This window comes from Arachis ipaensis, chromosome B6, assembly GCF_059453495.1.
Source record: "Arachis ipaensis isolate K30076 ecotype BB chromosome B6, ASM5945349v1, whole genome shotgun sequence".
Taxonomy (NCBI): Eukaryota; Viridiplantae; Streptophyta; class Magnoliopsida; order Fabales; family Fabaceae; genus Arachis; species Arachis ipaensis.
In genome coordinates this window covers 15,474,010-15,542,592 of record NC_142441.1, presented here as the reverse complement: position 1 = coordinate 15,542,592, position 68,583 = coordinate 15,474,010, and the positions used below count along the sequence as shown (strand labels likewise).

The 68,583-nt window shown below is 34.2% G+C and overlaps 5 protein-coding genes and 1 non-coding gene across 8 annotated transcripts; 4 read left to right on the top strand and 2 right to left on the bottom strand.

Annotated features, from left to right (window-relative positions):
- The first annotated feature begins 15,416 nt into the window (after positions 1-15,416).
- On the top strand, positions 15,417-24,729 carry LOC107646479 (uncharacterized). Of its 2 annotated transcripts, XM_088489883.1 has the most exons (19): positions 15,417-15,608; positions 16,458-16,564; positions 17,177-17,335; positions 18,386-18,451; positions 18,536-18,625; positions 18,798-19,103; positions 19,286-19,383; positions 19,675-19,710; positions 19,802-19,922; positions 20,043-20,279; positions 20,556-20,651; positions 20,775-20,840; positions 20,971-21,009; positions 21,130-21,264; positions 21,973-22,334; positions 22,677-22,770; positions 22,915-23,106; positions 23,977-24,098; positions 24,246-24,729. In XM_088489883.1, the coding sequence occupies exons 2-18, from the start codon at positions 16,466-16,468 to the stop codon at positions 24,073-24,075; spliced, it is 2,295 nt and encodes a 764-aa protein (XP_088346009.1). In that variant the 5' UTR covers positions 15,417-15,608; positions 16,458-16,465; the 3' UTR covers positions 24,076-24,098; positions 24,246-24,729. The 2 variants fall into 2 exon arrangements, with proteins under 2 accessions (XP_088346009.1, XP_088346010.1); XM_088489884.1 differs by lacking the exon at positions 19,675-19,710 and having other exon boundaries at positions 19,286-19,392; positions 19,778-19,922.
- Positions 24,730-32,584: 7,855 nt separating this feature from the next.
- LOC148554704 (U5 spliceosomal RNA) lies at positions 32,585-32,703 on the top strand. The gene has a single exon (XR_015886308.1). It is a non-coding gene; the product is annotated as a U5 spliceosomal RNA (small nuclear RNA).
- Positions 32,704-36,139: 3,436 nt separating this feature from the next.
- Positions 36,140-36,718, bottom strand: LOC148554703 (secreted RxLR effector protein 78-like). Its single transcript, XM_088490446.1, has 2 exons — positions 36,647-36,718; positions 36,140-36,547 (listed from the first exon to the last, which is right to left on the bottom strand). The coding sequence occupies exons 1-2, from the start codon at positions 36,716-36,718 to the stop codon at positions 36,140-36,142; spliced, it is 480 nt and encodes a 159-aa protein (XP_088346572.1).
- Positions 36,719-36,795: 77 nt separating this feature from the next.
- On the bottom strand, positions 36,796-37,524 carry LOC148554702 (uncharacterized). The gene has a single exon (XM_088490445.1). It carries the CDS (start codon positions 37,522-37,524, stop codon positions 36,796-36,798), a length of 729 nt encoding a protein of 242 aa, XP_088346571.1.
- A 12,816-nt stretch (positions 37,525-50,340) lies between these two features.
- Positions 50,341-55,821, top strand: PES1 (Esterase/lipase/thioesterase family protein). Its single transcript, XM_016349977.3, has 13 exons — positions 50,341-51,189; positions 51,511-51,562; positions 51,745-51,800; positions 51,998-52,156; positions 52,234-52,338; positions 52,487-52,593; positions 52,876-52,997; positions 53,260-53,368; positions 53,870-54,000; positions 54,178-54,547; positions 54,696-54,809; positions 55,154-55,239; positions 55,371-55,821. The coding sequence occupies exons 1-13, from the start codon at positions 50,733-50,735 to the stop codon at positions 55,675-55,677; spliced, it is 2,175 nt and encodes a 724-aa protein (XP_016205463.1). The 5' UTR covers positions 50,341-50,732; the 3' UTR covers positions 55,678-55,821.
- Positions 55,822-57,542: 1,721 nt separating this feature from the next.
- Positions 57,543-60,955, top strand: LOC107646480 (uncharacterized). 2 transcript variants are annotated; one of them, XM_088491997.1, is made up of 4 exons: positions 57,543-57,854; positions 58,447-58,694; positions 59,304-59,523; positions 59,673-60,955. In XM_088491997.1, the coding sequence occupies exons 2-4, from the start codon at positions 58,449-58,451 to the stop codon at positions 60,785-60,787; spliced, it is 1,581 nt and encodes a 526-aa protein (XP_088348123.1). In that variant the 5' UTR covers positions 57,543-57,854; positions 58,447-58,448; the 3' UTR covers positions 60,788-60,955. The 2 variants fall into 2 exon arrangements, with proteins under 2 accessions (XP_088348123.1, XP_088348124.1); XM_088491998.1 differs by having other exon boundaries at positions 57,677-58,155; positions 58,193-58,694.
- The last annotated feature ends 7,628 nt before the right edge of the window (positions 60,956-68,583 follow it).

Here is a 68,583-nt window from a genome sequence, read left to right as displayed (position 1 = left end):
AAACATAATAGTTAGAATCTCGATTTAATTTTTAAAATCTTCCGATATTACGATTTTAAATAAGTTAATTAATTTCATAAAATTTGTACTAAATCTAACGATTTTAGAATTTAAATCTTGTTAAAATTTTATATTTTACGTATTTAATTTATTTTTTTAATTTCACATAAAATCTCGATTTTTTCTACTTTACTTCTAAAGACTCTTACCATATTCATTTTTATACACATAAATCTCACCACCATGAAAATTAGCAATAATTTCAAAGAATTTTTGTAACACCCTAACTTTTAGCACCTCATGATCGTACCAAAAGCTCAGACATTACTTACCTCTAATCTTTTTTATTACATACTATCGTTATTTAATATTGAGCCTATCGCGAATACAAACCGATACTTTAATCAAGAAATTGAAAGGAGACTTTATTTTAAATCACTTAACCATAAAAGTATATATATTCACATAACTTTATACACATAGACATATGTTAAAGAACCTCAATTACAAATCCGATCCCTCTAAATACTAAAACAACAAACGACGAGGGGAAAATAAAATCTAACAACTTAACTCATAATCATAATCTTCTATTCTTATGTAACTCCGCACTAAACCTTCGCACCTGTAGCTGAAAGGGGTGGAAATAGGGGGTAAGAACTGGGGAGTTCTTAGTAGGGTCGAGATATAGAATTATATTCATTTTATATATATTTGGTCAGCAATAACAGTCAACAAAGTACTATCCAATTCAATAATTATAGAACACAGAATTCAATCACAGGCACACACAATCATAGAAAACACACTCACAAACAAATATGCGCAAACAAGTATGATGCATATCTAGTCCTATACAGGCCATGAGCTCATGTGTCGGTTTGTTGTCCGATTTCCGACACTGGTCCTGAGATAAGCGTTTCGTACCGCCGTCCTTATCTCAGCCAACGTCCCCTTCATGAGCGTTAAGCATCGCCGTCCTCATGGGAGAACCTTCCTTCCGATCTTCAGTGAGCGTTACGCATCGCCGTCCTCACTGAGCCGTCCCTATAGCATCAAATGAGCGTTACGTATCGCCGTCCTCACTAGACACTTGGCACTAAGGTCCACAGCACTCAATTTCTTTTTAATCTTTACTCTCTAATCAACTCTGGTAGAGATACCTTTAATTAATACCTTCTTTTCTATCTGTCCTATTGAGGCAGACGTTCATTAGATTCTTTTATTCTTTTAATTCTTTTATTCTCTATCATTTATTGAATTATATTTCCACTTAACTCAACAACCTTTGTCTGAGTTTGGCTTCCAATGTCATAACCTCTGTAATCAACCTCTGTCTTACAGGTGCGATTCTCTTGAGCCAATGTATGCAAACATAACCTCTGTAAGCAATTTCTATCTTACAGGTGAGGCTTTCTCTAGCCAATGTATGTATTGATAACCTCTGTAAGCAACCTCTGTCTTACAGGTGCGACCATCCCCTGAAATGGCCGATGTATCTTTGGAAGGCGAATTTAAGTAGACTCACCGCCATATCTTTACTTATCTCATTTTCTTTTCGTTCTTTCTTTTTATTTTTTCTTTTCTTTCTTATCATTTTACAGTATAATTTATCTTCGCATTATTCCTTCGTCTTTCTCTGTGTCTTATGGAAAAGAAGTATAAAGTACTTTAACAAAGTCTGCGTTCTCTAAAACTTTTAAGATCACTCTATTTACCATTCTCTGACTTATAATAATATTAATAATATATTTACTAAATAATATTCTTAATAAAATAATAATAACAATAATATAAATAAGATATTTTAAATAGTAAATAAATAATATATATCTTTTCTTAAAACTTAGTTTACAAAACTTTATTTTTAAACTTTTATTAATTAATTTCTAAATCATTAATTTTTTAATATTCTATTTTTAACCTTAATATTTTATAAAACTATATTTAAACCCTCACTTATTTTCATATTTATAAAAATAACTCTAAACTTTTATAGAATACCTATTTTTACTCTCGTGCTTTATTTATTACCCAGAATCTTATATAATTACAAACTGTACCTTAATTTTTATATACAAACACAATATTACCCTTCAAGAATAAAATGTAATTACTAATCTTTCTTTTATACTAAAACCGAAACCCTTAACCCTTTCCTTTCAAAATATTACTTGTATTTTAATCTGTTTTCGAATCTTTCAATTACCAATTTTTCTCAACTTTTAATTTAATCTTTCAACCACTAAATCTCGTCATTTTTCTCAAATTTCCACATCACAACAATCCCAAAACCATTAAAATATTCACAGATGAGCTGTTCCTCATAGTCAAACCAACAAATCACAAGTAACAACAATAATTCAACATAAACTCATTCAAACTCAAACAATAAGCAATCAAATCAACATTCACTTATCAAATTCATATCTAATTATTATAAGAGATAAGTATTATTTTGATCCCTAACGTTAAGGGTCAGAATCGAAACCGTTTCTGATATAATTCTTGATTTAGAATCGTCCTTAATGTTATATTTCATTTTAAAATCGTCATTTCTAATAATTTTTTTTTAATTGACAAATTTACCATTTTTTTCACCATTTCATTCTTCTTGTTCTTCTTCTTCTTCCATTAACAAAATTCAAAATTTTAAATTTTTAAATACAGTTAACAAAATTTAATTACAAAAATTAAAAATATCCAAATTTATCTTCAATTACAAAAATAAAAAATCTATAAATTTAGAAAAATAAGAAACAAAAACAAAAAATAAGAAGGATTTTGCACCATATCCAAAAGGGTGAGTAAATGTCAAAAAAGACAAGCTTAGAACCCTTGAGTGTGGCTTCAAGTGAGTGAACTTTAGAGCTAGGCTTGGTGTTGTAGGCTTCATATTAAGAACAAGAACAGAAATCCAGAAATCCAAAAACAGAGACACCGGACTATGTATTGTGTATGCTTCACCGTGTTGGCACTTAATCTTGTTTTTCTTCCCCAAGAAAACAAATTGCCCAATCGGAGTAAAATCTGGTTCATGGCTGAGAATCTACTATATTCCATTTAATTACTCAAATGAATTAGTTTATTCATACATGATATGATTGATATATACAAAAGGCTGAGAGCAAAAATAATAATCAATGTGCTACTTCACCTTGCAGCCCCCTGCAATAAATCCAACAATAAGAACAAGAACAGAAATTCAGAAATTTAAAAATCTAAAAAAAAACAACAGCAATCCAAAAATTCAGAAATAAAAACAAAAATAAAATCAACAAAAAAAATTAGGGAATTAGAAATTATGATAATCAGATTCAACAATTAATAATCAGATTCAACAACATCAACAACTAAAACGTTATTTAAATCCAGAAATAACAACATTAAATTAAACAACCAAATTAACACACAACCAGGAACGGACCCAAGTATACAAATGAGGGGTACTTGCTCCCATGATTTTTTAATTTTTGTTTTAAAAGATATAGTTATATATAATATACTCCCACTTTAAATTTTAAATGACCCCATTACAAATAAAATAAATTCAATTAGCTAAAGTTTTAAATTTATTTTTTTATTTTTTTATCATTTTGATTATTATTTAACCTAATCAAATTTAATTATTGTATCGTCAATTCTTTATTCTCTTAAACCCTCTTTTTATTTTTATATTTTCAACCTTCTTTTTCTATTCCTTATCTAATGGTCATCTTCTCTTCATCAAAAAGTAAATTTTAAATTCTCCAATTTTTTTATATAGCTCTCCATGACTCTATGTATCTTTCAATTTCATTATTTTTCTTTTTGATATTTTCAATTGCAATTTTTAATTCAAAACAATTATAGTTTAGGTATCAATCTAATATTTTATTTTTTTCGTGACTTTATATATTTTATTTTATTCTCGATTTATTCATCCTTATTACTTATTTTTTATCTTTTGTTCTATTATATGTACCTATGTTGCATATAAAATTTTAAAATGAACTGGTTAATTTACTAATTTAGAATATATTTTTTATTTTTAAAAATAATAATAAAAAATATTTTAATTATAATATATAATTAAACAGATACATAAAATATTTTATCTAATATTATATCAAAATTAAATTAAAAAATATATAACAAATTTAATTATTTAAAAAAATAAAAAAATTATAAAAATTATGTTTTTATTATTTTATATAAACATACTTTTCACATAAAGATTTAATTTTTTTAGTATTTATATATAATTCTAATTTCAAATTATAAATACTAATGTATTATTATGCGCTAATATGCCAGTTAATTCAGTCTTTTATTATTAAATGTGTATAAAAAGATTAGTTAGGATAATAAGTTATCTATAATTTAATTAAAATATTTTAATTTTAAATTTTAGAAATAAAAAAATATTTTTTATAAATTATATATAATAAATAGTATTTTAAAAATAAAAGTATTCGCTAACTCTTTTTAATTTTTATATCTCCATATAATTAATAATATTTAACAAAATTTATTTAATATATATATATATATATATATATATATATATATATATATATTTTTTTTTGCCCCCACTCCTAAAATTTTCTGGGTCCGTCACTGCACACAACAACGATGAAATCAGAAAAGAACAAATCAAAATCGGATTAAAAGTAGAAGTAGAAGCAGATCTAGAAAAAGCAGAAAGCAGAAGACGAAGAAGCAGAAGCAGAAAGCAGAGACAGAATCAAGAAGCAGAAGACGAAGCAGAAACAGAGACCGAAGCAAGAAGCAGAAGCGGTGATGTGCAGCGACGAGGAGCAGCGGCGAGGCGGCGAGGAGCAGCGGCGAGGCGGCGAAGAACAGTGGCGAGAACGCGGCGGTGAGGAGCAGCGGTGCAGAAACAGAAGCTCTCTCCTTGGCTCGCGACGGCAACGGCAGCTCCAAGCTTCGCCGGCACCGTCCCCCTTCCCCCCACCCCCGCGTCCTTTCCCTTTCTCCCCTCCCCCTCGTGTTTTTCCTTTTTTTATTTTTATAATTTTTTTATAAAAAAAAGGCTGATTTATAAAAAAGGGTATTTTTGTCATTTATACAAAAAATTAATTAAAAAGGACGATTTTAAAATAAAATGCAACATTAAGGACGATTTTAAATAAAAAATTATATCAGGAACGGTTTCGATTCTAACCCTCAACATTAGGGACCAAAACAATACTTATCCCTTATTATAAAGTTACCAAACCCTACCTCCGTACGAAATCAAAATACTCGAAGCTCCGAATAAACTTTTTGACTGAGCTGCCGAAGAAGAAAACATTAGAAATCGTCTGTGCCTCCTAGAACTCTAATTGGCCGAACTCAAGTGAAAGATGGGCTATGTCACCGTCAACTTTTACGGAACAAAAGTAACACCAACGTGTAGAGAAAGAAAATACGAATATTTTTACCGGATTAAATTTTTTATTAGAGTTACGGATCTTAAGAAATTGAAGCCGAAAGTCTTGGTGAAGGCCACGGTTTCCTCAAGAAAAGCTTCGGTCTCTCTCTTTTTTTTTTTCAAAGGCTCGGTGAATGAAATGAAAGATAAGGTAAAGTTGATGATTAATGTAATGGAAGTGATTAGGTGTCATGGTTAAAAATTAGGGCTGCACATGGATCGGATAATATCCGCATATCTGCGGTAATTATCCGCATATCTGCGGTAATTATCCGCATCCGATTCGAATTTTGCGGATATTATCCGATCCGCAGAGCCACATAGTAGGATCGGATTGCGGATTTGGCAGTGATATCCGCAGACCCGATCCGCAAATTCGCATATCCGTACATCACATATAAATAGCATAGTTTAAGAAAATAAACCCTAATGTGATATGAATTTTAGTGTGTTGTTTTATGAATTTTATGATATCTTGTTTTTTATTTTTTATGTTGTACTTCGACTTAGAATAATTAAACTTAAATCTTGTGTTATTATTTTTTTTTTTGTTATTCAAGAGAACTTTTATTGATAATATTTTAGAATTAAATATGCTTAAACAGGTGAAAAATGATTTTTTTTTTGTAAAAATAGCCAAATGGAATTTGAAAATATTTTTTTTAATTATGCAGATATACCTGATACCCGATCCGATCTTTGAATCTGGCCTGAAAAATTGCAGATATCATATCCGATCCGATCCGATAAGTGCAGTGTGAATCAGATAGAATTTTAGATTATATCCGATCCAATTCGATTCGTGTGCAGCCGTATTAAAAATGATCCATGGTTATATATGTACATGTGTATACATATAAATTACTCTTTATTTCTCTTTCTTTGATTACCTTGGCTTCGGCCCATTAAACCAAATGGAACAAGGCCAATTAAATCAAATGGAAAAGGATTAGGAATATAGTTATTACTTATCCTAGGTTAGGTGTCATACTTTATATATATATATATATTGGCTTTTCTTTCAACTTTGTTTCGCTTTTCTTTGAACTTTGTTTTCTTATATTGGCTTTTCTTTCAACTTTGTTTCGCTTTTCTTTGAACTTTGTTTTCTTAATAGCGTAAGCCAAAAAAAAAATAAATAATAATAATAATAATAAATTTAAATTTTATTTACTAAAATAGTTTTTAATAAATAATTTAAACTAATAGAATAAGTCATAATTAAATTAAACTTTAATAATCATAAAATTTTATTTAATTATTTTTATTAACAAAAATAAATTTTTTAAAAAACAAAATCTCAATATAATATAATAACTTATAAATAACTAGTTATTTAATTTTCAAAAATTTAGAGCGTTATATCCCACCCACCTTATCAAAATTTTCGCCTTCGAAAATTTATTGAAACAGATCTAAATTCAAATCAAAGAAAAATAGGATTCACGAAGAGAAGTACAGGGAAACAATAAAGTATGGTTAGAAAATAATCAAATCATACTCGAGAAGGTTCAAAGGAAACATTCCAATGAAAATGATGAAAGAAGAGATGGAACGAGTTCGTGTAGTACGAATGAAGGGTATACTTCGAAACGAGTCCTTAAAACATAACTCCTAACATTCTTAAACCCCGTAATTCACATTACTTATTACTTCTATTTCGTCTATGATAATCCATTAGGGTTACCGTATACACAAATTATCAGTATTAAGTTGACCAGATCTAATACCATGAGAAATGCAACGGTCGACTAACAGCATTAATCAATAGACAGTCATGAATCTAAAACTCAAACTCTTGTCATTATGACAAGTTTTATTGCATGACAGACACTCAAAATATGCAGTGAAGCATAGTCAATCAATTCCCAAGACTCTAACAGGAACGAACTACTCTGATATTATAATGTAACACCCTAACTTTTAGCACATCATGATCGTACCAAAAGCTCAGGCATTACTTACCTCTAAACCTCTTTATTATATACTATCTTTATTTAATATTGAGCCTTCGCAAATACAAACCGATACTTTAATCAAGAAATCGAAAGGAGACTTTATTTTAAATCACGTAACCATAAAAAGTATATATATTCACATAGCTTTATATACATAAACTTATGTCAAAGAACCTCAATTACAAATCCTACCCCTCTAAATACCAAAACAACAAACGACGGGGGAAAATAGAATCTAACAACTTAACTCATAATCATAATCTTCTATTCTTATATAACTCCGCACTAAACCTTCGCTCCTGTAGCTGAAAGGGGTGGAAATAAGGGGTAAGAATTGGGGAGTTCTTAGTTGGGTCGGGGTATAGAGTTATATTCATTTTATATATATTTGGTCAGCAATAACAGTCAACAAAGTACTATCCAATTTAATAATTATAGAACACAGAATTTAATCACAGGCACACACAATCATAGAAAACACACCCACAAACAAATATGCGCAAACAAGTATGATGCATGTCTATTTCTAGACAGGCCATGAGCTCATGTGTCGGTTTGTTGCCCGATTTCCAACACTGGTCCTGAGATAAGCGTTTCGTACCACCGTTCTTATCTCAGCCAACGTCCCCTCCATGAGCGTTACGCATCGCCGTCCTCATGGGGGAACCTTCCTTCCGGTCTCCAGTGAGCGTTACGCATCGCCGTCCTCACTGAGCTGTCCCAATAGCATCAAGTGAGCGTTACGTATCACCGTCCTCACTAGACACTTGGCACTAAGGCCCACAGCACTCAATTTCTTTTTAATCTTTGCTCTCTACTCTACTTTGGCAGAGATACCTTTAATTAATACCTTCTTTTCTATCTACTCTACTAAGGCAGACGTTCATTAGATTCTTTTAATTCTTTTGTTCTTTGTCATCTATTGAATTATATTTCCACTTAACTCAACAACCTTTGTCTGAATTTGGCTTCCAGTATCATAACCTCTGTAAGCAACCTCTGTCTTACAGGTGCGACTCTCTTAAGCCGATGTATGCAAACATAACCTCTGTACGCAACTTCTGTCTTATAGGTGAGGCTTTCTCTAGCCAATGTATGTATTGATAACCTCTATAAGTAACCTCTGTCTTACAGGTGCGACCATCCGCTGGAGTGGCCGATGTATCTTTGGAAGGCGAATCTAAGTAGACTCACCGCCATATCTTTACTTATCTCATTTTCTTTTCGTTCTTTCTTTTTTTTTTCTTTTCTTTCTTATCATTTCACAGTATAATTTATCTTCGCATTATTCCCTCGCCTTTCCCTATGTGTCTTATGGAAAAGAATTATAAAATATTTCAATAAAGTCTGTGTTCTCTAAAACTTTTAAGATCACTCTGTTTGCCCTTCTCTGACTTATAATAATATTAATAATATATTTACTAAATAATATTCTTAATAAAATAATAATAACAATAATATAAATAAGATATTTTTAAATAGTAAATAAATAATATATATCTTTTCTTAAAACTTAGTTTATAAAACCTTATTTTTAAACTTTCATTAATTACTTTCTAAATCATGAACTTTTTAATATTCTATTTTTAACCTTAATATTTTATAAAACTATATTTGAACCCTCATTTATTTTCATATTTATAAAAATAACCCGAAACTTTTATAAAATACCTATTTTTAGTCTCGTACTTTATTTATTACCCAGAATCTTATATAATTACAAACTGTACCTCGATTTTTATATACAAACACAGTATTACCCTTCAAGAATAAAATGTAATTACTAATCTTTCTTTTATACCAAAACCAAAACCCTTAACCCTTTCCTTTTAAAATATTACTTGTATTTTAATCTGTTTTCGAGTCTTTCAGTTACCGATTTTTTCCAACTTTTAATTTAATCTTTCAACCACTAAATCTCATCATTTTTCTCAAATTTCCACATCACAACAGTCCCAAAACCATTAAAATAATCACAGATGAGCTGTTCCTCATAGCCAAACTAACAAATCACAAGCAACAACAAGAATTCAACATAAACTCATTCAAACTCAAACAATAATCAACCAAATCAACATTCACTTATCAAATTCATATTTAATTATTATAAAGTTACCAAATCCTACCTCCGTACAAAATCAAAATACTCGAAACTCTGGAGAAATTTTTTGATCGAGCTGCCGAAGAAGAAAACATCAGAAATCGTCTGTGTCTCCTAAAACTCCAATTGGCCGAACTCAAGTAAAAGAAAGGCTATGTTACCATCAACTTCTACCGAATAAAAGTGACATCAACGTGTAGAGAAAGAGAATACAAATATTTTTATTAGATTAGATTTTTTATTGGAGTTATGGATCTCAAAAAATTGAAGCTGGAAGTCTTGGTGAAGGCCACGGTTTCCTCAAAAAAAAGCTTGGGTCTCTCTCTTTTTTTCCAAAAGCTCGGTGAATGAAATAAAAGATAAGATAAAGTTGATGATTAATGTAATGGAAGTGATTAGGTATCATAGTTAAAAATGATCCATGGTTATATATGTACATGTCTATACATATAAATTACTCTTTATTTCTCTTCCTTTAATTCCCTTATGGCTTCGGCCCATTAAACCAAATGGAATAAGGCCAATTAAATCAAATGAAAAAGGATTAGGAATATAATTATTGCTTATCCTAGGCTAGGTGTCATACTTCATATATATATACACATGCAAGGTACGATTGGCTTTTCTTTGAACTTTGTTTTTTTAATAGCATAAGCCAAATAATAATAATAATAATAATAATAATAATAATAATAATAATAATAATAATAATAATAACGGATTCAGAAATTTTATAAGAGAGGCCAAATTAAATATAAAATAAATTAAAATATAACATAACAAAAAATCAATAAAATATAATTTATAGTATATAGGTTAAAATTAATAATTATATTATATAAAATTAACATTTAACTACATACTTTAGAATTTTGATATTTTTAAATTTGTTCTGCGATATTTTATATAACTAAAATTATCAATTTATCATTTGAGATAAATTTTGAAACATTCTCTTTTTCAACATATACAATTATATAATTTACTAAAAATTTATCTTTTATCTTGTTTTAATAATTTTTATTGTTTAAAAATTTTATTAAATTATTACTATTGCCATAAAAAGAGTCAAAATAAAATTTTTTTATGGTTGTTACTTTTTTACATTAATACAAACCTATATTTTTAATAACTTTTGTATACATTTTTTATTTTTTTAAATCTATTTGTTAATAATTGCCACTAATAAAATATTATAATACACATTATAATTTATACATATTAAATTACTAATATGTAAATTTTTTTAGTATGTTAATATACTAAAATATATTTAATCTATAATATATACATTAATTATATAATAATAAACTAATAATATTAATTAAAAAAAATTGGAGAGACCATGACCACTTTAGACCCCAATAAATCCACCATTGATGATAATAATAATAATAATAATAATAATAATAATAATAATAATAATAATAATAATAATAATAATAATAATAATAATCAATTTAAATTTTATCTACTAAAATAGTTTTTAATAAATAATTTAAACTAATAAAATAAGTTATATTTAAATTAAATTTTAATAATCATAAAATTCTATTTAATTATTTTTATTAACAAAAATAATTTTTTTAAAAAACAAAATCTCAATATAATATAATAACTTGTAAATAATTAGTAACTAGTTATTTACTTTTAAAAAATATGGGGCGTTATAATTTTATATTTATACGCCACCCTTACAAAATATATTTTAGCAAGACCCTAAAGATATCTCTAATTACATAACAATACAAAAAATTCAAAATTACAAATCAACCCAAACTCAAATCTCCAATTCTAGATTTGATACTCCGTCACGATAGCTGTTGGAATGCATTTGTGATTAGTGCCTAATTTTTTTTTTTTTTTTTTTTTTTTGTAAAATATGATATTTGAATCCTCTAAATTTTGAATTTTATTTTCGAACGTAAAATATAATTTTTTACCATTTATTTCATAGATGAGACAAAGAAAAAATATGAACGAAAAAATATGAGAGAGAAATTATTTAAAAGTAATAAATCATATTTTATCATTTAAAGTGAAAATTCAAATTTTAAAAGATGAAAATTTTATCGTAAATAATATTAGCGACATCTCTTATGCCTTTCACTCTTTTCTTGTTCCCTTTCAATTCCTTCTGTCCTTTATGAATTGCGTTCTTGTATGCTTACTCATGCAACATACCTTAAGCCCTTTGTTTCTTCCGCCCAACTTTTTTTCAACCAACATATTGGTCGTTGACAATTAAAATGTTCGAACTTTGAAGTCAATATATACTTGTTTTACATTGATTATTCATTACTTGATGATTTCGATCATGAACTCTTCATGAATCCAAAATTTTTAAAAGAAAAAGCATTGTCGTGTATTTTATGAACATAATTTCCTACATTTGCTTACTTCATTTCTTCCATAAGCCCAATATATAAACTGTCTTCATTTGTTGTGTGTCATTTTAGTAACATTTTAATAACATATTATGATTTATATTTTTGTATAAATATTTACTAGAAATATAATTAATTTATCTATAATTTTATTTTTAGATGTGAAATAAAATGCCTAACAAAAAACACAATATCATAGGCTTTTTTATTTAAATAAATTCTTTGGGTATCTATATTACCTGATTCCCCTAAATGATTTTCGTGAACGTGAATCTCCTAAATCATATAATATATAAATCGTCTTAAGCTCGCGTGTTTTAATTAATATGTAAATCATTGTACCCTAGGACGATTTATGCATGAATTGCATAGCTGAAGAAGGCATAAATCGTCCAAACCCACTGTGTATTAGAACTAACAAGTAAATCGTCTTAGGCTAAGATGGTTAATGCATTTTAACCTAAAACCCTTTACACTGGCACGATTTACGTGCTACTTCCTAATCCTCTACCCCTAGCACGATTTACGTGTGAATCCAATCCCCACAATACCCTAGCACTATTTACGTGGAACACTCTATCCTTCAATACCCTAGGACGAGTTATGTGTTACTATAATAAGAAACGTTAGTCTGAGACTATTTACGTGCATAAATACAATACCCGATGCCATGAAACTATTTATGTGCTGGAAGTGCCTATAAATACAGGAGGTCAATCTGTGTCGAGCCATATGTGAGCTGAGGGTTGCGGGAAGATGGACTGAGAGTGTGTTCTTGTTAGTTCATCATCGGAAAAAGATCGATGAAAATACAAGTAAAGGTGTAACGTTTAGTAGCAAAAAACAGGTTGGAGTGTTCATAAATCCATCAACGAGTTTAGATGATTTACGAAATAGCATATTACAGAAGTTAGGTAAGTGCGGTAAAAAGCTTGTGAAGCAGATGTTCTTTAGGATCCCTATCTCACTCAGGCAAAGTTATGTGAAGTTTAGAAAATATGATATGCTAGGCGATGACGACATTCGTGTTATATTTCACAGTCAATCCAGATTTCCAGATTTGGGGGCTATGGAGTTGTTCGCGAGAATGGCTGGAGGGTAGCTCTGCTGGATCTGCTCTAAATCCGCCCACCGTCGGGGTAGATGGTGCTTCAAGTGCCATTCCAACCCGTCACGATGTCGCTGCCCACGTTTCATCTCCTTCATTTGCAGCTGATCTGGCTGTTCATGCCGATGATGGAGATTACTTGGGTGATGAGCGTACCTTCGAGGAGCTTGCAGCGGCAATCAGAAGTGGACCGGTATTGGATGGTGCAATTACGTTCATGGAGGTCAGAGATAGGGATTCACTTGCTGAGGCCATTGGCGATGATGAGTTAGATTCAGAACCACCTGTTATTGGTGATGAATCAGACGGTGAGGATGACACTAGACCAGTTGGGAGATCGCAAGGCCAATCAAGTTCTCAGATACAATAGTACCCTCCACACTTCTCTACATTGGATCTTGAGGCGATGAATCAACCAGCATTTTCAGGTCGACAAATGTCAACTATTCACAGAGACGAGCACGGTATGCATGGGGCAGAGGAGTTTGAGGTCGGGTCATGGGAGGTTATACTTACATCATCTACTCTCAACCTGTCCAATTTGTGTCGGGTAGCAATGACCCGAGGACCCTTCTCATCTGATGATGGCATGTATCTACCCCACCTGCAAGATTCAACGTCGGTGCCATTATACATACGGTAAAAGTGATTCAAGCATTAATAATAAACGTTATGTTTGTAATTAAAGTATATGATCATGCAATATTATCTTTTGTTGCCTACGGATGGTCCATACACTCCGGGTTGGCTGATAACAGAATAACAAGTACAGTCACAACTCAACATCGCACAACAACTAAAAACATGTATAAGAAATCAACCTCACCCATAAACCAAACAAGAACCATACCAATCCTAAGCATGTTAAGCTTAAGGTTTTACAAATTTCTAACACAACAAGCTTTTTTTTTTCAACAGAATCACATTATCATAACTAAACACATCAACATCATTGACTATATCAGTTGTAAACCAAATTAATCACTAACCTCTTCGTTGATAAAACCTGTCACGTGCGCGATGCGGTTCAATCGGTACATGTCATCTTCGTTCCTCGCCATCTTGCACCCCCCCAAACGCCACCAAACCAGCCTTCAACCGCCGCCAACCTAACCTTCCACCGCCGAGCTTGCCACCTCAATCCTCCGTCGTGGGCCACCGTCAACGCCGTGCACCGGAGGCTACCCCTTTCGTCGCCTAACCAACCCTCCACCGCTGCCGACTTTTCCTCCACTACACCCTTCCTTCAATTTTTCGCTGTGGCTCTCCTCCACTCCACTAACCTCCTCGCCGCTAATGGGGACTCACAAACGATACATTACTCGTGGGAAGGTAAGTAGGGTTGGGGGATAACACATGAATCGTCCTAGGCTATTGAGGGGTGTATATATGCACGTAAATCATGCTAGGGTATTGTGGGGATTGGATTCGAATGTAAATCATGCTAGGGGATAGAGGGTTAGAAAGCAGCACGTAAATCGTGTCAGGGTAAAGAGTTTTAGGTTAAAATGCATTAACCATCTTAGCCTAGGACGATTTACTTGTTAGTTCTAATACATAGTGGGTTGAGACGATTTATGCCTTCTTCAACTATGCAATTCATGCATAAATCGTCCCAGAGTACAATGATTTATATATTGATTAAAACACACGAGTCTAGGACAATTTATATATTATATGGTTTAGGAAATTCACATTCACAAAAACTATTTAGGAGAATCAGGTAATATAAATACCCAAACAATTTATTTAAATAAAAAAACCAATATCATATGTCAATTGTTTTTTTTTTATGAGATTAGTAAAATATTAGATTGTTGATAAATTTTATTAATTTTTTGATATAAAATTTAGTATAAAATTAACATATTATTATTACAGTTACATATATTTTATATTTTATTTTATTTTTATCATAATTTAAAAATATTATAGACTTTAAACTATTTTATTTATATTTTACCTTAAATAATAATAATAATAATAATAATAATAATAATAATAATAATAATAATGTTATACTAAATTTAAAAAAATTTATGATTATAAAATATTATTTTTGATTTAACATGTAAAATTAAAATATAAGTCCCTACCTGCCACGAGTTTAACACTAATTAAGGAGTAGCTACAAAAAGTTATAGAAATTATGTTGTAAGTGGGTTACAACTTACAACATATGAAAAATTGAAAATAGACAAAGGTTACCGCACGCACTGCTCGCCGCTTCTTCTGTCTAAGTGCCACGCTACGATAAGACTTCGCTTTTACCCCAAATGGGGCCCACTTTTCTGATCAAACGGCCACCGAAGCCAGCGAGGACAATCAGCGCGAAATCAATGGCCACAACTGCAATTTCCACTTAGCTAGTTTATCCCTCAGGATGAAAAGACCATCGTGCCCCCGTCGTAATTGAAATTCGGCCGAACCGGGTCAAAGGATCTTTGCAAGAATATAATCGAAAGCCCATTTACTCCCAAAGTCCTAAATTCCTAATGCTCGTTTCCCTTTCTCTCTCGCTCTAGAAATTCAGAGACAACCCCGCTTTCTCTCTCTAGAGTTGAAACTTCGGCAGTAGAAAGAAGGACAACAAGAAATCACAAGAGAAAGTGCGTCGAGTTCTTCACCACTGATCACGGTTTGGACTCTCAGTATTCTGTCGTCAAAGTTTATTTCAGCTTGTTCGATTATTCGTTTTGATTCGATTCCATAAAAAAAAAGGAAAAAAGAAAATAGAAGATTATATCGCAGCTATTTAATTTGTTTTAGCTTAGAATCATGTTGCTAAGTGAGTAGCCTTATGATCGGGATAGTTAATTTATTTCATATTCTAGCAGCTATTGTTTTGCCTCATTCGTTAGCGTTCTGTGTGTTTGGGGATGATTTTTGGGGTATTTGATAGTTTTAGCTGGTTCAGTTCGTTGTTGCATCTTAATAGGTTTTGTATTTGGTGTTTGATTACGTAACTGTGGCTTTGGTTTTGATTCACATTGAGAACTCGATGAATTTGATGTGCTATATATGTTGCGACTGGCAAATTCAGATTGTGTGGAAACGATGAGCTTGAAGTTCACCTGCTTTCCGTGGTATGGTTGTAATAGTCAAAATAATTGACACGTGGAAATTTAGGGTATAGAGCGGATAATTGAAATCTTGACTATTGAGTAGACTGATGTCAATCTGTGATGGAAAACTTACAGAGAACTCTTTGTGCTAGTTTGTTTGAGTTAAGACTTAAGAGGCACCTCCTTGGTTGTGCCAAATACATTTTTTGTATGGCTTGTTTGGAAATGTTTGGATGTTTCTTCAACTGCTCCCTTGAGACAGCTGTCCTGTATTATGAACCTTTGTTGTTAAATAAATTGTTATAGTTCGCAAATTGTATTACTTTTAATCCCTAATTACATGGTTCTGAATGACCCATAGTAGAACTTTTCTTATTGTGATTGCTTTCTGTAATGTACTCTTGATTTATGTATTGTCATAGCTTTCGCGATGCACCGTGTGGGTAGTGCGGGGAACACAAACAGTTCTTCTCGCCCTCGTAAGGAGAAGAGATTAACATATGTGTTGAATGATTCTGTTGACACAAGGGTGAGCTCATTACTTTTCTATATTGAATCTTTGTTATTGGAAATGTATTTGTTGACATTGAGCATTAAAACCTGTTGCCTATTCGATGGATGGTTGGGTTGTTCTTGAATAAAATTCATTCATTGAATGTGGTCTTTGAAAGATCTATGCAATATTTCATGTGGAGATGATTAGGGACATCAATTTATTCAGGGTTAAAAATAACTTTTGGATTCTTTTGGATGTCAAATACTTATCATTTGAAGACCAAATTGCTGCCAAAGTAGGAACAAGTCGACACTCCCCAAAATCAAGGAGATTGTGTGGTTTCTGCTAAAATATATCTTTCTTTCTAATAGTGTTATGCATAGAATCTTTGTAGTTTGTGCATCACCCGCCTTATATTGTAATAATTACCAACGCTGTTAACTTATGATCAACCAGAGCTTCATCAATTGAGACTAGGACATGGCATTTTTCTTTGACGATTTGTTGAGATGTTAAGTCATACATTATATATTTCCGCGTCAGCACCAACATTTCCTCTTTTGGTTGAAGAAAGTTAAACTTTTGGGATTTTGTTTTTATTATTTATGCTGTCAATTTTCATCAAGAGCTGGTTCTTTTCTGCAGCATTGTGCAGGCATAAATTGTTTGGCTGTACATAAATCTGCAGTATCTGATGGGTCTGATATTCTCTTTACTGGGAGCCGTGATGGCAGGCTAAAACGATGGGCATTAGCTGAGGATGCAGCAACATGCTCAGCTACCTTTGAATCTCATGTGGATTGGGTAATCTTATTTTATTCCCCCTATTCTTTTATCTCAATCAGTTTATTCACATTGTTTGATAACCTTGAGAAAACGGCATTGTTTCTATACTACCGTTACTTGATGAAGCTCGTCTGTAATGCATTCTTTTATTCTGTTTTCCATAACGGGTATTCTAGTGGCTTTTTGTTTATAATGAAATTTTAATAACATTAATGCCCGTTCTCAGTGGTCAGGTCAAACAGTGTAAGAAATAATATGATTGATGTGTGGTTAAGTGAGTTGCATGCCATGTGCAAATATCGGTTGATTATTGGGTACTTGGTATTGATTATGTGGCACCCATACCACCTTGTGATGTTCAATTGATTTGAATACTTTATTTTCTGTTTTTCATCTCCAGCAGATGTGGATTTTTATATGAATGTTATTTATTTATTTTCTCGATTACTTCATCGTACATGTTACTTGCATTTTGTAAATGTTTTTGGTTTGTTGCCTTTTTGTCTTAAAATTTATTAAGCTCTGTAATTATAATTAAAATCAATAAATAAAGCTCAGTTCTGATGGAAAAGTATGGTTGAGAAGGAAAAGGCAATGACCTTCTCTCTTGTATCTTTCAAAAAAAAAAGAAAAAAAAAAGAAAAAAGAAAAACTACGAAACCAGACCTGTAAAACTGCAAGCTTACTTAAGATTTGGTTGAATATTGGGAGACAAGATTTTGCTGTATTGTTGAACTTTTTAAAGGTTTATTTTCTTCGCTTGTATAAATCCTGATCCACTCAAGTTTTATTTTGTCATCTCCTTTAAAATAACATTTTATTATTTCATCTTTTTCCTTGTTTAAATTGCTAAAAATTTCAGCAGCCAGTTTCTTAAGGTATGCTGTATTTATTGAGCATATAATCTTGCACTTTTACAATTTCCCCTAAATTTAACACTCATTACATTAATAGGAAACCGACATTGTGAGTCGTCATACCCACAAAACATGATACCCACACGTTTATAACTCAATTCCAATAGCACGAGTGACAGTCAATTTTATAGATGTTATCTCAATCTGGCAGGTTAATGATGCTGTTCTTGTTGGTGATAATACACTTGTTTCTTGTTCTTCAGACACGACGCTGAAGGTTTGTTGATCTCTCTCCATTAATATTCTAATCAATATTTTCAATCTGTTATTGTTAACTTTGGATACTGTATGCTTGTGACAGACATGGAATGCATTTTCCAATGCAACGTGTACTAGAACACTGCGCCAACACACTGACTATGTTACTTGCCTTGCTGCTGCAGGGAAAAATGTAATGTACTCCAAACTTTCTAAACTCTTTATTAAGTCTGTGCATCCATAAAAGGTTCATTTATTGTTTTCGTATATTCCGCATTGAACATGATTGATACTTTGTTTGAATTAAAAACTTGTATCTTTATCAAATGCATCTTCTGATCCTTTAATAGTGGCATGCATTTTAGAGCAATATTGTTGCCTCTGGTGGCCTTGGTGGGGAGGTTTTTATATGGGACATTGAAGCTGCGCTTGCTCCAGTTTCCAAGAGCAATGATGCTATGGTTGATGATTCTTCAAATGGTATCAATGGCCCTGGCAATTCACTACCATTGGCTAACATACGGACCATCAGCTCAAGCAACAACATATCCATGCACACTACTCATACTCAGGGTTATGTTCCAATTGCTGCCAAAGGCCACAAGGAGTCTGTTTATGCATTGGCAATGAATGAAGGTGGAACACTTCTGGTTTCTGGTGGCACAGAAAAGGTACTATGTGGGATTAATTTTCAGATTTGTGTTCTTAGTTAGGATTATGTTCTCTTTGGAAATTTAGAGGTGGTTTGTTTGAGCTATAGTGGCTTGAACTTACTTAGCTAATTGTGGAATTCTGCCCTGATCTTCATACTTGCTTCATTTCTTTTTCTTTTTTGCCCCTTTTTCCCCTTTAGGTTGTGCGTGTTTGGGACTCGAGATCTGGATCAAAGGCTCTGAAGCTAAAAGGGCATACAGATAACATCAGGGCTTTGCTCCTGGATTCCAGTGGCAGGTTTATTGAGTCCACATCTAATTTTAGTTGCATATTTTCAATTGACATTTATATTTAACATCAGAGTGCTGCTTCTGGGTCCCGTTGTTGAGTGGACATATAAGTTTAGATATACATATTTTCAGAAATTTATATTTTAAAGCAGTACTTGGCCACTTCCTTTGTACTTCAAATTTATTATTTTTCTCTAATATCTTAAATCTTTCTCATTTGTTGTTATATGGTCTCTCAACATATTAATAACTCATCTCTTACAAGTCAGCCAAATTATTTTAACAATGATTATTTCAGGTATTGTTTATCAGGATCTTCGGACTCTATGATAAGGTAACTTATGCATATGGTGTCATAAATGTTTCTATTTTTCAATTTTCCCCGTGTTTTTGTTGACTAGTAATATCTCCATCTTTTCTGATAGGCTTTGGGATATAGGCCAGCAAAGATGTGTTCATTCTTATGCAGTTCACACAGATTCTGTTTGGGCACTTGCCAGCACCCCAACGTTTAGTCATGTCTATAGTGGTGGGAGAGATTTTTCAGTGAGTGCAACTTTTGATTAAAGATTATGTCAAAATTGTTTATTTAGTTATTGTGTTGCATGGCTTGCTGATTTTTCTAATGCATTTGTTGTTTTTTTTTCTTTTTTGGGGTAACGTAAGCTATACTTAACAGACCTGCAAACAAGAGAAAGTAGTTTGCTTTGCACAGGGGAACATCCTATTCTTCAAGTGGCGTTGCATGATAATAATATATGGATTGCATCAACAGATTCTTCAGTTCACAGGTGGCCTGTTGAAGGACGCAATCCCCAAAATATTTTGCAACGAGGCAATTCATTTTTAGCTGGAAACTTGTCCTTTTCAAGAGCAAGGGTGTCACTAGAGGGATCTACACCTGTATGTTACATTTAGTTCTGAAAATCACCAGTTAATTTTTTATTTATATAATCTATGAAGTTTTATTTTGTGAACTTGGAACTCTATACTACCAGTTGCATGTGTTCTATCCAGAGATGAATATTTTATTTATCTCATCTCTTTGCTTGATGTTTGGAAATGGGAGGATTGTGTCAAAGAAATTCTTTTTATGAAACTAAAGTTTCTGTTGCATCTTTCTGCTCTGGGGAACTAATTGTTCTTACTTTTTGTTACCAATATTACAAATGTTAACAGGTTCCTGTTTATAAAGAGCCCAACTTAACCATCCCTGGCACCCCTGGAATAGTGCAACATGAAGTTTTAAATAATAAGAGGCATGTTCTGACAAAGGTAAGCATAGTGTTTTTTCATGATATTAGGCTGAAACATGTCAATATTATCATCCATTTGCTGCTAAATTTTAATCTTTCTCTATGACTTTCTGAATCAAGTGATAAATGTATCTTTTCTTAGGATACTTCTGGATCAGTCAAACTATGGGAGATTACTAGAGGTGTTGTGATTGAAGATTATGGGAAGGTGCATTTTGTTTTGTAACTTGCATGACATTATTGTTTCTATGGAGGGTCTGAGCTTTAGTGAATAATATTTGACAATTTCAACCACAGCTAGCATGCTCATTTGTTTACTTGTGGACTATTTAATTTAGGTTTCATTTGAGGAAAAAAAGGAAGAGCTATTTGAGATGGTATGATTACTAATTCACCTTAAGAATTTAACTTTGTCATAATTTTTAATTGGTAGGGCCTCATTGATGAGTTATAGTAATTTTCTAGCTAACATCTATTTTCTTTTGATGCTGATTCAGGTTAGCATTCCCGCATGGTTCACTGTGGATACTAGGCTTGGAAGTTTGTCTGTACATTTAGATACACCCCAGTGCTTTTCTGCAGAGATGTATTCAGTTGATCTTAACATTGCAGGGAAGCCTGAAGATGATAAGGTATGGGTTTATTGTCAAAAGTAACATACCTGCCTACCCTTGTACTGAATTTCCAATGGTATTGATTTTGCCCCTATTTTTGGCATGCTATAACAATAGCATTAACTTACAATTTGCTTGTTAAGCTATGATAGTTGTCACTTAAGTTTAAATATGTTGGCAACATCATCTTATTAGTGTATTGTTTATGGGATCAATATACATAACCATCTATAGTTAGTGTTCTTGCTCAATCTGAATTCTGGAGTGATTTCTGTCATGGTGTTAGTCTTAATGAACATTAATGTTTTTATAATTACTAGTGAATTGACAGGCATGTGTCAAAATTGACATTTTTTATTTTCACATAAATTTTTTAGAATGTAGTATTTTCATGGGACAAAACTATCCTTAAACTAAAATATAACTATATAAGTAATAGTTTTATAATTGAAATATTATTGAATTCAAAAAGTAAAGGATAAATATTTCTGTTAAAGTGATTTTGGCTCAAGTCTATCCTTAAGCTAAAATATAACTATATAAGTAATAGTTTTATAATTGAAATATTATTTAATTCAAAAAGTAAGGGATAAATATTTTTGTGGAAGTGATTTTGGCTTAATTCTATTATGTGCTTCAGGGAGTCAGGTTCATGCACAATGACATTATGATAACGTTCTTGGTAGCTTACCATCATTAATCCAAAATATTAACATTATTCTGCAGGTTAATTTGGCTCGAGAAACTCTTAAAGGGCTCCTGGTTCATTGGTTGATAAAACGGAAGCAAAGAATGGGTTCCTCGGCTCCAGCGAATGGGGAATTATTATCTGGAAAGGATATTGCTACTAGAAGTCATACCCATTCAAGAATTGAAGTTGATAGTAGTTCTGAGAATGATGCTATGGTTTATCCTCCTTTTGAATTCTCAGTTGTTTCACCTCCATCCATTATTACAGAGGGCACACAAGGAGGTCCATGGAGAAAAAAAATCACGGATTTGGATGGAACTGAAGATGAGAAAGACTTCCCATGGTGGTGTTTGGATTGTGTTTTGCATAACCGGTTACCTCCCAGAGAAAATACTAAGTAATTTTTTTTGCCTTACTCTTGTTCTTTTTCTCCTAAATGTTTGTGTTTGCACATTGTTGTAGTCAAAAGGAAGAGCAAGAGCCCATGCTTGAGACAGCTATCAACTATTGTATCTCAAGTTGTGGGAATTTTTTCTTCCTATTAATACAGTGCCATTGTTTTATTGATCCCAAAATCGTTGAACATTTTTCTACTTCTAATATTTGTTGCCATAAAAACAAATGGGATTTTGTTCATGAGTTTGTAGTCTGAGTATGATAGCTTTAAGCTTTAACCATGATTGAGACAGCGATATGATGTTCTTTCTTTGAAATTGGTTCTTTGTTATAACATCTGCAGGTGTAGCTTCTATTTGCATCCATGTGAAGGTTCTTCAGTCCAGATCCTCACACAAGGGAAGCTAAGTGCTCCACGTATATTAAGAATTCACAAAGTAAGTTTTAATACTTACAGTAGTTGACAGTTGGAAATAATTGTTTTCATTAGGAAGTACGTGTTGTTTAGCTGATGTTGATAATGCTTGAAAGAGATTCCTTGTTTTGTCTTTAAATTTATTTATTTTTAACTGTTGGTCTAGGTTATTAATTACGTTATAGAAAAGATGGTCCTCGACAAACCTTTAGATAGCTTAAATACCGATGGTAGTTTTGCCCCTGGACTTGCTGGGCCACAATTGCAGCATCAAGTAGTTGGGGATGGATCTTTTCGATCTGGATTTAAGCCTTGGCAGAAGCTTAGACCTTCTATTGAAATATTGTGCAACAATCAGGTGAGTTATATTTCTCCTTCAATGCAGTCTTATGATAGTGCATATCCTATAGCTTTGCTGATGCTAATATTGAGCAAGTTCATTGCTTAGTAGCTTGCTTCTCAATGATTGTATGTGTTCTCTGGAATTTGATGACATATGGTATTACTAGAATTATGTTATTCCTTAAGAATTTTTATTTATTAATGGCGTCGTCTGATCCATGTAGCCGATCCCACCTAATGGGATAAAGCTTTGTTGATGTTGTTGTAATGCATCTGCAATGTTACAACTCACTAATTTCCAAATGCATGAGGAAGAGTTCATAAAAATCTGGTCACTAGCTATTGATGTGGGTAAAATATTTCTGGCCTGCTTACAGCTAAAAATCAGTTTACTCACGTATGGCACCTTGAAAGGATGTAGATGCTTCAATTCAAACAATAGTGATGCTTTTTTAGCATAAAAATTGGTAGCCATGTATAAATTTTATTCACTTGACATGATGAGAATAAGATAAACAGATAATGCAGACCTGCAAAGATGCCTACATCTTCAGACTTAAATGCTTAACTTGTACTCCACTGGTCTGTATTTGTCATAAAATTTAATGCCAGTTGCTATATTCTCCAACTGAAATCTTGAGAATATTTTAAGTCTTAGAACAGATCACATATTATTTTGAGATGCAATCAGCTGTGTTAAAGTTTGAGTTTTAATGCAGTTTTTGAACTTTTGGTAATTTTTGTATCATGGTATTTGTTTTTTCAATGTTGCTTCACCTAATCTTCTGGATTGTATTTTGTTCAATTCATAGTACTTTTTCTGCTTAAATATGATCATTATTTTGGTTGAAATCTGCATTTAACCAACTGCTTGAATTGTTTCCAGGTGCTGTCTCCTGAAATGAGCTTAGCTACTGTGAGAGCTTATATATGGAAGAAATCAGATGACCTGGTCTTAAATTACAGAGTGGTCCAAGGCAGGTGAATACAAATTGCAATTGCATCAAGGTGGGTTATCATACACTATTCTTACTGAAGTGTATTGAAAATTTACTCCTGACGTAGATGGATTGATTTTTTGTGTGTAAAAAATATGTAGCCAATACATGTTGTCTCAGCATGGTTTCCGGACATAATTATTATTAGTTGTTGCAGGTTTTCTTGTGCTTCTGTAAAAATACTTCTGAGCATTGGTTCTTGGATGCCTGAATTGATCGGTTTGTAAATTATGGGATCACTCGTTGATGACCGAATTCGCGGCCGTTCTTCTGACCAGTTTGGCTAGTGTCTCTTAAGCACATAGCTCTTACCATAAAATTTTGAAATATAGGCGGCGTGCACACCTTTGCTGGACATGGCAGAGTCGTGGGGTGTTCTTCTGCATCTGGCTACATGAGGGTTTAATTTTTAATTGACTGTTGATAATTAGTGGGTTGGGGATCATACTTGCATATTGTGGGGGGTTGTTTCGTTCAGGAATCAGGTATATTGAAATTTAGAGATGACAACGAAAACGTTGTAAATTTGGAGTGTGCATTAAGTACCTAGCCATAGAAATTCAAATTGTGTTCTCAGAGTGTAACTTCCATTTAGCTCCCCCCATTTTTTTAATAAAATTTTGTTAATTATTAATTGCTAATAATATTTTCATTTGTTCAAATTAGACAGTTGGATATCTGATATCTCCTATGGATAGATGCTCTTCTGTTGTCTTCTCAGCCTGTCAGCCATCCACTGTTTGGTTTGTATTTACCTTTGTCTATCTATGTATTTCTGTATGTATATTTGAGAAGTTTAAGAATGAGGCAATGTTGAAATCTTTGCTGATAACGTATTCAGTTTCGTGTCCTAGGCTGACATATTGAACTTGTATTTGTCGGTTACCGTTAGGTGCCTTCGTTGCCTTCATTTTATGAATATGTGTTTAAACTCATTAATTTGACGAGTTAATAATAATATAACTCATTGGACACTCTTGCAGAGGTTATATGAGAAACTTAAACTTAAGTAATTTTTAGTATTTTTTTGTCATTATTTGACCATTATAAATATTAAATTATTTTTAGGGTAATTCACTGTAATAAGCCAATGGGGAGAAAATTTATACCAATCGGCCAAAAGCAAAATTGGTTCATGAATCAACTAAGACACATTTCTATGTAGTTCGAATTAACCTAATTCGAACTTCAAACTCTATGTAATTCGAATCAGTTACACATACGCACACACTCACTAATTCGAATCAGTTACACATACGCACACACTCACTAATTCGAATCAACCTGATTCAAATTACACACGCAATCCAAAGTAATTCGAATATTCCACAATCATAGTTAAGCAAGAATAAAAATACGTAAATATATAACGAAACTGATAAAAAAATATCTCCAAATAAACCACAATTATTTATATAAAAAAAAACAGAGTTATCACCAGATAATGGTCGTTATTGAGTTTGATTATAGTCAAGTTCGGTACTATATTTAACTACTGAGTTTGATTATAAGTGTTTATTGGGTTTGATTATACTCAGGTTTAGTGCTTGTAGCTGAGTTTGATTATAGATGTTTATTGCGTTTGATTATATTCAAGTTCAGTATTATATTTGACTATTAAATTTGATTATAATAGGTTTTATTGAAAATATAAACCCTAAACCCTAACCCCTGACCCCTAAACCCTAAACCTTAAACCCCTAAACTCATATACCCTAAAACCTTAAATCCTAAACCATAAACCAGAGTTTGATTATCATGTTTATTGAGTTTGATTGTGCTCAAGTTTAGTGCTAAATTTGACTAATGAGTTTGATTAATATATGTCTACTGAGTTTGATTATAGTAAGGTTCAGTACTTGGCTGCTGAGTTGGATTATAAATGATTATTGACTTTGATTATAAATGTTTTCTTGAGTTTGATTATAAATGTTTGTTGAGTTTGATTATAGTCAGGTTTGCTACTATATTTGACTACTGAGTTTGATTATAAATGTTTATTGAGTTTGATTATAGTCAGGTTCGATGCAAACTCAGGTTCAGTGCTTGACTACTGAGTTTGATTGTACATGTTTATTGAGTTTGATTATAAATGTTTATTAAGTTTGATTATAGTCACGTTCGGTGCTATATTTCACCACTGAGTTTGATTACTCACTCTTTCACTCATTCACTAGTTCTCTCATTCACCCAGCGACCTACTCACCCTTCCACTCCTACATCAATTTAGCTGAAATACGAATTACTACTAGCACCAAAAATTGAGTAATTCGAATCACCCCAATTCAAATTACTTTGGATTGCGTGTGTGTAATTCGAATCACCCTGTGTGTGTAATTTGAATCAGGTTGATTCGAATTAGTGGGTGTGTGCGTGTGTGTAATTCGAATAAGACTGATTCGAATTACATAGAGTTTGAAGTTCGAATTAGGTTAATTCGAACTACATAGAAATGTGTCTTGGTTGATTCATGAACCAGTTTTGTTCTTGGCTGGTTGGTGTAAATTTTCTCCCCCTAGTTTATTATAATGAATTACCCTTATTTTTAACAAATAAGTTTTATTATTTTATGTAAAATTTGAAAAATATGGGCATAAATTAGATTGATTTATATGTGTAAATTTTAATAAATAAAAATATAAATTATATACTTATTATGTGTAAAAAAAATGTAATATGTACTCGCTATCTAGCATTACTAGAGGATATGTAGCATAAGATGTGTTTTCTCCTTTTTAAAAAGAGAAATATTGACTCTGAATTTGAGCTAGTATTTGTTCACTAATAATTTATTGCGAAATCGATTTTTTTAATACCTATTAACCATTTATCAAACCATAAAATTTTGAATTGTTCAATATACTTCCGTGATAAATTTAACAATTTAATAATTGAAATAAATTATAAGATGGAATTAACAATTTAATAATTGAAATAAATTATAAAATGTTCCATCTTGGCATTCATTAAACGCTTTGTATTTTTTTTTACACTCCCACTTACCCATACAATATTTAAAGATTCATATTCAATACTTGGTACACTCACCAAATTTTGAATCCGAATGCAATATATTAAGAGGTGTATGGTTTAATATTGGGAAGAAGAGGTGTGATAGTGGTTTGACTCATAAATTTGTGGTTTTAATTTTGTTTTAAAAAAAAAATACAAATTTGAGAGTCAGATTTGAGTTTTTTTCTTTTAAAATTTTTTGAATATACAAATCTGACTCTCAGATTTCTCTACTTTTTTAAATCTGAGAGTCCAATTTGTTACTTAAAATAAAAAAAAATTAATCTATATCAAAGAAAAACACAAAAATTATCTATAATGATGAATTACATACAATTTTTTTCTATATAAAAAAAAATTAGTCTCATTAAAAGTTAGGAAAGTTTTCAAGTATATCATTGTACTTTTTTGGCATACTGATATTTCAATTCTTATAGCCATTGAAATTTATATTAAATAATTTATATGATTCAGATTGAGTTGGCAAAATTATTGAGAGCATGCAATTTGAAAAGTTCACGAAACACATGCAAATGGTCTTTTCTTTTTCTGGTTTTTATTGGTTCAAAATTCTATGGTTGTGCAACTTGTACTTGCATTGCAAAATTTTTAGCCTTTTCTTTTTCAAGCCATAATATGTTGTAGAGTAAGCTGAGCTTAAATTTGAAGTCACATTTTTTTTAATTAGGGGTGAAAATAGGTCAGGCTTTGTTTTTAACAGGCCTGACCTGTCATGTACTTAATTGACTTGGATTTTATAGGCTTTTTTTAAAGTACTAAGTTTGACCTGTTATTTAATGTGGCCTGACCTGTAACTTGTTAAAAAGCTTGATAAATTTGTTTTTACAAAAATAAATATTTTATTTTAAAAAATTATTTTTTAATAAAAATATTTATATGTAATATATCATATTTAATATTTATAAAAATTTATAAACTTTTGAAGTATTTAAAATATACAAAAGTATTTATAATAAGATATAATAAATTTAAAATATCTAATAATTATAATAATAAAAAAATAATTTATATATTTAATTATGTTTTAACAGGTCAGGCAGACCTGACAGGCCAATAAAACTGATTAGTGGGCTTGGACCTGGTCTATTAACATATTAAGCCTTTTATAAAGGTCTGAGCCTATGTCTATTTTATAATAGGTCAGGTCAGACCAGGTCAAATACAAGTCAGACTGCAGACTTCTGACAAGCCGTCTGACCTATTTCCATCCCTATTTATAATGACCCTTTCATATGTTAAAACCAAACAAAAATAAATATGCAACTAGTATAAAAATAAAAAAATATTTGGTAATTTGGACAATTAATCAATATTCAATTTTGATAAATATCATTTAGTCATCGTTAGTCATATTAGTAAAAATATATGGTAAGTCTAAAAAAATATATATTAATATTATGTTTTTAATGATTATCTTTATATTTTAAAATAACTTTTAATTATAATTTATACATGTGTGTAAAGATAAAAAAAAACAAATGCTATGATATTTCGGTTTAATTAACGAGAATAGTTTATTTATATGCGATTAGAAATATAACACTATTATAATAATAATAATAATAATAATAATAATAATAATAATAATAATAATAATAATAATAATAATAATAATAAATAAATAAATAAATAAATAAATAAATGTTATTTTTTATCATTCTATTTATTTGTAACCAAAAACTAAATGCAAAATATTTTTATAAAGATGACATCTTATTTAATGTTATTTGATTTTTTATATATATATATATATATATATATATATATATATTTAAGTTAAAGCAAAGAAGATAAAAATATATAATAAAAAGAGTAAAGGACATTTTCGTCCTCAAACAATGAAAAATACATTAAAGCCCCTGACCCTTGAAAAATGTGGACATTTATGTCCTTCCGTTGAATTCAGCCGTTTGCACTGGACGGAAAAGGTTGAGCTGGCAGAGGTGGCGCTGAGGTGGCACGTAACGGAGGCCAGGTGGCATGGAGCATTTCGTAATAGGACGTATAAGTCCCTGGAGACAGAGCATTTCGTAACAGGACGTATAAGTCCCTGGAGACGAAAATGACGCCGTTTCGTCTCCTCCCCCATCTGCCCTTTTCTTCTTCCTTCGTCCCTTTTCCCTTCCATTCTTCTTTCTCAGCCCCTGCCTCCATCACCGCCGAACAGCCGCACCTCCGTCAGCCACCATCAACGCCGGCGACCTCCTCCTTCTTCTCTTATTGCGTCTTCTTCCCTTTCTCACTCCCTTACTCCCATTAGTCTCTCTCTTGCCAGCCTTCACCAAAGGTTAATTTGTCAAAAAATATTCCATGTGTCAAGGGATAACACTGGAGGGTCCAGACAGAGAATATAAAAATAAAGCTAAAGCAAAAGATATACCTCAAAAAGTAGTTATAGTTCTCTATCACTATCTAGTTGTTGTGCTTGTGCATTTGTTGCTGCCTTATCAGCTTCTTCCAAAACAAAGTTCTTCAACGAATCAACATCCCTTGAACCTGGCAATTCAAAAACACATGTAAACTTAAAATTCGATCTATTAATGCTCCCTCAAACGTTGGTTAACACATGGAGTGAGAGTGCAATAGGAATAGATAATACAAGCATCCAGCAAGTAAAACAAATAAATAATTAAGTGGATAAATCAGTTAATAATTGATGGTGAAAAAAGCCATGATGTTTTTCATTGAGTTAAAGAATACCTTTATTCATTCATGGCTGCTTAGATAATTAGATAAAGCAGTAAAGAATCACACATAAATTATATCCAATAATCCAAGACCATTCAAAAATATTTTCCTCCATTCACGCACTTGTGTCTTGACAGTGTTGATACTCAATTAACTGTCAAATGCAATTCAGAATTTTACAAGAACAAAATATATCAATCATTGAACTCATAAATGTAGAAGCAGAGTGCAGAGTAGACTCAAACATAGCATGAGATTTTAAGAAACATGCGACACTACATTATAAGCATATGCCACAAAGCTCCTTTGATGATCACCGCAATCCACTTCCCCAATCTCTATTTCATTAGTTCCTTCAATTGCTTTTCCCAAATCATCCCACAACGTCCCCAAGTTCTTACTGTAATAATAAGCATCATCATTTTACAGCTTAGAAATCACTCTTAGCTCAACAATATAAAAGCAGTTAAGAGAATGAATGAATCAATTACCAATGCTTGCACCAGGGAACGCAGAACTTGACAAACCACGCAGTGTCCTTCTCCTTGATCTATGAAGGGGGAAAAGTCAAAAACATTCTATGTGAATCTCATTGAAATTTTCACTCCCCATCAGAAGAAAAGCAACATTCCAAAGGTCAATTTCAACGGTTTTCTCGCAAAACAAACAAAAACAACATGGAAAAAAAAAGGGAAAAAGAGTTCACCTTTACAATTATGCAAATTGAGGACCCTCAAGTATGTGAAACCATTGGCAATGATGTCGAGGTCGGAATCGGTGACGCCGGGATAGAACGACCGCGAAACGGACTGGGCAAGGTCCAATTCGAGCAAGCATGTGAAAGCATGTGAGAAAGGGAAGAAGACGCGAAAAGAGAGGAAGGAGGAGGTCGCCGGCGTTAATGGTGATTGACGGAGGCGTGGCTGTGCGGCGGTGATGGAGGCAGGGGCTGAGGAAGAAGAATGGAAGGGAAAAGGGACGAAGGAAGAAGAAAATGGCAGATGGGGGAGGAGACGAAACGGCGTCGTTTTCGTCTCGAGGGACTTATACGTCCTGTTACGAAATGCTCCGTCTCCAGGGACTTATACGTCCTGTTACGAAATGTTCCATGCCACCTAGCCTCCGTTATGTGCCACCTCAGCGCTACCTCTGCCAGCTCAGCCTTTTCCGTCCAGTGCAAATGGCTGAATTCAACGGAAGGACATAATTGTCCACGTTTTTCAGGGATCAGGGATTTTAATGTATTTTTCATTGCTTGAGGACGAAAATGTCCGCAAAAAAAAAAGGCCAGGAACGAAAATGTCCTTTACTCTAATAAAAATTTTCTCATGAATAAAAAAAAAGAGTTTTATTTGAGATGATTGCCAAGTAGTATCGTATATATTCTTATTAGTAGCTGCATAAAATTAATTGGTCTATGATTTCAATTCTTTTATTTTTGTTATAAATTAAAATTAGGGCTAAGTTATTCAAATAAAATGGTTACAAATTAATATTATTAGATTACAACCTTCTCAAATTCAAAATGCAATTGCAACTTTTTATATATTTATGTAAACGGTTACTGTGTAATGCATAAACTGCTATAAGTAATAGCTATTGATGTGAGGTGGTTTATCTTTGACCATTCTTAATAAAATAAAAAGAGGATTTATTAAATAGATAAGAATTGAATTCAAAATTTTTATTCGATCTACACTAAAATATAAATAAATATAATTTAAATTATAAAACTTTTAAAATTTAAAAAGTAATACCAAATATGTTATATGAGTACACTATATCAGTAAGTATTGTCCACTTAAATTCAGCTTTTAGATAAATAAAATTTAAATTATAAAACTTTTAAAATTTAAAAAATTAATACCAAACTTTTTAAAATTCAGTAAGTATTGATTTTTTAAATTTTAAAAATTTTATAATTTAAATTTTATTTATCTAAAAATTGAATTTAAGTGGACAATACTTATATAGTGATATAGTGTACTCATATAGTATATTTGGTATTATTTTTTAAATTTTAAAAGTTTTATAATTTAAATTATATTTATTTATATTTTAGGACGGATCGAATGAAAATTTTGACGATCTAATTCACGTTGACCCCTTATTTGCATCTAATACAATTCTTATCTATCTAATAAATTATCTTTTTACCTTATTAAAAATGGTCAAAGATAAACCTCACATAAACCACTCTTGTCTATAGTAATTTATGCATTATCACATTCCTTCTGAAATCGCTGCTGCTTATAGCAATTTCTAGCAAGTAGGAAGAATAAGAAATTAAATTTGAATATCAAAATTGCACCTCTAGAAGAAAAATAATCTTACACAGTATCTTCCAAAATTTTTAATAAAGATGTGAGAAATAAAGAAAAAGGAAATGCATCATATTGACCTCATCCATAATGGATTTTTTTTTTGGTGACTCATAATGGATTGTCTTTAAATACTAATTGTTGAATATTTTATCAACTCTTTTATTAGTTCGTGGAGGCAAGCAAAATTTTTCATTGACAGCTTTGTTAACTGAATTTTCAAAAACACATTATACCTTTCTAAGAATATAGAATTATAGGCCTGATAAATGCAACGCAATAAGGCAACTATTGCATGCCACACCAAATATATTAGAACAAGTTTTGACACTTTGCAGCAACAACCAATGCATGCGTTTGTCTTTTAATAGGTCCTACATCGATGAAGCCACTTATGCTTCTCACATGAGAGTTATTAGAAATAGTGGTGATGGGCAACAACTACAAAGCACGCAGCTACGCATTATGTACAAAGCGAACTATTCTTTCGCCTTTTACTAAAGAATACCGTGTACATGTTGCATTAAGTGGCATACGCCAATTTTTGAAGGGTTTTCTCCTATTTTAGGAGTTACCCACAACAATAGTTATAAATTTTATTTTGTGAACCTTATTAGTAAATTTCAAAAAGATCCATGTTCAGGGGTTAAAAAATTTAGCTAATTAATTATAATATGTACGGAATAGAGTATACTGTTAAATTATTAAATTTAAGAAATTAGATTTGTGAGACAACAAAATTATAAAACTTGCTAAATGTGAGTACATAGAATGATAGAAATGATAATTTTATTTTTATTTTTATTTAAAATTTTAAATTAATTAAATTAATTTAAATAGAGTATGATGTTTTGCGGATATTTTTGAGATTTGACCTGACTCGATTTTTAGGGGTGGCAATGGGGCGGATTTTTGCTCTACCCGACCCCGCTGTACAACGTAAAACGTTGAATCCTAACCCACCCTGTGGGTACCTGTCCTGTCCCTATAATTACTAAAATCCAATAAATAAAATTAAATTTCAAAATTTATATAATTATCATCACATACATAATATAAATTAAAGTGAAAATTTAAATATGATACAATATTATTAATCATTTCCTAATTATTTTACATATATTATACATATTATATATTAAAATTATATATATAGCGGGGCGGGTATTACCTAAACCCGATCCCCGTCCCGTCTCTTTCAAGAACTCGCCCCGCTAAATACCCACCCCCGTGCGGGGCGGGTAATTACCCGCCTCGAGCGGGTAGGGGCGGGATGGATACCCGCAGGTTCGGGTGGTATTACCATCCCTATTGATCCGTACATTTACATTTAAATTAATTTTAAAGATAAAAAATATAAGTTCAAAAACTTGTGTTTTATATTTGTATTTATATTCAGATTTTTCTTACTATATTTAAATATTAATAAAGTCCAAACATATACATAATAAATTCGTGCAATAGAAAAAAAAAAAGACAGACAGACATACATACATAACATTAAATAGTTTGCACATAGCTATAAAGTTATGGGTTTAATTGCTAGTAATAACCTCTTGTTGATTTTATAAATAATTGTTCCTTATAAAATATACATTATATAATCACCAGATAAGCAATTTGAAATTAAAAATTTTTAAATGAAAATTAATTCTAAAAATAATATTATGGTATTTATATAGATCTAATATATTTAAAGTTTTAGTATCATACATGCATTAATAAAAAGAATTTAGACTATTTTTAAAGTTAAGATAATTTCATTAATTATATATAAAGTCTTGACTCGTGACATTGTATTTTTGAAAAATTATACAATCATTCTCATATGCCAAAGTAATAACTCAAATGGCATGGTCTTCCCATACTCAATTAAGAGGTTGTGGGTTCGAGTATCTATATCTTCGGTAAAAAAAAATGTTTTTTAATCTCTTAGATTCATTTAAAAAAAATAATGTATTCAAATAATTATTTTATTTAGATATACTAACTTTTTAATAAATTTAAAAAATAAAATAGATATTTATTTTGAAAAAATATTAAATATTAAATAACTTTTAGACAAAAAAATTTAAAAATAAAAAATATAAATATAGATAAAATAAAAAACTTTTAGATATAAAAAAATTATTAGAAAAAGAAGTTGACTAAATTAATAAAAACTTTTATTTAAAATAAGAAATATAAAAATTTAATGAATTACAAATCATGTTAAATTTTTTTATAAGTAAAGAGAATAAATAAAATGGTTATATATATGTAAATTGATGTAAGAAAAATATGACATTTTAATAGATACATATTTATTTGTTAATTAGCAGAAATGTTTGTATAGTATTAAACAAATTAGTTCATTAATTGCAAGTCATATATAGTGTGGGTTGTCTTAATTTTTTTTAATATAAAACAACAAAACTGATGGTCAATAAAGTAGAATGAACAAAAAAATGAACACACACCAAGCCAACGAAAAGTCCTCATGTCATTTTCGACATAGTCATAAACAACAAAAGAGATCGACACTTGTCCACTCGTTAACGCTAGTCACAGTTATGTTGATTATCTCTTCAACACCTTTGCTTTTATTTTGAAAAATCCTTATGTTCCTTTCCAACCAAATGTTCCACACGATAGCATAAAAGCATCTTATCCTATGCTTGCGATCCTCCTTACTCCTCGGTTCTTATGTCTAACTTAAAAATGCTCTTTCATCGAACCCAGACACGACCATTGACGGCCCAAACCCGATATCGTAGCACTCCACATCTGCCAAGCAAATGCACAGCCTAGAAACAAGTTATGTACATATTCCAAATCGTTATAACACAAAACACAGACATTATCTTCCGGCCTGACAATCCCAAGTCGGCTTAGCCTCTCCTTTATGTTCACCCTGCCTATCAAAACAAACCAAGCAAATAGCTCCACTCTTGGTGGAACCAATCCTTTCTAAATGGTTCTAGTGAAGCTGTAGCTGGTTACCTCCTCCGGAAGCATTTCTTCCTGCATCACCTGCATAAATGAGTTAGTTAAAAACACACATTGCCTATCGTGTTTCCACACCGCTCTATCCTCCCGGTTACTTACTAATCTCACAGGTCTCAAAGCCTCATGTAATTGACTCAGGAGTTCCAACTCCCATTGGAAGATCTCTTGCCTCCATTGGAAGTTCCAGATCCACGCTAACCCATCCCAAAACCCGCCAATCCCCAATGACAGATCCACATTGGTTTGAAATAGAGAAAAGCTTCGGGAACCGATCCTTTAGAGATCCACAGAGTAACCATACATCCTCCCAAAACCGAGTCCGACACCCATCACCAATCTCCATTGACAATCCTGTAACCAGCTTATCCCTTATACGTTGATTCGTGAACTGTAGCTGGCAAATATCCTTCCATGAGCCTCCTCTAGTAGGTAGCACTTGAGTTGATAGTAGCTCATTGGGATTCAGATTATTACACGAACATACGATCTTCTTCCACAATGGGCACTCTTCTTTTGCGAACTGCCACCACCACTTAAACAGAAGGGCTGCATTGCGAATCATAGCATCCCCAACTCCCAACCCACCTAACTTCTTGGGAGCTTGCACTACTTCCCATCTTACTAGTGCCATATCGTTTCTACCATCTTCCTTACTCTACAGGAATCTTCTTTGCAATGAAATCAATTTCTCAGCAACAGCCTTTGGAATCTTGAACAAACTCAAATAATACATTAGCAAACTATTTAAGACTGACTTGATAAGCACCAATTTTTCAGCTTTGTTCAGCACCTTAGATTTCCACAGACTTAGTTTCTCCTCTACTTTGTCTATTATAGGCTTCAATGTCTTCACCAACCTCGGATTTGCTCCTAAGGAGATTCCAAGGTATTTAATTTGAAGGGTGTCCCCCTTACAACCTAATAAGTTGCACATACGCTGGGCCTACTACTCATCACAATTAATTGGGATCGAACTGGACTTATCAAAATTGATCCTAAGCCCTGACATCAACTCAAAACATCACAGAAGTCTCTTGTAATTCTTAATAGTCTCCTCTTCAGGTGGACAAAACAGAATAGTATCATCAGCAAACTGCAGGTGCGACAATACTATACTATCTCTCCCAACCAACAACGATGATATACATCCATTCCTGATTGCCTCTCCAACCATTCGATGCAGCACATCCACAACCAGTACAAATAAGAAAGGGAAAAGTGGGTCACCTTGTCTCAAACCTCTTTCCATTTTAAATGGCTTAGATGGCGAACCATTTATCAGAACCGACATAAATGCAGTTGTCACACACTCCATAACCCACGCTCTCCATCTATGCCCCAAACCCATCTTTTGTAATACAATGTCCACAAAACTCCATTTGACTCTATCATATGCTTTCTGAAAATCTAACTTGATTATTGCTGCCTCCTATTTCCTCATTTTAAGCCAGTTCACTGTTTCACACGCAATAAGTGCCCCATCATGTATTTTTCTTTCCTTGACAAACGCACTTTGAGTCTCCCTTACTAGCCCCAGCATCACAGCCCTCATCCTTCTAACTAGCACCTTCGAAATAACCTTGTAGAAGCACCCCACCATACTAATAGGTCATAAATCTTTGATCTCCTTCGCACCAACGAATTTGGGTGCTAGCGTCACCCAAGTGATGCTGGCATCTACCGGTAATCTGGATGTCTGAAAGAACCCCAGCACCTCTTAATGAAATTCATATTGTACCCATCACAGCCTGGCGCTTTAGATGACTCACAATCCCATATAGCCTCTCTGATCTCCTCAGCCGACGGCAGCTCCTCTAAAGTCAAAGCATCTCCCTCATCTATTTTACTCACCAAACCATCTCTAAATCCCATCATAAGAGAAACTTCCTGCTGATATAAATTCTTGTAGAACTCTTTGATAGCTATCTTGATTCTCGCTTGATTCCTGACTTGTCTGCCGTTTATTACAAGTGTATCAATTATATTATTCTGCCTCCTTGCTGATGCTATGTTGTGAAAGTATCTTGTATTTTTGTCCGTCTCCTTCGCATGCCGAGACCGAGACATCTGTTTCCAATGTACTTCTTTCCTTACATACCATCTCTCACAACAAGAGACCAACATCTTTCTTCTAGCCTCCAACATTTCATGATACACTCCATTGCTTACCATGTCATCAATTCTCTTGATTTCTTCCTCAAACTTAGTAATTTTTTTGTCCATCTCACCAAAATTGGCCTTATGCCATCTTTCCAACGGAATTGTCAGCGCCTTTAGTTTATCTGTGAACGGTAACTCCCCCAAACCTCTCCACTTCTCTTTAACCATGCTAAGAAATCCCTCATGTGTAAACCACGAATTGAGACTTCGGAACGGCCTTGGACCTCCCCTCATCTTTTTGTCCATAACTATTATAGGAAAATGATCAGACAAACCCCTTGGTCCACCTCATAGCCGAGTATCCAGAAACTCTTGTAGCCACTCCACATTAACCACCGCTCTATCTATACGACTGCAAGATCGTCCCCGAAACCATGTAAACTTGCGATCGGTGAGCGACAGATCCACTAAGTGCATATCTTGCATCCAACCCTTAAACTCTTCCGCTGACAGAGGTAAGCTAGTGGCACCTTTCCGTTCCTCCACATGGACTATTTCATTAAAGTCTCCCAGAAAACAACAAGGAACCTGACATAACCCAGCTATATAACTCAACTTCTCCCAACCATGAGTCTTCTCATCTCTATTATGTGCACCATTGCTGACAAGTCATCTTAGGCTAGTTTCACAAGCCTATTTCATTAGTTTTTACTTGGTTTTCATGCATTTTTAGGCAATAAGTAAGTGTTTGAGTGAGAATTTCATGCTTGTCTTGATTCAATCAAACATTGGTAATTTTATGCATTTTCATTAGATTTCTTGCAATATTTAGTTGATAATGTGAATGATGCAAAATTTGATGACTATGCCAAGGCTTTGATGTATATGTTTGGTTGATGACAGGTGAAAAGATGAAGAAAAAGAAGCAGAAAGCACAAAATAAGCTCAAAGGAAGAATTCTGGACACATTTTTGAAGTTTGAGCACGCTTTGGAGCCTTAGGCCACGCTTTTAAAAGCGTGGCCCATGAGTTAAACAAGGCGAGCGCTCTTGGCGCGAGAACGCTATGACGCGCACGCGTACAAGACGCTTACGCGTTGGGCGAGAATTTTTGAAGACCCACACGTACGCGTGGATGTGATTAGCGTTCATTTGCAAAAAGAACGCTTCATTGCCTGAGTGAGCGTTTTCGAGCAAAATTGAATTTTGAATTAAAGTTCTACAATCGACGCGCACGTGTACATGATGCGCACGCGTCGATGTAGCATTTATGAAGAACCACGCGTACGCATGGCTAACGCGTACGTGTGGAAGTGGCATGTTCAAAGGGCCACGTGTACGCTAGGGGACGCGTACACATGGGTAGCGTTCTTTGTGTGAATGCTACGTTCGTTTGGAGAACGGTACGAGGGATGCGCAAGCGTATAGCACGCATACGCATCATAAGGGCAAAAGTTGAAGGTCACGCGTATGCATAGGTGACGCATACGCGTGGATGGGCCAAATCGCAAAAAGGACGCGCACGCGTTTGGGATGCGTACGCGTGGGTGTAGAAATGCTCCGTTCTCCAAATGAACGCTACGCTCTCCTAGAAGTGCATTTCTGCTCAATTAATTTCATTCTGAGCCCATTTGAATTACAGCAAGCAAAGCCCACTTAGATCACTCAAGCAAAGGCACAAGGAGCATCTAGAATATGATTTTCATTTATTTGTAATTTGTTTTCAATTTCAATTTTATTTTTGTAATTTAGGAATGCTTATAAAAAAGGCTCAGTTAGTTAGTTAGTAGAGAGCTTTCACGGACAGTAGGCTGCATTAGTAGTAGGCAGCAGTAGAAGTAGGAGTAGGAGGAGAATAGAAGGCTCTCTGATACATTTTTTCCTTTTCTGCATTTCCATATTTCAGCTATATTGAATTCAGTTCACTTTTATTGCACTTTCAATTTCCTGCATCTCTACTCTTCTGAAATTTTCATTTCTGCCAATTTTACTTTTCTGTTCCTATTGCTTTCAAATTACTTTCATGCAATTTTAATCTTCTACAATTATTCTGAGTTCTGATTTACTGCTTCATTTAATTTTCCAGCACCCAATTCCCTTTACATTTGCTGCAATTTACATTTTTTGCTATTTAAGTTGTTAATAATTTACCTTCTGCACTTTACATTCTTTGCAATTTACATTCTGTTGATTAAATTTCACTTAATTCATCACTGTTAGCTTAACTAGACTAACCACCTCACTAAAGTTGCTTGATCCATCAATCCCTGTGGGATCGACCTCACTCCTGTGTGTTATTACTACTTGATGCGACCCGGTACACTTGCCGGTGAGTTTGTGTGGCACTTAGAGAAAATAAGGAAACACTCAGGATCACCAAGCATAGAAGATGAAAACCAATTTGTGAGTGAGGAAGTGGAAGAAGAGGCCCCTGTATCAAGTAAAAATTCAATGAAGAATGAGGTGGTGGAGGTATATGAGCCAAGGATTTCATATCCACAGAGGCCACTTGAGATAACAAGGGAACATGAAAACTCACAACCTCCACAAACTTTCCTGAACCAAAGACTCTCAACACTTGAATCTGTGATTGAAAGATATGAAGAGGAGATAAAGAAATCTTGGGAAGAACAACAAACTTCCTCCATAAAAGTGCTACTAAATCAAATGTTGAGTACAAAGAAGGAAGTGGAAGAGCATGATGAGGAAGTCCCTGTGTCAAGTAAAACTTCAATGGAGTATGAGGTGATGGAGGTGTTTGAACCTGTGAATCCATATCCACAGAAACTAATTGAGGTGACAGAGGAACATGAAACTTCACCCCAAAGGATTCGATGGAATATCATGTAGAAGAAAGGGAGGAAGTCAATCAAGAGAATTCACACTCAATTGAAGCAGAGAATTGCTTAGAGGAAGGATTCATTGAACCATCAATTCAAAAGGCTTTCGATAAAGATAATGCTCCAACAATCACACAACAACCATGTCTTGAAATCCAAGAAGTGAAGGCAACTAACAAGAACACCGATGAGAGGATTGTGACCAAGCTACAATTGATCATAACAAGGAAAAAGAAGAGGTCAACCACAAGCAATCCAACCCCTGAATCACCAGCAAGCAAGCTCAATCAAGCCATTTACAAAAGGAAACTTGCTGGGAAGAGGCCAAGAAAGGGGGACTAGTATCAAGCAAGCAAGCTCAATCAAGCACCCTCAACATGACTAGTATCGGCTCCAAACAATCAGAAAAACTACTTAATAATTGTTATGTTTCTAGTTTTTAGTTTGTTTTCTAGTTCATAGTTTGTTTTCTAGTTCATAGTTTATTTTTAATGAAAGTACTTGATGTTTCATACATGTATTTATTCTGCTGCATATAGAAGTAGGCAAGAAACTAAGTTTGGTGTTCCCACACCAACTTAGGTTCAAAGAATTACAAGCATACATGCATGCTAACTGTTTCTCAAGTGCTTGGGGAACAAGCAACTTTCAATATCTCTTGTAGGAAGTCATTCAATCTCTTGGAGAGAAAGATACATCATCATGTGGATGGACAAAGGAAGGACATGGAACCCAACAATGATGATGACACAGAGGAAACAAATGGACTCCAAGAGGTTGTACTGTTCTCTAACTGACTTTAGCTTAAATATGCTAATTGAAAGTGCAAGTGTCCCCTGTTGATTAGTGTCTTCTTAGATTTATTTACTGTCTGTTAGCTTGTTTGTTTTCATGCTGTAGTGGCTTGCTAGTCTAGATGCTTTTATCATCTCATCTTGCTTGAATTATATGCTTTGTTCCTCATTCTTAAACAAAAGAAAAATTACTGTGAAACAGAGAAAGAGTAAAAGTCTGGTTTAATATGAGACATAATAAGGTTATGTGGTGGTATTTGCTGGTTCACTAGTTGATTTATGAATAAGGCTAGAAGTTGGCATGACTTTGTGATATGAACTTGAGTTATATTTCATGAGACTTGACAAATGAAAGAGATCCATAATAAAAGAAAGAAAATGCAAGAGAAAGAAACAAAAAGGAATAAACAAGGTTGGGCACCAATGGCTTGAGATTTGGATATATGCCTGTGATGTTCTTGTACAAAGATAAGCTTGGATGACTAGGTTCTAAGGGGTGCTTCATCACCCGGAAACTTGGTTTAACTAACCCAAGATTGTCAACCGAAAGTCCACCATCAAGAGCTATTTTGAGACAAAGCATTTAGTGACCCAAAGAGGTGTTGGGCATCAATTTCCAAAGAACAAAACAAGCTAAATGCCTGTAATGTGTGTGTGCTAAGGAGAGGCTTGAGCAAGTAAGTCCATAAAGGTGTTTCAACACCTAGCATATTGAACCAACTGGAGCGGGAATCTTGGCTGAAAGCTTACTCTAAAAAGTTGCCTTACCACATAGCATTAAGCCTCAGCTAAGCAATAAAATCTCAATCAAAAAGAAAGAGAACAAGAAAAAAACTAAGGACCAAGCAATAACAAGTCTCATTTTTTGTGTAATTCAAATAAGGATCCAAAGGGGTGTTGATGTCTTAGCCACAGAATAAAAATCCCCAAGATACCATGCATGAAAACCCCATTAACTAGTATTGAATGTTTTGCAAATATAAAGACTCATACTCCTCTCTGTCTTCATTCATATATTCTTGTTCTGTCTTACTGCTTGCTTGGGGACAAGCAAGATTTATGTTTGGTGTTGTGATGACAAGTCATCTTACGCTAGTTTCACAAGCCTATTTCATTAGTTTTTACTTGGTTTTCATGCATTTTTAGGCAATAAGTAAGTGTTTGAGTGAGAATTTCATGCTTGTCTTGATTTAATCAAACATTGGTAATTTTATGCATTTTTATTAGATTTCTTGCAAGATTTAGTTGATAATGTGAATGATGAAAAATTTGATGATTAAGCCAAGGCTTTGATGTATCTGTTTGGTTGATGACAGGTGAAAAGATGAAGGAAAAGAAGCAGAAAGTACAAAATAAGCTCAAAGGAAGAATTCTGGACACATTTTTGAAGTTTGAGCACGCTTTGGAGCCTTAGGCAACGCTTTTAAAAGCGTGGCCCATGAGTTAAACAAGGCGAGTGCTCTTGGCGCGAGAACGCTACGACGCGCACGCGTACAAGACGCTTACGCGTCGGGCGAGGATTTTTGAAGACCCACGCGTACGCGTGCATGACGCATACGCGTGGATGTGATTAGCGTTCATTTGCAAAATGATACGTTGCTTGAGTGAGTGTTTTCGAGCAAAATTGAATTTTGAATTGAAGTTCTGCAATCGACGCGCACGCGTACGTGACGCGCACGCGTCGATGGAGCATCTATGAAGAATCACGCGTACGCATGGCTAACGCGTACGCGAGGAAGTGGTATGTTCGAAGGGCCACGCGTACGCGTAGGGGACGCGTACGCGTGGGTAGCGTTCTTTGCATGAATGCTACGTTTGTTTGGAGAACGCTACGAGGGACGCGCAAGCGTATAGCACACGTACGCGTCATAAGGGCAAAAGTTGAAGGTCACGCGTACGCGTGGATGGGCCAAAACGCAAAAAGGACGTGCACGCGTACGCGTGGGTGTAAAAACGCTCTGTTCTCCAAATGAACGCTACGTTCTCCTGGAATTGCATTTCTGCTCAATTAATTTCATTTTGAGCCCATTTGAATTACAGCAAGCAAAGCCCACTCAGATCACTCAAGCAAAGGCACAAGGAGCATCTAGAATAGGATTTTCATTTATTTGTAATTTGTTTTCAATTTCAATTTCATTTTTGTAATTTAGGAATGCCTATAAAAAGGCTCAGTTAGTTAGTTAGTAGAGAGCTTTCACGGACAGTAGGCTGCATTAGTAGTAGGCAGCAGTAGGAGTAGGAGTAGAATAGAAGGCTCTTTGATACATTTTTTCCTTTTCTGCATTTCCATATTTCAGCTATATTGAATTCAGTTCACTTTTATTGCACTTTCAATTTCCTGCATCTCTACTCTTCTGAAATTTTCATTTCTGCCAATTTTACTTTTCTGTTCCTATTACTTTCAAATTACTTTCATGCAATTTTAATTTTCTGCAATTGTTCTGAGTTCTGATTTACTGCTTCATTTAATTTTCCAGCACCCAATTTCCTTTACATTTGCTGCAATTTACGTTTCTTGCTCTTTAAGTTGTTGCTAATTTACCTTTTGCACTTTACATTCTCTACAATTTACATTCTGATGATTAAATTTCACTCAATTCATCACTGTTAGCTTAACTAGACTAATCACCTCACTAAAGTTGCTTGATCCATCAATCCCTGTGGGATCGACCTCACTCCTGTGAGTTATTACTACTTGATGCGACTCGGTACACTTGCCGGTGAGTTTGTGTGGAATCGATTTTCCCTCATCAACCATAGACCAAGAAAAATGCGCAATTAATACTACTCTTTAACATTATGCCTTCAACACACAGCCACCTCTCTCCCTTATAGCAATTATTCGTTTTAAATATGCATTCATCCCATATTTGCAAAAGCCCACCTGATGCACCATCAGAACCTACATATTCTCATCATGAACCATCATGTCCCCATATACTTGCAACGTCAAATTTCGTCACCACCTGCCTTTTAGTCTCAATCAATCCTAACATATTTAAGTTATATTTTTTCTTTAGGTCCTTCACCATCCTCAACTTCCCATCCCCCCGTAATCCTCTAACATTCCAAGCACTAACAATCATTAAAAATTTTCTTACACACTTATTTTTTTATGTTTGGGTCTGTACCATCTCATTTTCTCCTTCTGCTTAGCCACTTTTCTTTTCTAAGAAATTTCTTTATTATGTGCCTATAGAATTGTCATAATGTCTTCCTCTTCATCGTATAGCACAACCCCTGACTCTGTGGCCAGCTCCCAGGTCCTTCTGTTTTCCAGCAATTGTTCCCTCAATAATGAGCTCTGGCTGCCACTGTCTTCTGCTTCATTATATGTACCTTCATGGCCAAGGCCATCCTCTCTAATGCCATCGTGATCATGTCCGACGACCCACCTACCATTCTGAACAAGCCACTGGTCCATGCAGCCTCCATTCAGTATCGCGCATCTCTCCTCCACGAACCCATCTGCTTTGCCTCATCTTCCGACTTCCACCCCCTGCTGTGCTGCGCCGCCGTAACCTCCATCGGTGTCCCTGACTGCTGGGTTCTTTGTCCCGCTAACCATCTCACTTCCGTCATTGTCAATAGCCGCACCTTCACCGGCTTGGACGCGTTCCTCCCCTCTGCGGAAGAACCGGCAGCGTAGGTCCCCGACCCGCCGAGTACCGCTGTGGCTAACCTCATCATGCGCGCCGCTATCACCCTCGAGAAGGATTCCTCCCTGCGCACTGCATTCGTTCCTCTCGCCCTCTGCAGATCGAGACCCGCTCCTATCACAAGCGCTGGAGACCCGATCCGGAAGATCCACCATAGGCCCAGGAGCTGCCTCATTGGAATCTGATAGCGTTGGGCCTAGCAAGTCCCGCTTCCCCTCCTCCAACTTCTTATTACAGCTGGTCCAATGCTTGCTTAGGCCACCCTTTTTTTGTTTCTCCCTAATGGACCTCCTGCCTAGCCCGTTAAGCTCACATGTCCATGTTTTTTCAGAATCCGTCACACAATTCATAACGTTCCCTCCCCCAAAATCTGGCAAGTCTTGATTATCACCAGTAACTGATTGATTTGTTGTGATCTTTCCATGATTGCGATAGTTATTGGCATTAACCCATTCTTCAAAATTATGTATGGAATTACAAATTTGCCTTTGTCTTCTTCCTCCCCTCTTTCAACCATCATCACCAGCTCTTCATCCTGGCTTCCTTCTTGTAAAACTTCTGTCCCTTGCCGTTGCCTTAAACCCATTCCTGGCTCTTGTGTTATCGTGATGCCATTCTACACTTGTCTCTTCATCTTCAGTGTTTCCCATGCACTGTAAATTACACGCCTCATGTCCAACATCCTTTACCAGAACATCAAATCCTTTAGTACCAATAGTGATATGGATCCATTCTTGAATCACATCCATTACACAAGTATCAATCTAAACACGTCCTACAGTGAAGGAATTACACAATTCCGTCGCTCTATCACATCCAACCACTTCGCCCCATTGATCTCCTATAGTTTTGAACGTGTCGACTGACCATGTGTGCAGTGGAACCCCATAGCATTCTAGCCACACTCTTCGAGTTTCACTATGTTCCGTCTCCTCCCATCTCCATACATTGTGAAACAAATGTAGGAGACTATTCATGTTCAAGGTATATGTTTTCTCAGCATGCAAAACACTGTCAAATGTTAAAAGTGCTTTGTAAGCTCCTATTTCTCGAACCTAGACAACATTTGGGACGTTCTTCGCAACCATTTTCTTTAAAGAAGCAAAATTAATAGGCCTCGTCGTGCCTCCTACAAGACTTCTCTGTAGCCATTCCAGATTTTCTGTCACCACCGCTACTTCTACCTTCTTCGTCCATCCATTTCCATCCAGGTCCTTTTCAACCTTTTTTGTTCTTAATTCATGTCCAGATGACAAAGAATCGTGCTGCACTGATTCCATGCGTGGTTTCTGAGTATTGAGATTTTGAGCGACATCACTTCTATGTGATGTGGTTATGTTTGCTGTTCCCGACATTCTTCTGTACTTAGCCTCCCCTACAAAGACAATCTTCCCTCTCAGCCTCAGTCGATTCATTTCTGCTATAGCTTTCAATGCCCCTCCTTTTGTTGTGTACCGAATGAAAGCAAACATGTATATGATCCCACTTTTATGTTTTCGGGATAGATATATATCATTGATGCGTCCCGTCCAGTTGAACAAATGGAATAATTCTCTCTTTGATATGTCCTCAGGAAGATTACTCACAAATATGGAGAAGGATTCATTCTCTAGCTGCCAATACTCTTCTCGATTCCAAACCCTTAGAACCTTGCCATGTTCCTTAGACCCGACCCACCCCTCCCTGTGTTTCCCACCCAAGCTCTCTCTCTCATATCTCTAATCTTTTCCTATTCCTTCGATTTTCTCAACTAATTATGTATTTCATGCGTGAATACCATTTAATTTTTTTATGCATTGTTCTAAAGATATTTTAAATATTGTATTATCTGTTGTATAACAAATATTTTACCAACTATTGTTTCATACATGGCATAGCAGTATTTCAATTAAGTAGATAAAATATGTGAAAATTTTTCTGAAGTTATTCTTGTTAAGGAGATGAGGAGTAACATTTGAACTGAAAAGCTTCAAAGAGGTTAGCTGTGTTACTGTCATTGACTTTGAGCGACGCCTTTAAATTGTTTCTATTAATGATTTATCAAAACTATAGTAGGAATAATATATAATTTTATATTATTTTATAAAAGTAGAGAGGTAAGACTCAAATAATCAATTGCGTATGACAAAAATAGATTATCGGTAAAACCACATTCATGATCGAATCATGTGAATAATTTATGAGAATATTTATGAGTTGATAGAATTTGAGAAAAATAGCTTATTATTTAAATTAATCTTTAAAAAATTTTATTAATTATATCAATTTTTAAAAATATAATTATAAATTAATTTTATGTTTTCATCCTTTAAACGATGATGTATTGTGTTAAATTTTACATATGACATGATAATGTAGCCATTAATACTACATGTTATAAAATAATTGATCAACTAATTATAATTATAAATATATCAATTAAGCATTTTATAACACATGACATTAATCTATCATGTCAACATATCCTATGATATTTAACGTAATATTTTATCATTTTAATTTATGATTGTATATTTTAGAGACTAATATAACTAATAAAATTTTTAAAAAATCAATTTAGACAATAAATTATTTTTAAAAATGAATTTGAGTATTAATTCTATATTTATTTCCATAAATAAACTAAAGGGTTCTCACTTGAATTATGTTTGTAGCACCCAAAAAAAAATAGTATAGCCAAAGATTTTATAATAAAATAGAAAGGAAAAAACAAGTAAGAAGTAAAAGTACTATGGACTTCCAAATCATATCTAAAATTGGCAAAAAAATTGGTGTTATTGCTAGATATAAAAATTTAGAGTCATATCAGTCATAATATCAATATATGCTCTTCTTTATCTTATAGTTTTTAATCACATAGTTTCTCAATTAAAAATGGGCTCTTTTTTTTTAACTTTTTTCACTCTTTTTAATTTTATCACTTACTTTTTATCATGTAATCTGAATTTTCCTTCACCTTTGTCCATATGTGAATTGATTCTAATAATCTTTGGTATCACAACAATGTTGTGTAGGTTTCAAGTTGAACATTTTAGTTTTTGTTATTTTATTATTAAAATATTAAAAATAAATCATAAAAAATATCCTAAATTACTAAATTGTTGACAAAAGTATTACTAAAAAATTTTTACTATAAAAATATCTTTAAAATATTTTAAAACACGATAAGAATATTCAATTGTTAGATATATATGTTTTAGAGTAAAATATATTTTTTGTCTCTGAAGTTTGACAAAATCTTTAAAAATATCCCTAAGTTTTATTTTGTTTTAATTGTCTCAAAAATTTTCGATTTGCATCAAATATACTCTTGACGGCTAATTTTTCAAAAAATTTAAGATCAATTCAACAATAATTTCATAAGAATAACTCTCAACACAAACAAATCAAGCATAATTTTCATGCATTATTACTAGATTGGTCTTAAATTTTTTAAAAATTTAGCCATCAAGAATATATTTGATGTAAATTGAAAACTTTTGGGATAAAATTGAAATAAACTAAAACTTAGGGATATTTTTAAAACTTTTACCAAACTTTAAAAATAAAATATACTTTACCCTATTTTAAAAAAAAATGTTTTAGATATTGAAATTTGATAATGTGTTTTTGCAAGCATAATTAGAAAAATAAGATATTTTTATTTTAAAACTTGATAATTTTACGATTTTTTTTTAAATGCCAAAACTATTTTTTTAAAAAAAAAAACTAAAATTTAGAGATTGAATTTTGTTTTTTTTTTCATGTACTTTTTAAATATGTCCAAATATTCTCTATAAAATTTCGAATTAAATATCCAAACAGTTTGTCAGACACATTACACATCAGTCATTTTCTATTTAAAAAAAAATTGTATTTTCTTGTTATTGTTATTGCATTTTAAAATATTCTAAAGGTATTTTTATTATTATTAAAGTTAGAAATAGTTCTGACAATGATTTAATAATGATTTAATAATTAGATGACATTTTTGGTAGTTTATCCGAATATTAATTATCTATTTCATTTGTTTTTAAGTCGATAAGTGAAAGAAGGAAAAAAAAAATCAGAGCTGAAAGAATTTCTGAAAATAAAAAATAAAAATGAAAAGAGTACATTCTCTATCTTGATTTTCTATCCGCACATTTCAGAGAAGCACAAGAGAGGTTGGCGTGTATAAATGTTGGCCACATCAATTGCAAGCCAATTGTCATGCTGTTGCTGTTGAGTTAATGGGGTCCTTCTTTGATATTTGCCTGCCATTATTAGTGAGAAATCGTGTTTTAGTTTAGTTTCTCCAAAAAATTTATTTCAATTTTCAAGTAAAATAAATCTTTTTTTTGTTATATTTATTAAATTTAATATCTTTTTATAATAAAAATTCAGATATAATTAACTGAAATTAATAGTTGAATATCGTTAAATAATTTAATAAATTTAATTAAATTATTATTTAATATTTTTTAATTATTAATTTTTTATAAAGTTAATTATAAGTTTATAACTGAGTTTCTACCTTACTCTATAAGTTAATTTTTAATCACGTTATAATGGCCCACCCTTTTGCATACGTCTAATCTAGACCCCCTCTTTTCTAGTATTAAAAGAGGTAAAAGAAAAACATGCAAATTTGGTGTTAATGGTGTTTTTTAATATTAGAGTGATAATGGTGTTTTTTTAAAGAAAAATATTATTTATACATTAAAATTAACTATTAAAATAGATATTAATATATTTATGTATAAATATATGTGTAGTTTAATTTATTTTTAATATGTATTTATATTTTAGCATATATTTTATATTGGTGGCTAACTTTGATAGCTGATTTTAGTTTACAGGTAGCATAACTCTTTTTAAAAATGTAGATTGTTGGGGTATTATTTTCAATTGTAAAACTGTTTAATTAAAAAAGTAAAAATCGAACTGTCTGATTTATTAGAAGTACAAAAATTAAACTTTCCAATTTCTAGAGATACACAAATCGAACTATCTAATTTATGAAAGGTATACTAATCAGACCGTTCGATTTATGTTAAAAAAATTAAAAAATTTAAAATATAAAAATCAAACTTTTTAATTTGTATACTTTTTATCATTTTAAAAAATACTAAAAATTACAATATTAAAATATATAACTACTTTTACTTCCATCACTAAAAAATCAGCCCAGTTCTTGTAGTGGATTAATGGCTTATGATATTCTCATATCTCGGTTACTCCCACGTTACAGATTTTTCATTCCCTTTTGAATATAAAAAATAACAAAAATACTATTTATAATTTTATATACTAAAATATTATATATTTGTATATAATATATATTATTTAATTTATTTTTAATATATATTTTATATTTTAATATATATTTTATATTAATAAATAATAACTGATTTTAGTATACATTATACATTTATTTATTTAATGATTAAGACATCAATATTAAATATTTTTGTTTGAATAAATTATCATGTTAATTAACAAGCTAACAGCAACTTACATAAAAATATCCTAAAAGATAAATAATAATAAATACATAATCAATTAAAAGAAGAATTTGGCTGGATAACCAACACTCAATTAGCCAACTACGATTTATTATTAATTATTAATTTTAATTTTTTAAAAATAAACACAAAAAAATCAATAGATTTTATAATTTATAATTATTAATTAATTATTATTAATATTTTTAATAATATAAAATTATATCTAATAATATAAAATCATTTATTTTTTTATTAATTAAATATTAATTAAATTTTAATAAAAATACTGGCTTTTTAGACTTTCTCTTTTTCAAATTATCATTAAAAAACTATACATTATTACTAATTATATTATATTAACCAATAACCATTAGATAGAACAAGATTCGGCGCATGTACTATTCGTGTGTTTAGTGGCATGTTAGCTTGTATCTCTCATCCTCTGTTCTGTTTCTTCCGTTGGTGTTCCGAACACCAAACATGTGACTCTGACGGTTTCATTTTCAGACATCGGTTTTAAGGAGTTTAGCATAATAATCACAGCAAGTTTCGTGTGGTGCTTCTACAGTCTCACTTGAATGAAAACTGAAAAGCCAACAAAAAAGAAGAATACATCATAAACAAAAAGAAACCATAATAAAAAAGGTGAACTCTTTTCTCTTCTTCATTTTCCTCCAGCTTTTGAGTTTTGAGGCTAACTTCATCAAAAGCCTTGTGTGAGTTGAAGAGTGAAGATTCAGTTCAACTTTTTGCCATGGCTTCTAATTCTATAATGAGTTTTGGGGTGTCACCCTTTTCTGCAATGAGGCCTCGTTTTCGAGTTCAAGCTCAGAACTTGGACGGTCCAGTAATCCCCACCAACACAGTATTGCCATCTGAATCAGATTCAGGAGTGACTGCAATAAATGGAGTTTCTTCTTCTTCCTCACTTGTTCTTGATACAAAGCATGAAAAAAATGATTCCTTTATTGTTGAGAAGAACAAGGAAAATGGGAAGTTGATAATTGAAGAGATGAGGAAGGGCAATGATGATGGTGATGCTATGGTTTTGGAACCCCTTTGGGATGATGGGTATGGTACTCAAACAGTGGAAGATTACTTTGCAGCAGCAAAAGAGATTAGCAATGGTGATGGTGGCCCACCAAGGTGGTTTTGCCCAGTTGAGTGTGGTTCTCCTTTGAAAAACTCTCCCACTCTTCTCTTTCTACCCGGTATAACAATTTCTACTATTCACTCCTGTATATTTCAATTTGTCTAGACTACTCTAGGGTTGGCACTTTTTTATTCCTCAAAATTCTTCATGATTTTCTTTGGTGTAAGTTGGATTCAATTTCCAATTATGTTGGCTACTTGTTTGTAATGCTGCATATTGAATGCCAACTCCAACACTGAGTTGGTCTAGTCCCTTCCTTGCAATGTGAAGCTTAAGCCATAAGGAAGGTAATGAGAGGGGAAATGATGAACCCGAGCCGGGTTATTTGGTTGATGAAACATGTATGCAGTGTTAAAGTTCTTGAGTTTTATTTGTGCAGGGTTGGATGGTACAGGATTTGGCCTCACTTTGCACCACAAAGCTCTAGGGAAGTATGTTGTGCTATATGCATATTTTAATAACTAATATAAACAAGTACTCTAGGAATGGCAATTTAGAACATGTTATAGTCTCATTTTAGAACATGTCATAGTCTGCGAGATTTGAGTTAGCACTTTTCTTGTAATTTTATTTTCTGTTCTACTTTCTCACCCATTTTGTTTCTGGATTTCAGGGCTTTCGAAGTTCGTTGCTTGCACATTCCTGTTCTTGATAGAACACCGTTTGAAGGTAGTTTCATATACTATTGTGTTGTAGTTTATGCTTTTAACTGAAACCAACTCCTGGGTTGATAATTGTTTCTAGAAAGTTAAGAGATATTTTGTTCACGCCTTCAAATTATCTATGGGATTTGGATTTCTATTTCTTGTTAGGTTGGTATTTCGTCCTTAACTTTGTTTTTTCTTCCATATTTAAATTTTATGAAGGACTGGTGAAACTTGTTGAAGAAGCTATTAAGGTTGAGTATGCTTTGGCTCCGAATAAACCGATATATCTGGTAGGTGATTCCTTTGGCGGATGCCTAGCACTCGCTGTTGCTGCACGCAATCCAACAATCGACCTGGTTCTGATATTAGTCAATCCAGGTACACTGATTAATGCTGTATTCGAAATTGTCATTATTCGTGATAATAAAATCTGACAGTACATTTTTTCAACCCAGCTACATCCTTTGGCAGATCCCAGTTGCAACCTTTGTTTCCCATCTTGGAAGCTTTGCCCAATGAACTGCATGTTACCGTTCCCTTTCTTCTTAGTTTCGTTATGGGTAAGTAATCTGTTTTCTCATGACATAACTTTTACATTACATTTTGTTCATGGAACTAGTGAGTTTATTTTCAAATGTATTGAATGGTTCTTGTGCTATCGAAAATTTGTCATTGTTGATACAATGCTATGTAATTTCATGAGATCAGGTGAGCCAATGAAGATGGCATCAGTCAGTATTGAAAACAGTCTTCCACCTGCAAAGAAACTAGAACAATTATCATCCAATCTAACTGCATTGCTGCCATGTCTTCCTGTAAGAAAACTTCAGTATTCTGTTCTTGTCACCCTTCTGTTTAGGATTTTATATTGTTTCTAATTGCATTAGTTGACTAGAATGACAAACTTGTAGCATGGATTTCAACTCCTAAATTTCCAATTACAAACTTGTGAAAGGTTTTTTACCTAGTAGTATGTTCTGTCTTTTTCCTCTATCCTTCTCCCTTAATCTCTATATCTCGAATTTTTATCATGTATGCGGTGCTGAATTATATTGAGTTGCCTATCAATATCATAATTCGTCCTATATTTTTTTCAGGAGTTGGCTAATATTATGCCAAAGGAAACTCTTATTTGGAAGCTTAAGCTTATTAAAACAGCAGCTGCCTATGCCAACTCACGTCTTCATGCGGTTAAAGCTGAAGTACTCGTGCTTGCTAGGTTCTTACTCTCTAGATTTTATGTCTCATATGATTTATGGGGTGTCTATATCTGTTTGTTTTCTGTGATCTCTTCTTCAAAATGCATGGTTTTTGGGTTGTAGCAGTAACTGAATCAATAATGTTCTGTTTTAGAACTTAGGAATTTATACATTCTTTTCTGTGAGGTGTGTGATCAACAGTTCATGTAACATGTATAATGTGCTTTCAAATTTGTGTAAATTGGTTGCTAAAAAGTTAGATTGATAAAATTTTTATTCTAGTGGCAAGGATAACATGCTTCCCAGTAAAGATGAAGCTCAAAGACTAGCACGTTCGATACAAAATTGCAGAGTCCGTAATTTTAAGGACAGCGGACACACCCTTCTATTGGTATGTGAATGAACAGATATTCCTGCAACTATCATCATAAATTTCAAAGGCTATTGTAGAAACTTCCCTATGGCTTCTGGTTAAAATGTTCTATTATGCTTTGCATATTAGGATTAACTCATTAGCTGTTATAACAAACTTTTGTTTTTTTATATTTATTACTGCTTATGTAGTTCTCTTGTGATAGAAGCTCTATATGAGTAAGAGTCTTCTTTCTAATTCTCAATGAAGTGACCATTCAACTTATAATAATTGAAAAAAGCTGAAGACTGATCTTTCTAGTAAATTGCTCTCTTTAGAAGCTAAAACCTGAATTTATTTTTTTATTTTGGTTATTTTACAAAATGTATGCGAAAGGGAGCATTGGAGCAACGGTTGAGTTTGTCTCCGTGTAACCTCAAAATCACATGTTCAAGCCGTGGAATCAGCCTTATGTTAACGCAGGATGCTTGTGCACCGCACTCATAGTTAATTAATTGTTCATTGTTCATGGTGATACAGGAAGATGGCGTTGGTCTATTGACAATCATCAGGGGAACTTGCATGTACCGCCTTTCAAGAAGACATGATTTGGTCAGGGATTACATTCCTATCAGTATGACTGAATTCAAAACTGCAATGGATATAGTTGGGTAATTTTCTTTTAGCAATTAATCAAGTATTGTGCTCACCATGTATTGTTGCTAGAAATGTATTAGTAGTTAAAGTATAATTGTTTGTGCTTTACTTTCATATTCTTCTTTAAGAATTTAAGTTGTACCTGTGTTCCCAAGTAAATGAGAACAACAACAAAATAACTGTTGTTGCAGATTGTTGCGTTTTCTTACCGGTTCTGTCGTGTTCTCAACATTGGAGGATGGAAAGATTGTGCAAGGTCTTGATGGTGTTCCGGTCGAGGGTCCTGTCATATATGTTGGTTATCATATGTTGCTTGGAGTAGATCTTCCCTCACTTGTGGAAGAATTTATAACTCAGAAGGGTATCGTGCTTCGAGGAATATCCCATCCTGAGCTTTTTGAAGGAAGAAGGGAGAATGCTTCTTCTGAGTTTGGTGTATTTGATTGGATGAAGATATTTGGTTCAGTGCCTGTTTCAGGAAGCTATCTTTTCAAATTACTTAAGAACAATTCACATATTCTTCTATATCCTGGTGGTCAACGCGAGGCTCTGCATTATAAGGTGCATCAAGTTTCCAAAATTGTACTCTAAAAGAATCCATGAAGTTGATGTGCATACAGTAGTTAAATATTTTTGTACTTTTGTGACATCAAAACATGCTTGTCAAAATTTGAGGGCAGCTCTGATTTTGTTCCCATTTGTTGTTTAGGGGGAAGAGTACAAGGTAATTTGGCCGGATCATCCAGAGTTTGTGCGTATGGCGGCGCGATTTGGCGCTACAATCGTGCCATTTGGTACTGTGGGAGAAGATGACATAGCTGATGTAGGTTTCTTCTTTTTCTATAATGATTTCTTTACTCCCTATTTTTAGTATTATTTTTTTATTAATGTTGCTATACTCAATACTACTTAAGCCTTGGAGGGATTTTTGGCTTTCATAATCACTGAAACAACAATTATAAACACTTTAAGAATGTGATCAACACAAAATTACAGTAATTTGAGAATCAGCCTAGTTAGCCAGTGCAATTTGAGGAGAACTTCACTATCTTCAGCTCTTTTTTAACTATTTGTTTTTCATAAGAAAATATCTGCTATATATCCTTTCTTTTTGCTTGCAAACCTAGAACATGATGAATTAATTGTGCTCACATCTTGATTTTACAGATACTTCTTGACTTCAATGACTTAGCGAAGATCCCTTATTTCATAGAGTATGTCAGAGAATTGCAGCGAGGCTCGGTTAAGTTCAGGTAATTACTCTCCATCTTAAAATTCAGGCTGCTTGATTGTTTTGTAAATATCACATGATTGAATATGTATATTTAATATAGTTAATATGTCAAAGTTGTGGAGTTGTTAATAACAATCAAACAATTTTCAGAGATGAGATAAGTGGTGAGGTAGCAAGCAGAGATATAGCTCCACCATTGATTCTTCCAAAATTGCCTGGAAGATTCTACTATCTATTTGGGAAGCCAATAAGCACAAAAGGGATGGAGAACATGCTTAAAGACAGAGAAGCTGCCAACAAACTATACCTTCAAATTAAGTCAGAAGTTGAGAACAATATGGGTTACTTGCTCAAGAAAAGGCAGGAGGATCCGTACAGGAATTTCATTGATAGGAAGTTATATCAGACACTTTACCCTCGCTCTGAATCTGATCAAACTCCAACATTCAAGATTTGAATGAAAAATGCTTCATGTGCTACAATATTCTTGCTCTTAGTGTATTCATAATAATTATTTGGAAGCTCATTATTATGTACATGCATGATGATCATATTTACAATAGTGAAATAAAAGAAAATTATGCTTTCTTTGACGTTTAAACCTTGAGTTTTGATGCAATTAGAGGCATAAAATTCTGGTATACTACAGTTAATTGAAACAAAGTTAAGAGCTAGTATGTTCATATTTATAGCAAAGCTAGCATGCTCATTGCACCACTTTAATCAAAGCTAATATGAGTGGTCTAATGATGACCGATGATTTGAGAGATTAGGATAATATGGATGTCATTAAAGATGTAAACTCGATATATGAAACATAATCTCCTTGATATTAGTACAACAGAAGAAATGATTCACCTAAGTATTTATGGAGGTGATTACAAACCATTCTCCACTATTATTTTGCATGAAGACCTCCGATTTGAGTGGTCAATATTCTTTTAGCATATTTTATGAAAGTAGAAATAACAAAATGTGGCTAGGTCTTATTGATCATAGTAATATACATATGTGTTATGTAAAAAAATATTGAATACGTTCATTATTTGTTTTTTGGTTGTGAATTCTTTTGGCAGGTGTGGTGTGCTTAGTTGATTGACACTAAAAAAATTTAAATTTTTTTAAATATAATAAAATAATATTTTGAGAGTTGGACAGAAATTGATAATAAAAAGATGAGCTACAAAAATTATAAATGAGAGATTTTTTGTGGTTATTTAGAATATTTAACTAAAAAAATTAAAGAATACTCCAAAATAAAGAATCTAGTGATGTGGTAATTATTCAAAAGTTAATTATGAACTATAAAAAGTGGAGTAGTTTAAATCTTTTTTGTTGTTGATAAATGCTAGATATCACGGTGGATTAAGTTTATTTTCTTGTTTTGCTGTTTCTCTTTCTCTTCTTGCTTCGTTCTTGTTAAAAAAAAAAAAAAGAAATAACAAAATATCAATTTGTTTTAATATATCCGATTTGATTATAATATATTTTACTTCTTTAAGTTAAATCTATCTTTTTACTTGCAAGTGTATCAAGGATTTTTTTTTTTTGTTAAAATTAGGAGTGAGATTCGAATCCAAAATCTCTAGGTAACGATAAAAAGACTATGTCATTTGAGTTATAACTAGTTGAAGTAAGGATTCTTCTCTTTATCAAACCTAAAGAGCGAATTAAATCTAATCGTATTAAATGACATTAATAACCATCAATCAGTTTCCTAAATTACACAATTAAACAATTAATTTTGTTTTAATTAGCATCTTTGACTACAAAAGGTTAGACTTGATTCAATACATTATTCCCATATTAACACACTGCCAAGTACCAATATCAAACACTCAACACAACTCAAACTGCACACTTACAAATCCCTGCCATAGTTGGTTATGCTGTGCAAAACTTGGTTCTTCTAATGGCCTCCGGAATCAGCACCTTTCATGTATCATCGCTTGCTCACACTCACTTGTTGCTCTTTCTTCTCACTCTATTCCCAATGCCACCAACAGTTCCAAAGTGAAACTCATCCCAAGAACTGAAATTGACCCATTCCTCTTCCCCAAGAACCTCTCCCTCCTTGAAACACACAACAAACAGGCTTGTACTTTTGGTAGTTTTTCCCTCAAGTATTTTTTTTTTTTATTAATAATAGATTATAGATGACATAATAAATTAATAATAAGTAAATATTAAATAGAAGAAATAATAAATAAATAGAATAATTTGGGTTGATTAATGTGACAATACCTTAATATTTTGTGAAGAATAAAATAATTAGACATGTGAGTGATGCAATAAACGGCAGCGTATTGGGGTGTTTTATTTACACTTTCACTTTTTTAAGTTTTAAGCTTTAACCTCTGAAAGGCAAAGCCAAGAAGTAAGAAGCAATGAAAGTCATTGTCACTCAGATTAGAAGCACAAAAAACACAAAACCATAAAAATTACAGCTTGTTTTTGTTTCCCTTTGCAGAAAACGTGAATTATGCAAATTTCTAGTTCCTAGCTCCTAGCTAGCTTTCCCTCACAATTTTCCATTTTTCCAATCAGAACTAACTTGTCCAATTTCAAATTTCGAATTTCACTCTCCACCACCCAGATCCTCTCGCTCTACGCTCGTAGACTTGTTTCAGAAAGGTCTGAATTCCATGTTTCATGCTTTCTTGCTTGTCTATTAGGATTAGGATTCCTTCACTTTCATCAATGCAATTTCTGAGCTTTTTCTTTCAGTAACTAATTTGCATGAATGGGGCTTCACTGATTGTTCTCGGTTATTATTGGATGGTACCAATAATGGGGGTTTGTTTGGGTAGATGATGAATACATAGGTGTATGTACGGCTACGCTTTTGTTAATAATCTCTGTTTAATTCTTGAGCTGCTTTGGTTGCAGCTCCTTCATTTTTGGGAGGGGGTATTTTTGGAGTTTCTTTGTGAGAGTGGATTTTATCAAAATTCTAGCGAAATGAATTCAAGTTGAATTTCACCAAAGAATGATTTGTTATGTAGTTATATTTGTTATTGTATTCAACTCATCACTCCTGTTTTGAACATTGCTCTAGGTTCCGTTAGTTTTGCAGACTTGGTAAGTTCATATGTTTACATGGGGTGGATGAATAATCTGCTTGTTCTTTAGTGTAACCGTGGACATTTTGGAGAATATGATTTATTTTTATCTAACACAAAGGTCAATGGAATTCCTCTTTTGAAGTATGTTCATTTCTATGCAGGCATGTATAAGAACCGGTTGCAAGAATTGGCTCAAAGAAGCTGTTTTAATTTGCCAGCCTATTCATGCATCCGAGAAGGGCCTGATCATGCTCCTCGTTTCAAGGCAACCGTCAGCTTCAATGGAGAGACATTTGAAAGCCCTACATTCTGCTCTACCTTAAGACAGGCAGAGCATGCAGCGGCCGAGGTGGCTCTTAACACTTTTGCAAAAAGGGGCCCCTCTAGAGCTTTGGCTGCTAGGGTTCTGGTGAGCAGTTGTGATATTTGTATCATTCTGTCTCCCTTTTTGCTGGATTTCATTTGTGCATTTCTTTTTATTGACTTGCTTAATATATGAATTGCATAATTGCTTATCTATTGCCATTCAGTGGGTAATGCATAGGAGTGTCAAAGCAAATGATAATAAAGTCCATTAGGTGGTTTGGACATGTGGAAAAAGATTGTTAGAGTATCCTATGAGAAAGGTGGACTATAGAACAGTGGTTTGTGGTAGAGAAAGACCTAAAAAGACTCTTAAGTGAGATTTTTGGGTGAACGATCTCACAATAGACATGATACATATGATAGGGCGTATTAATGTCATTTGAGATAAAAGAATAACCCCCCCCCCCCCCTTCTCTCTTCCTCCCCTCCTATTTTTTTCACGTTAATATAAGAAATCCTGGATATTTGTTTGTGGCATATGGTTTGCTTCTCTCTTCAGTCTTTATTTTCCTTTTTCCCCTTCTCTTTCCAGTGGGGTAGAAGAGAAGAGATCTGGAGTGGCAAAAGGTTGAAGTTGTTATATTACAATGTAGAAGGGTCTTTATTATTTAAAAGGTTATCATCTATACTTTTGTTATTTGGATATTGACAGGATGAAACTGGAGTATACAAGAATTTGTTGCAGGAAACTGCTCATAGAGCAGGACTAAATCTTCCTGTGTATACTACCATTCGATCTGGACCAGGCCATGTTCCTTCCTTCTCATGCACAGTTGAGATTGCAGGAATGTATTTTGTTGGAGATCCAGCTAGGACCAAGAAACAGGCTCAGAAAAATGCTGCTATGGCTGCTTGGTCTGCATTGAGAAAACGTGAGCACTTGTGGCTGTGATTACATCTTTCTTATATTTACTTTTCCAGTTTCAATCCGGCACCTAAACCAACCAGTCTTCTTTCCAACGTTCTGTATTTCCCTTCAGGACCTGACTTTGTATTCCATTTGTTTTAAATTTCTGTCTAGTATCAGAGCATCATTTATCTTCTTCAGCTTCATCCTCATGTCCTTCGGGGTCTAAAGGCAATGAAGAACAGGAACAAGTTGTAATCGCTCGGGTTCTAGCAAGCTTACATCCATCTGAGGCAAGACCCCTTTTAGAAAGTGTCAATCAACATAGATGGCAAAAGTCAACGACAACAACATCCTTCATGTCAACACAGCCGATTCCGGCCATATATCCTCTGCAATGGCAGCACTGTGGAATATCTGGTTTCTCCCCTGAAGTGGCGCTGTATCATTTTTGGCAGCAAGAACAAATTATGCAGCAGCAAAATCACCTGTTGGCACTAACCATTCAGCAAGCTATTCCATCTGCTCCACCGATTTATCCTATGATGCACTCTGTGCTTCAGCCAGAGCACTGTGTTTATTTTCCGGCTAGAGAACTAGCATCAGTTCATGTTGGACCGAAGTTCCCTATTGCTACATCAAAGCCTTCATTTTACTTATCAAATCAAATTGTTCCCGAATTAAGCAGAGGCAGGTCAACGGTAACCATTAGAGAGATACAAGAGGAAAAAGCAGAGGATCCCCCAGCTTGTGACTCTAGTACCGAGGCCAGAGTTCTAACACTACCTTCAGATGATGAAAGACTGAAGCATGGTGGCTCTGAAAGTGGAAGCAGAAATGTTGAGCTTGAAGGTGAACAAAATGGGAATTCAGAATGGACTTCTCATAGGAGCATGGGCACTGTTCACAGACCAGTTAATATTAACAATTCCTATCTCAGGGCACATTCTGAAGCAAGTTCCAACAGAAGTTTCAGACCCCAAGGAACTGCTTCTTCCATGGTGAGAACAGTCGGTCCTACTTCATCGGCGGGGTTCAGACCACAACACAGGGAGGTACCTCTGGCTTCAAGGATGAGAACTGGTGTCCCAGCAGGAATGCTAAGAGGGACTACTCCTCGGTTCATGGCGCCACCTGTGAGGATCAGATCAGTAGTTCCAGTATGCTCAGCTCCTCCTCCAAGGAGATCCGTATCAGAGGATTCCAGAGTCGAAGAAACAGAGGATCTGAAACTCCAAGACCAAGAAGTCTCAAGAACAAACTCTGATCTTGGCAATCTTAGAATATGAGTAATATACTAATATATACATACTAAGGATAGATATTTAGTTGAAAAAAATGCAAGGTTTGTGCCAGATAATATGGTGCTTTTTGGAGTAAAGAAAAAGGTTGGCATCTCTTTGATGATATTAATTATGCCAAGTTAGAAATACATGTGTGATCTGTTGTCATAAAAATTATTGAATCTGAAGGGTGGAGTAGAAGAAATACAAATACTTGCGTATTCTTCATCGAAGTAGGAAAATCCGTCGGTTAATTATAAATTGGGGCTTTGTGACTTAAATAAAATAAAGGAGATTCAATGCTACATGAATCTCCTAAATTAATTTTCTGATACATGAATTTTTTTTTTATATTATATAAATTGTCTTAGACAATTGAAGTTTAGGTTAATTAGTAAAAGATGACACCCTAGCACAATTTATGTGTTGTTTTCAATTTCGAAAAACATGTAATTCGTTTTCCTTCGTAACGAATTTGTGAACTTGACTATAGATCGACCCGGTAATAAGAGTATAGCTTTGAAGGCCAAAATACAAAGGCCAAGGACTATTTACTCATTCCTTTAAACCTTAAAGCATAGGGGCGATTTACGTTTTCCTTTAAAACTTAGAGGGCTGCCACGATTTATGCGAGTTACGTTTTCCTTTAAAACTTGGAGGGCTGCCACAATTTATGCGAATTGGAGCAGTACAAACCCATTATGTGATTTACGTCCGAGAGAGTCCTCCATTTTCACAGCCGTGAAAAGCTTGGCCAGGAAAAAGTTGAAGGAAGAAGGAGGTGCGTTCTCAGAGGCGGCAGAGACTGACAACGGTGCAGAAGCGGCGATGAGCTGTGAAATTTTATATTTTTTAAATTTAACATAACCTTATCTAACTGAGATGGAAATTCTAAAAAATACTTATTTCACACGTTTTTTGTTATATTTTTTCAATTTCTATAATATACTATTTTAAAAATCCATCAAATTCGTGGAAGGAGTAACAAACATACCACTTGAAAGAAACGAATGGAGTGAGACAAGGATTGTGTTTTGGATGAATTCACTTGAGAGAATCATCTCTCAGTGTCAATATATATATACATAGGTACAGAAATAAAATCTCTTAATACTAGGAGATATGATAGAATCAGATCCCTTAATACTAGGAGATAGAATCAGATCCCTTAATACTAGGAGATCCAATCAGAATCAGATATCTAAAGATGGAAACTATATCAAAACAGATCTAATCTAATATTCAACACTCCCCCTCAAGCTGGAGCATATAAATCATATGCACCAAGCTTGTTACATATGTATTGTATCCGAGGACCCCGGAGAGCTTTGGTGAAAATATCTGCAAGTTGATCGTTGGAGTTGACAAAGGCTGTTACTATTTCCCCACTTTGCAACTTCTCCCTTATGAAATGGCAATCAATCTCTATGTGCTTGGTCCGTTCATGAAACACAGGGTTGGAAGCAATATGTAAGGCAGCTTGATTATCGCACACCAGTTCCATCTTACTCGGCTCACAAAACTTAAGTTCCTTAACTAATTGCTTCAACCATATAAGTTCACATGTGGCAAGTGCCATAGCTTTATATTCAGCTTCCGCACTAGATCTTGCTACAACATTTTGCTTCTTACTCTTCCAAGATATCAAGTTTCCACCAATAAAAACACAATAACCAGATGTAGAACGTCTATCAGATGGAGATCCTGCCCAATCTGCATCAGTATACCCAACAATCTGGTTATGTCCTTTATCTTCATACAACAAACCTTTTCCTGGAGCACCTTTGATATATCTAAGGACTCTAACAGCGGCGTCCCAATGACTATCGCATGGGGAGTCAAGAAACTGACTTAGGATACTTGTGGCAAATGAAATATCTGGCCGAGTGACTGTCAGATAATTCAATCGGCCAATTAATCTGCGATATCTACCAGGATCTGCAAGAGGTTCTCCTTGATTTGGACTAAGTTTTGTGTTGGGATCCATTGGTGTATCTACAGGTCTAGAATCCAACATTCCAGTTTCTTCAAGAATATCCAGAGCATATTTTCTTTGTGAGATACAGATCCCAGCATTAGATTGTGCCACTTCAATTCCTAGGAAATATTTTAACTTCCCCATATCCTTAGTCTGAAAGTGATCAAACAAGTGCTGTTTTAACTGAGTGATTCCCTCATGATCATCTCCAGTAATGACAATATCATCCACATAAACAACCAGATATATGGAGGTCATGGAGGAAGAATGACGGAAGAAAACTGAATGATCTGCTTCACTCTGAATCATGCCAAATTTAGAAATAACAGCACTAAAGCGACCAAACCAAGCTCGAGGGGATTGTTTCAAGCCATATAAAGATCGGCGTAAATGACATACTAAGCCGGAAGACTCCCCCTGAGCAACAAACCCGGGAGGTTGCTCCATGTATACTTCCTCCTCGAGATCACCATGTAAGAAAGCATTTTTAATATCAAGTTGATGAAGAGGCCAATGGCGAATGGCAGCCATAGAAAGAAAAAGACGAACAGAGGCCATCTTCGCAACAGGAGAGAAGGTATCACCATAGTCCAAACCAAAGATTTGAGTGTAGCCCTTAGCCACAAGGCGGGCCTTTAATCGATCAATGGTTCCATCTGAGCCGACCTTAATAGTATAGATCCAACGACAACCCACAGTAGATTTGCCCGGTGGCAATGGAACAAGATCCCAAGTACCAGTAGAATGTAAGGCAGACATCTCCTCAATCATAGCCTGGCGCCACCCTGGATGTGAAAGAGCTTCTGCTGTTGTTTTGGGTACAGAAATAGAAGACAAGGAGGAGGTAAAAGCATAGTGCGAAGATGATAAATGATGGTAACTAAGAAAATTATAAATAGGATTAGGATTACGGGTGGAACGAGTACCTTGTCTGAGAGCAATAGGAGGACTACTGCTAACTCCGGAAGAAGGATCCAAGGACGGTTCAACCACGGGTTCAGGAGATGAGTTATCTTGGACTGCAGGCCGTGGGCGGCGATGATAAACTTGGAGAGGCTTTGTGGGAATAGGAGGCCCATCTAAGTAAGGAACAGGAAGCACCTCCGTAATGGAAGGTGAAGTGATGTCGGGTGCAGAGAAAAAAGGGGTATTCTCAAGAAAAGTGACATCGGCAGACACGAAGAAACGATTAAGAGCTGGAGAATAGCAACGATAACCCTTTTGAAATCGAGTGTACCCTAAGAAAACACATTTGATAGAGCGAGCAGTTAACTTGTCTTTGCCTGGGGTAAGATCATGGATGAAACAAGTACAACCAAAGACTCGTAGTGGAAGAGAAAAAATGTGCTCATGAGGAAATAAAATGGAATGAGGAACTTGATTTTGCAAAATAGAAGAAGGCATACGATTAATTAAATAATATGCAGTCAGAACAGCCTCACCCCAAAATTTAAGGGGAACATGAGTATGGAGAAGAAGAGTGCGAGCAGTTTCAATCAAGTGACAATGTTTACTCTCAGCCACACCATTCTGTTGAGGGGTATGAGGACAAGATGACTGATGTAGAATGCCTTGGGAGGACAAGTAAGACGAAAAGGGTGCTGAAAAATACTCACGAGCATTATCACTTCGTAAAATTTTAATTGAAGTTTTGAATTGGTTTTGAATTTCAGAACAGAAAGACTTGAAATGTACAAATAATTCAGATCTGTCCTTCATTAAATATAGCCAAGTGCAACGAGAAAAGTCATCAATGAAGGTGACAAAATAACGAAAACCAGAATGAGAAGTAACCCGACTAGGTCCCCATACATCAGAATGAATAATAGAAAAAGGAGACGCAGCCCGTGTATTGACACGACTTGAAAAAGAACTACGAACATGTTTACCTAAATGACAAGTTTGACACTCTAAGGTAGTAAGACGAGATAAACTCGGGACCATAGCTTGTAACTTCGAGAGGCTGGGATGTCCCAGGCGACAATGGACCACGTCCGGAGACTCAACAGTAGCAACAGAAGACACACTAGTAGTGGGTAAGGCAAGCCGATACAGTCCTTGAGACTCACATCCTGTACCAATCGTCTGTCCCGTCCCTCGATCCTGCACAATGACGGAGTCAGCAAAAAAGGTAACAGAACAATTGAGAGAACGAGTAAGTTGGCTAATAGAAATCAAATTGAAAGGACAATTGGGCATGTAAAGAACAGATTTCAAAGGTAATGTAGGAAGAGGAGTTGCTTGACCTATTCTCTTAGCACCAATTTTAGAACCATCAGCCAAAGTGATAGAAGAAAGAAATGCAGGGTGTTCAAGTTTAGAGAGGACAGAAGAAGTACCAGAAATGTGATCAGAAGCACCTGAGTCAAGGACCCATGGTCCAAGAGAAGAGGAATGAGAGATACAAGCAACAGAATTACCAAAGTGGGCCACCGAAGCAATGGGAGTAGATGCCTGCTTTGAAGCTTGGTACTTGAGAAACTCATCATAATCATTGCCAGAGACAAATATCCCTTGTGGTTGTGCGGCGGAAGACATGATGCAGACACTCAGAAACGGCCGGAAAACACCTGCAGAAGGAAAACGAGGGCCGGAAAAAGCCTGGGCAGCGGAGAAATTTTGGGGACAGGCCGAACTTGGCTTTCCGGTTCTGATTCTGGGGTTGCTTCGGAGTGGGTCTGATGTTTGACAAGGTTTTGGCCGAAAAAACAGTTTCTGACGAAGAGACACAGCTGATAGTATCAGCTGGTGGGAAAAGGGAACACGACTGAGAGATTGCAGCCGGAAAAGAAGAAAAACAAATAGAAACCAGAGCCGGGTCGGAACCTGCTCTGATACCAACTTGAAAGAAACGAATGGAGTGAGACAAGGATTGTGTTTTGGATGAATTCACTTGAGAGAATCATCTCTCAGTGTCAATATATATATACATAGGTACAGAAATAAAATCCCTTAATACTAGGAGATATGATAGAATCAGATCCCTTAATACTAGGAGATAGAATCAGATCCCTTAATACTAGGAGATCCAATCAGAATCAGATATCTAAAGATGGAAACTATATCAAAACAGATCTAATCTAATATTCAACAATACCAATATATTTTTTAATAGAACAAACAACATTCTTACTTGTATTTTTATCAATTTTTTTCGGTGATAAACTAACAAAAACACTCCTTCAAACATTTTTTTTCCTCCTCACTTCACATTTTGAATCAGTTTACATAATACTTGTTAATTTATACACTTATTATCTTCATAAATCATGTTAAATTCATGAGGTTTACTCTAACACACATAAATTGTTTCTGGTCCTCAACTTTATTTTCTGAATATAAATCTTCTTAACCAGCATGTTTTTTAAACTCCAAAGCATAAATCTTCAAATCCTAAGAGATTCACATATTAGAAATTAATTTAGGGAATTCATATAATATAGAATCTTTTTTATTTTATTTAGATAAAAAAGTCTATAAATGGGTGGTGGTTTATGTTCATACCTTGACCCAAAAACATAAATTTAGGCCTAATAAAAATAAAGGCTCATCCAAAAAAGATGGTCTCATCTACTTATCCGACCTCAGAGGTCGGACACGACAATGGTGGTTCAACCCTACTTATCTGAATAAGTAACCACCTCCTGAAATATCTCCTATTATCTTTACTTTAACTAGAAGAAAAATCTCAATAAACTCCCAAGATAAAAGGAACGGTTATCCACCAACAAAGGTGGAACTACACTTTTAGATTATCTCTCCATTATAAATACACTGACACAAGGTATATTCAGAACCCAATCTACTAAAAACCTGCTTAAAGTCCTTGCTAACTTAAGCATTGGAGTCTCTTGCATGTACCACTCCCACCTCCTCACGGAGAACTCGGACGGCGGCACCTCGACACCAGCACAAGTCGGACACTTCCTTGGAAGGAGTCTAGACCTTACGTTCAAGCCCAAATCACCGTTTCAGGTAACTCTCTAAACATTGGCACCGTTGCCGGGGACCTGGAAGTCTACATCCACATATGACAGACAACCAGTATGAAGACGGTCATACGGCATCTGAGTCGGAACCGGAGCCTCACAATGACGACCTAACACTAGCATTACCTCCACCCCGAGAGAGGACGAACGCACCCCACAGGGAGGGAACGTCAGAAAACCATCATCCGCAACGGATTCATTCAGAGGTCCATCCACCTGAAGATGAAGAACCTCCACATCCAACGGAGATACTCGGGTTAGTTCATGGCCATCGCGGCCGATTAGAACAACTTGAACTGGAGGCTAAGCGACAACGACAAGTAGAAAGAGAATTACAAAAAGAAGTGCGACGACGGAAAGAGTTGGAGGAAAAGCTCCCGAAGTTAGAAGCCGACCTTCGAAGATGGAGCAATCGGGCAGATCGGGAGGAAAGCCCTCTTGGAGGTGAAGATCCGTTTGTTGAAGAAATCATGCGAGCTAGGGTTCCCATAAATTTCAAAATCCCCAACATGGATCTCTATGATGGAGTAACCAATCCGAGGGATCACCTCAACAATTTCAAAAGTCGGATGTACCTAACTGATGCTTTTGATGCAACTCGTTGCAAGGCCTTTCTGACAACTCTGACTAAAGCAGCAATGAAATCGTTTGATAACTTACCACCCAAGTCGGTAACTTGTTTTGATTACCTGGCAAGGAAGTTTCTTACCCGATTTTCAATTCAAAAGGACAAAGTCAAGCATGCTACAAGCCTACTTGAGGTTAAATAGGAAGTCGGGGAGACACTCCGAGATTATATGGAGAGATTCAATAAAACCTGCTTGGAAATACAAAACTTACCTCCTGAAGCAGCAATAATGAGGTTGATTAATGGCCTTAAAGAAGATTCGTTCTCTCAATCCATATCCAAGCGATACCCGACTTCCTTGTATGAAGTACAAGAGTGGGCAGAAAAGTACATCAACATGGAGGAAAGTTCTTGGCTTAGAGAGCCTCCCCCAAGGCCCAACCTGTCCTACCAAGCTCGGGATAAGGAGAAAAAAGCTAAGAAAAAGGAAGAGTACAACTCAAAAAAGTCTCGAAGATACCATAACTACACCCCACTCCGAGTTTCTCTCGTGGATGTTTACAGGAAAATATGTCATACCGAAAAGCTTCCACCTCCTCGACCCATTAAGTACAAAAAGGCTAGAAGTCAAATGGAATATTGCTAGTACCACAAGCTGTATTCACATTCTACTAATGATTGTTATGACTTAAAGAATGTCATAAAAAAATTGGCCAGGGAAAGTCGGCTAGAAAGGTACTTGGCCGAGAGATCGGACGATCAAAAAAAGAGGAAAAGAGATGATGAAGATGGCGAGATCGCCCCCCGCGAACTCCTGAGAGGCACATACATATGATAAATGGAGGGTTTGCTGGAGGAGGAATCTCAAAATCTTAGCGTAAAAGGCATCTCAAAGAAGTATACCAAGTCGGGAAAGGCAATAGAATTCCCGACTTACCAACCATCTCATTCACCAAAGAAGATGCATAAGGGGTGACACCTAGCCACGACGACCCAGTAGTGATAACAATGACCCTGCCAATGCAAATCTCCATAGAACTTTGATGGGCCAAGGAAGTTCGGTGAACATATTGTTTAAGCCCGCTTTCGACAAGCTCGGGCTAGAAGAAAAGGATCTGAAGGCGTATCCAGACAACCTTTTTGGGTTAGGGGACACGCCAATCCAACCTCTAGGGTTTATCTCGTTGTACACCACCTTTGGTAAAGGCACGAGGTCAAGGACGTTAAGCATCGACTACATCGTGGTTGACGTCATGTCTGCTTACAA

Excerpts from the sequence above, each read along its gene's own strand:
- LOC107646479 (XM_088489883.1), top strand. The coding sequence starts at position 16,466 with ATGCACCGTGTGGGTAGTGCGGGGAACACAAACAGTTCTTCTCGCCCT. Across the intron at positions 19,104-19,285 it reads TTTCTGGTGGCACAGAAAAG|GTTGTGCGTGTTTGGGACTC; the intron begins GTACTATGTGGG and ends TTTCCCCTTTAG. Across the intron at positions 20,652-20,774 it reads AGAGGCATGTTCTGACAAAG|GATACTTCTGGATCAGTCAA; the intron begins GTAAGCATAGTG and ends ATCTTTTCTTAG.
- LOC148554703 (XM_088490446.1), bottom strand. The coding sequence starts at position 36,718 with ATGGTGGGGTGCTTCTACAAGGTTATTTCGAAGGTGCTAGTTAGAAGG. Across the intron at positions 36,548-36,646 it reads GGGCTGTGATGCTGGGGCTA|GAGGCAGCAATAATCAAGTT; the intron begins GTAAGGGAGACT and ends ATGAGGAAATAG.
- LOC148554702 (XM_088490445.1), bottom strand. The coding sequence starts at position 37,524 with ATGGACAAAAAGATGAGGGGAGGTCCAAGGCCGTTCCGAAGTCTCAAT.
- PES1 (XM_016349977.3), top strand. The coding sequence starts at position 50,733 with ATGGCTTCTAATTCTATAATGAGTTTTGGGGTGTCACCCTTTTCTGCA. Across the intron at positions 51,801-51,997 it reads TGATAGAACACCGTTTGAAG|GACTGGTGAAACTTGTTGAA; the intron begins GTAGTTTCATAT and ends AATTTTATGAAG. Across the intron at positions 53,369-53,869 it reads GCGGACACACCCTTCTATTG|GAAGATGGCGTTGGTCTATT; the intron begins GTATGTGAATGA and ends ATGGTGATACAG.
- LOC107646480 (XM_088491997.1), top strand. The coding sequence starts at position 58,449 with ATGTATAAGAACCGGTTGCAAGAATTGGCTCAAAGAAGCTGTTTTAAT. Across the intron at positions 58,695-59,303 it reads CTTTGGCTGCTAGGGTTCTG|GATGAAACTGGAGTATACAA; the intron begins GTGAGCAGTTGT and ends GGATATTGACAG. Across the intron at positions 59,524-59,672 it reads TTGGTCTGCATTGAGAAAAC|TATCAGAGCATCATTTATCT; the intron begins GTGAGCACTTGT and ends ATTTCTGTCTAG.